Source organism: Lactuca serriola, chromosome 5, assembly GCF_051521515.1.
Source record: "Lactuca serriola cultivar US96UC23 chromosome 5, Lser_US96UC23_V15, whole genome shotgun sequence".
Taxonomy (NCBI): domain Eukaryota; kingdom Viridiplantae; phylum Streptophyta; class Magnoliopsida; order Asterales; family Asteraceae; genus Lactuca; species Lactuca serriola.
Window position 1 is genome coordinate 315,995,124 of NC_136412.1, and position 72,089 is coordinate 316,067,212.

The window sequence follows — 72,089 nt, forward strand, 5'->3', positions numbered from 1 at the left end:
CCTTAGCTCATCAAACGCCAGCTGCTGCTCCGGGCCCCAAACGAAATTCATTGATTTCTTGGTCAATCGGGTGAGTGGTAAGGCGATTTTAGAGAAATTTTCAATGAACCTCCGGTAATAACTGGCTAAACCCAAGAAACTGCGAATTTCAGAAGGTGTTTTGGAATCTTCCATTGTTTAACCGCATTAACCTTGGCTTGATCGACCTTAATACCGTTTTCTCAATGTCAGAGGGTGAGTACGGAATGCTGTTTTCTTAATGTTTTCTTCACGAACCCGCATCTGATGGTAACCGTAACGTAAATCAATCTTGGAAAACCAAGATGCTCCTTGAAGCTGATCGAAAAGATCGTCAATATGTGGCAACGGGTACCTATTCTTTATCGTGCGCTTGTTTAGCTCCCTATAATCAATACACATTCGCTGGGATCCATCTTTCTTCTTCACAAAGAGAATAGGAGCACCCCAAGGCGAGCAGCTTGGCCGTATAAACCCTTTATCACTTAGTTCTTGAAGTTGATCTTGGAGCTCTTTCATTTCAGGTGGTGCCAAGCGGTAAGGAGATTTCGCTACCGGAGTCGCACCTGACACCAAATCAATGCGAAACTCCACTTGCCGAATAGGTGGCAAGCCAGGGAGTTCCTCCGGAAAGACATCGCTGAAGTCGGAAACGATAGGAACGTCGTCTAGTGCTATAGCAGAAGAGCAAGAAGCCATAGCCAGGCGGGGAATGTCCCCGTGAATAATAAGTTCTCCACCTCTAGGGTTTCGAACACGAACTTGCTTCTTACGACAGTGGATTTCCGCATCAAACGCATCAAGCCAATCCATGCCTACGATAACGCAGAGCTCTCGCATCGCAATAGGGATAAGATCAATGGGAAATTTAACTCCAGAAAACTCGAGAGTGTAACCCCGATAAACATCGGTGACATAAATAGTGCGGTTGTCGACAACATCGACAACCGTTGGGTGAGCCAATTTTCTGATACTATGCCCCAAACGATTAATAAATGTGTGAGATACAAAAGAATGGGTAGCACCGCTATCAAACATAACAACATCGGGCTTGGAATCTAGCAAATAAGTGTATGCCACTGTCGTTGTAATCACCGGCTTCTCCACAGTCATCTGGTGAGCACGACCTCGTGTCACCATAGTGGTTCCCTTAGAGGATGATGCAATTGCAGGATTTGTACCCCTGTCTCCTTTACCAGTCTTCAACTTCGGGCATTCAGGCTTCTTATGTCCCGTCTCGTTGCAGTGACAGCAGACGGGAACTGCAGAAGTAATATGAGGTACTGCACTCGCAGGGGGATCCTTACAATTCTTCCAATGATGCCCTGGCTTTTTGCAGTTGTGGCATATCAACATATTTTTCTCGCCCTGAAGACGTCCTATGCTCATACCTTGACTTACTACCCTGCTTTTGCGTTTTCTGGGCATCTCTGGATGTCTTGGAAGAGGTGTCATTGGCCTTCCTCTTGGACTGGGTCTGCAACTCGATTTCCCTCCTCCTCGCTATATTCATGATCGCAGATAAAGTCGAGAACTCCTGCATGCTAACGAATTCCCGAATCTCGATACGTAGGATGGCCGTGTACCGGCTGACTAACCAGGCCTCGTTCCCAGCAAACGAGGGGCAAAAAGATAGCATCTCCAAGAACTTGGCGTTCAGGTCACTAACGGATTCGGTAGTCTGCTGTAAGGCCATGAACTCTTGTTGCATCCGCTGTTGCTCTACCTTAGGCACATATTGTGCCTCGAACCTCTCCACAAATTGGGCCCAAGACATGGCCCTCACTTCGTCTTCGTTCAATAGAGCGGTGATGGTGTTCCACTATGTCTTTCCCCTTTTTCACAGCTGATTCATGGCGATCACTGCTTTGTACTAGTCCGGACACCCAACACTTATGAACGCGCCCTCAACATCTGACACCCAGGGCTTAATAGCAACTGGGTCGGATTCACCATTCCAAAGAGGAGGGCTACACTTGTTGAACTTCTCGAAGTAGTATGCCGAATCCTGAACAGGCAGAGACAGTAACGCTTCCCCGGGAATAGCCGTGAGGCGTTCATCCAGAAGAGCACCGAATTGGTTGATTATGTCGTTGGTCACACCTGGGATTAGTTCGTTGAAACCGTTATTGAATTCCTCAGCGACAATACCCCTAACTTGCTCCATTTGGAGCTGATTAAGTCGAGCAGGCGGAGCCATTGGTATCCACAGAAGAAGGAAAATCTTAGAAACAATCCAGCCTAGATATTTCTAGGAAGACAAAACACTCAGCTTGCCGAAAATTTTTCAACCTTGCCCCGACTCGAAACCGGCACCGATGTTTCAAATAGTAGGGGCCCTTCTACTACCTTCCACACAAGTTCCAATTTCGCATTCGCGTCTAGTTTCAAAATTTCCAGTTCGCTCTAGCCGTTAATTTTACAACTCTCTCACATGTTAACACTAACTAAGTGTGTAATCTAATATTTTAAGGCTAGTAGAATCCAATTCATAGTCAACAATTTAACATAAACATTTAACATAAGAAATAAGGCTTACTTGGCTGGCTGACTGGTACACCGCGACATCTTCCACTACTAGTCTTTAGAAGGTTTGAAAAATATTTTAAAAAGAAAATAAACTCTTATAGAGCCTCAAATTTGAGTCTAGAACATCCACAAGAATGCCTAGTTCCCTCAAACTGTGGCTCTGATACCAACTTGTGACACCCAATTTTTTTTTTTTTTTTTTTTTTTTTTTTTTTTTTGCAAAAATTTTAAACTTTTAAAACCCATCTTAAATTAAATTAAAACAACTGAAATAGTCATAACATAATCCTTCAACTTAATAACCATATAAAATAAGTGCGGAAGTAATAATAATAATAAGGTCCCAACAAAATAACTAGTAGCGATGTCCCGATGCTCCATGTCAAGCCTTAGCCTCTTTAATCTTAACACCTGAAAAGTTATAAGGGAAAAACGTAAGCACGAAGCTTAGTGAATTCAAACACAGACATTGTACTAACATTCATATTTACTAGCCCTAATCCATTTTCCAATTATAATGATAAAGGCAAAGAACGAATCAATGTCTATATTACGAGAAGGACTTGTAGGTTTGAACCGCACCTGGAAGATCCCGTATCATTTGGCCCTAATCACCGCACCTCACGAAGAGTATTACGTTGGTGATCTTACCTACCCACTGCACCGGTAAATCCGTATCCTTTGGTGGTGTCCCCATATCCATAATTAGTTACATACAGTGCACATGTACGAATTAAAACAATACTTATATAGCATGCTTTTATAATAAATTCAAATAATCACACACGAGCTAACTAGCAAACACAATCATTAATACAACGGTGTGAGAGAACTCACCTTGAGTGAGTATTAAGGATGGCTAACAATCAAATAATGCTACCAAACTTGAGCAAACTTCAAAACCTCACCTAAGAAGGACTAAAGGTTAGAAAGGAGAAGTAATGAAGCTATGAGTTGAGAAAAGAGTAATCACAGCAAGGTCTCTAAAACAGACCTGCTGTTCAAAACGGATTTACTCCAAAATCTAAAACAGAAACATAGCTTTAACTAAATTTTATAGGAAACTATGATTGCTCAGGATTCCATAACTATAAAGAACTCATTCTAACTCCAAAAGATGAATTAAATATGAATTTTACAAAATGGTGTATCACTTCTGTCTCCAACAATACAGTCAAGTGATGTTGGCCAATTCTACCCAATTTTTGAGTAGAATTCGTCAAAAAGAAAATTAAGACAAGTAAAGGAAATACAAGTGAAAGCCTCAGAGTTGGAATTGAATAAAAATCATCTCTCAAACTCCAGATATAAAATTCACATTGTGGACAATCACAACACTAGCAAAAACTGGTGACTGCCCACTGACCTAGAGTGTGGATCCATTATAACCAATTTATAATTGGAAATAACACTCCATATTATCCAGATCTTAAATTCATAATATAAGGAACATATAGAAACTTGGAATCACTCTGGATCCTTTTCCAAGCCTTAGAAATGATGAAAACAAAATGACATATCAGAACAGACCCGGATCAGACCTAACAGCAAAGATGCCATTATTTCACATAGATAAAGCCCTTATCAGTGAGGTTGGCCTTCTTAAGAAAGTTATCCAACTCAATTTGTGAACTTTTGGAACTGGTTTGGGGTCCGTTTGAGTTCTAGAGCTCCAGATATGAGTTTTACAAAATGACTACAGATCTGATGGAAAACAGAATCGTAGCCACCCGTGATTCCTTTTTGGCTTATCCATCCTTCTCCTTTTGAAACACATTTTAAGAAGTGTTCATCATCCCAATTCAGTACCCATGATAATGGTGGTACTAAAAAGGGTTAGGGATCATTAGGATTTCATTTAGCCACAAGGATGTAATAATAATCAACATGAAAATAAACATAAGCACATAAAATCATCATTCTCCCTTTTAGGGTTTCCATGATCTTTTGCCACATGTAATCCCCTAGATCCATCATCCACCATATATGGGGTGAAGATAGGATCTTGAGATGATGTATAACATACAATTACAAATAAAATAAGAAGGAGAAGAGGTGAAGATGAAATCATAAAACTAGAACAAGGTTATGAATCAAGTTGTAAGAAAGGATAAGGAGGTTCATACCAATACGAATCAAGGCTGGAAATGAACAAGAATTAAGCTCCAAACAGCCCCTTGGCTGCTCTTGATCCCAAAGAGAGAGAGAGGGACGATTTTTGAGAGAGAGGGAGGGTTTAGAGTGTTTTCCTTGTGTGTGTTCCAAATGATTCAATTTACACATTAAGTACTATTAACTAGATGGACTTCGCAAATAGGCCCATAACCCATGGACTTCAATAAAAGGAGTTTACAAGATGATCAAAAGAGTCCAATAACATAAGAAATCAGACATTGGTTAAATAAATTAACCCAAGGTTACAAGGATAATTAAATTAAAATAACCAAACGTACCGAGAAAACCCGGGGCGTTACACATATTATGAATTTGAGGATGCAATTAACACAACCAATATCTAGATTGATCTTTATCGGATCTTTAAATTCAATTTGCAAGAACATTTCCTCATTATCTTTTTCATGAATTAGAGTGAAACCTTTGCCACTTAGATTTCAAGGTGCATACATTCCTATCCATTTAGATCTTCCGTTTCCAACCTACAGTCATAAGATAAGTTTTAGGATAAACCAAATTGAAATTCAAATTTCTTTCATTGATTGAATTTTGCTATTTTAATTTTTTTTTCCTTCTGGACGCATAAGTGCCTACAAGTGCTTCCATGTTGTTAGTAGCTCAGCCATATGTATCAGTGTACTTTCACAGGCCAACGTACTTTTCCTTTTATATTCAAATGAAGAACATAGAACTCATAAGCATTTCCAACCCAACTGAAAGTGCATAAAAATAAGGATATGTCAATTAAACACAACAGGTTATCAACCTCAGATCATGTGCTAGTGATAACTAAAAGGTTTATTGTCGGCCGACTCTTGAAATCCTAAAAAATAATATGACTCCTAATAAATTCTTGACATATAATTTTCTCTCTCAAAGAACATTCGTTGAAGAGCTAAAACAAATATTCATAAGTTTGTGTGGATTACCGACAAGAAAACACTCCATATAATAGGACTCGGTTTATCTTTTATTTAACGATCAAAGAAAACATCAAAACAACAATTCTAAATGTGCTACATGATTTTCGACGAAGAAGATGAATCCAGTGGATCCCAACATTCAACTTCCAAGCCCAAGGAAAAAAAGAAGAATAAGAAATTGGCTCTAACAAGAAAAGAATTCCTCAACCTCTAAGACAAAGTTGATCAGGTATTGGCTGTAGTGAAGTCCAACCAACCGCAGTCTGACGATCTACCCGGACCGCAATCACTAGTGGAAAGAGTAGAACATTTAAAAGCACGAGAAAGACTAGCGGCTGATAGAATTTCTCTCAAAGTGGAAATAGGTATCCGAGTCCTGGATACTAACAGAAAAGCTGATCATCAAGAGTTCATGGCCACTTCTGAACGTCTCCTGAATGAAGTATCCATAATCAAAGCTCAACTTCAATCAACAATTGCGGGTCAAGCTATTCATTCCAAGAACCTTGTTGAGGAAAATCACAATGCTTACGAGTCCACAATTGCAGTCCTGCAATCTACAATCAACAGCTTAAGGCGTTCCTTATCCACTAACTTTCATGGCCAGGAGATTCTGAAAACTCACCAAGGAGATCCACAACCTTCTCTTCAACACCACAATCCCCAACAACCAGCCACTAAGGGACATTCTCAAGTAACAGTTTAACTACATCTTTTCGAAAATCGACAGTCTTAAACAATGGTTTGAGGAGTAACAAGATGTTCCTTTCTCAAAAGGGGGAAATGCAGACCGTGACTCAATTGCATATCTCATCAACACTCTCATCCACATCAAAATTTGCACCGTCCCTTCCGTGTCAGCTCAAGTCACCGGCAACCAATCATTCAACAACCCATCATCCAACAGAAAGTTCTCACTCCGCAACCTTCATCACAATCATCACCTCAAAAGAAGACTCATGTGCCTTCTCATCAAAGTCCAGTTCATTCTCTTCATCAGTCTTCGCCACAACAACAAGTTCAAGAAGTTCAACATCAATCTTTCTTGTGACCAAAGACTCCCCCGCACTTCAAAAACTTAGGTCCAACCATGTCATCTGAAAACTCCAACGACTCCCCCGCAACCAAGCAAAGAAAAGCTGACTGGAAATCAACAAAGTTCGCAAAGTTGATTTGGAGGGAACACGGTTTCGACATCAGTATGGATTAGACAATCATCAACTCTTGGATCAATCCTACTAGGAGATTACTAGATGAAGACTACAAACTTTTTCTCAGTTTTACGAAACCTCCCTCTGACGGATATTCGGACATTCTTATCTCCCCTAATGAAAAGTTCTTCAATGTCTTTGAACCATTTGACCACAGCCTCCCTGATGATCAGAGATTGCCCCTTGAATTTGAAAGACTTAACAGATTTCATGCCAAGCATGGATCTAAAATCGAAAGCATCTAGTCAAACGACAAACCTACCGCAGTCACGAGCTACAAGCCCAGAAATTTTATGAAATCAGACTTCATTCAATATACTCTCACAAGAAGAAATTAAGACTATATCCGAACCCAAGCAGACTTTCCATGCATGAATCCGGAGTAAGTCTTCCTGATTGCTAGGGTGTTTCATATTAAGTCTGAGAAGAATCTGAAGATGAAGATTGCTTATGAAGTGGCTTGTACATTTATGAAAGAAACAGTATGTGATTTTGCTAAAATCGATGTGGATATCCACCCATCTCTTGCTCAGAAGTTCAACCTTCCTCCTCTTGATCCAGCTCCGGTGCTTACTGAAGGTTATCAAGAAAGATCCCTTGGAGAAATTAACTTCCCAGATCTTGGATTCATTTTCAAGCATAAAGATAATGAAACAAAATATTTCATCCCAATGACATCCATGCATCGCTTGACCCGGAAGCAGTTGGAGATCACTCAAACCGCAGTCCAGAAATAAAAACATACTACTGCTGAAGCGAAGTTTAAAATCTCTAGGAGAATTTTTTGGCTTGGAGAAGTCTGGAAGTTCTGGTGGCTTCTCATCAGATTCCTAAATCTCAATAAATGAAAGAAAAGTTGAAGAGGTCACTTAGGGGGAAATTTTTGAAGCAATAAAGTGACCCTCTTTATCCAGTGTGCCTTGCATGGCCACTTAATTTAGATTTAGACTTTGTTTATTTTCTTGTAATCTCGAGACTCTATATATAGATCTCTCATGTTCTGATTAAATACACATCTTTAATCTCTCTTTTACTCATCTCTTATCTGTTATATCTTATATTCTCTCTATAAGATTTATCTAAACTTATATTCACGTATTAAGATCTAAACTCTCAAACTCTCCTTTGGATCAAGTCCTTAAGACTTCGTCACTTTAGCTGATCAATCTTACTGACTTGTGTTTGATTGCAATCCTTTTCACAAATCAACTTAGTGTTTACTTGATATACAACTTGCTGTCATTTACATTTCCGTAGTTTTCAGCAATCACATTTCCGCACCTAACAATCTAACAACTCTAACTTATAATTATTGTTGAGCTTTATGATCCTTTGAGATTAACTTTTTTCCACAATATACAACTTGTTCTAACATTTGTTTAAGTGTGTCTCAAAAGTCTTTTCTCTCAACATATACCCTCCTCAAGGACTACCTTGACTCCTCCAAGTCACTCCTTCCTATCTAACACTCTCCTTATACTATAAGGCGTCCTACGCACTAATACATATTTTAGGGACTTCCATGGGTTCATTTCCTCACCACTCTTTGTTATTAGCTGTAGAAGGAACTCCCACTAATACCATCTAACTACCACACGAATACAATTACATACTAGCAGTACTAGATGATTCTTTGAATGAAATATCCCACACTACAACGGTTGGAGTCAAACAAGAGCTGCACAATAAAGTTAAACCTGACCTTCTAAAATTATCTAATCACAATAATATGTAACAAAACACATTCGTCTAGTAGTCAGATGGTACTACTAAATACTCCTAAAAGCACAAAGCATGCAACATTCGAGCATCAAGCAATTCAAATCAGAACACAACTAAACAATCCTTCCTATCAGATAACTGATCTCCTACTAGCATGCAGATCTATAAGCTCACATAATAGTCACATAAAGACATCTCTCCTCGTATACTAAGATGTAATCATGAGTAGATCCTTAGTCCTAATCTAGCATGTGACTCTCATATCATAGTGTAATACATATAACATGTATGGGTATTTTAGGAAGACTTACTTGAGCTTGGCCGATTACACGCATCACACCCCTTTCTTTTATTTAAATCCATTAATTAAAATGTTTCTTTTTATGGAAATTCTCGATTTGAGATCTGGCACACCCGAGAGTATGCCCAAAACCCTCAAACCAAGGCTTTGATACCAACCTGTAACATCCTAAAAATTTAGATAAAATTTTCAATTTAAATTCATTTTAATAATCCGATAATCATATCAAAATAGTCGAAAGTTTATCATAGTGAAATAATGTCAAAGTATAAATTCCCAAAATCACGTGATACGGAAAACATAGGTGGATATAGTATGATCAGGCCAGGACCTGCCCTTTCGAGCTAGAAGTACCTGAAACATAAACTTAAAACTATAAGCACAAAGCTTAGTGAGCTACTCCAAAATACCCCATACCATATATACATAAAAATCCAATATAATTGGGTCTATTTCACCGCCTTCGGTATCTTTCAACCGATACTAGGTCTATTTCGCCTCCTTTGGTATCTTTCAACCAGTACTGGGTCTCTTTCACCCCCTTCGGTATCTTTCAACCGGTATTGGGGTCTATTTCAACCCTTTCGTTATCTTTCAACCGATATTGGGTTTATTTCACCCCTATAGCTAAGAATTCAATCATATTAATGGAAGTCACGAAGTCAACAAGCATAAACAGACATATCATGAAAATGTCATGAAGACAAAATGTCTCTCTAGTGAGTATGCTCAACGTACCATCAGTACGTCTGGCCTACCCAATACCCTCGGATCGTTGGGACCTCAGGCGCGTACGTGCAGCGTACGTCTCAGTACTCTCGACGTACGCTGCATCTACCCAATTCCTCCTTTTAAGGACTTAATAAGTTAAGACCTAACATCTAATTTTAGATCTAAGCTTTATTGACAAGTATTAAGCCATAAGGTTGCAAACTTTATGCTTTTACATTCCTTAATGGGACTCAAATTGTGGATTTAGTCTTTTATCTCTCTTAGGTGGTCACCAACTCATGCACGGTTGAGTTCTAACCTCCAAGATCTGATTTTTACGACTCCACGCACTCCTAAAATTTCAAAAGGACAACTCAAATGGTCTGGAGTAGTCCATACTCCATGAGACCAAAGTTATAGGACCAAAACTTCTAAATCTACCCACTAAAAGAGATCTAAGATGAACCATCAATGTGAGATCTTTTTACCTCCAAAAGCTTGCAATGAAGAAGATATCCCTGGATCTTGAAGCTCCAACTCCAACAATATTCCACCACCAAGTTCTTTCTTCTTCAAGATCATAATAGAACACCCAAAAACTCTTAATAAGCTCAAGAACACTCTCAGTATAGCTAGGGTTTCGAGATTAGCTCAAAAAGGCTATGAGGGCTGATAATGTGAGGGGTTTGAAGGACTTAGTGAGCTTAAATAGTGTTTGCCCCTAAAAATTTGGGTTTTCCCTGTGAGGGGTTTGAACACTAAAAATTTAGGTTTGCCCCTGACTTACATACGCCCTGTGTACGCATGGGTACACCCAACGTACATAGAGGACACCCCGCCTCTTGAAACCAATGGAGTACGCCCAACATATCATGTATACGCCGAATGTACTTGAGTTTAAAGTCCTAACAAAGGAAAAAAATTGTTAAGATTTTTACCTGACAATTTGGGCATTACACCTTTATTGCAGAGATTGCAGTTGGTTAGTTCTGGGCACAGACTCTCTCCTTTTGAGAGTTCAAAGCTTGTGGAGCTGTAGAGATCTTTGGGAAGAAGGATCCTATTTCCAACAGATCGTGGATTGCAAATATGTAGAATGCTCAGCGGATGGTTTTTTTCCCTAAGGATGTTTTCCGCGACTAGTGGGAGTAGGTTGGTCATGCCTTAGAGGATGAGACATGGCAGCAATGACTTGGATTGATTTTGTGGTGAGATTCAGAGTGGAGATTACACCTGCTATTGAGGTGTAAAAGTTAGTAAGGTAGTTTCAGGACCTTCGCCCGACAACGGAGACTATGGTGGAGATCACCACCAAGTTTCAGGAGAGGGCTTTATTTGTTCCACAGTATGTTGCTAATGAGAATATGAAGAAGACGATATACCATGACATGCTCTGGGACGACATTCGAGTGTTTGTAAGCATGTCGATTTGTAGGACCTTTGAGGATATGATCGCCAGAGCCTAGGAACAGAAAATTAAGCTGGGGAATCGGATGAAGTGCAAGTCAGAGTAGGTTCAAAAATCAGTGGGCCTGATGAAGAGGCCCAAGACTTTTGATTCATGAGCACGAGGCCAGCAGGTTTGGGCTCGTTGTGCCCATTGTAGGAGGTCTCATGAGGGGAGTTGCTGTGAGAAAGGAGGGAACTGCTTTAATTGAATCCAGACTGGTTATTACAACATGGAGTACACTCCGGAAACACTAATATGCTTTCATTGCAAGTAGACAAGCCATAAGAAGGTCGGTTGCTCGAGATTATCAAGTGGAGTGACTAGGGCCCCTGCTGCATCTATGTCGAGGATTGTTGATGGCCGAGAGGGCAAGGTAGAGGCTCCCATGTTGATGAGCAGCGCATTTCAGTTGATGGCCAAGGAGGGATGAGAAACACTAGATGTGGTCACTGGTATGTATTCATATCATGTTTTTCCTACTTTCATTACTTATTCTTATGTTTTATCTAATCATGCATATGGATGTTTTTAGTCAATGGTATGACTTCTCATGATCTTTTTGATTCGCGTGCTACTCGATCTTTTGTTTCTCTTTCACTTAGCAAGAAGTTCAGTGATGCTCCAAAAGCCTTGGATTACATGTTGGAGATAGAGATTGCAGATGACCATACTGTGAGCGCTTTGAGTGTTCATCGCAGTTGCATTATTGAGTTGTTTCGTGAGAAGTATACATTAGACCTAGTCCCTATTCTTGTGTGAGTGGAAAACGAATGAACCAAACTCTCATGTAGCATGCTAGGTGCATGCGGATATTTGCTAACTTATCTAAGCATATACGGGCAGAAGCAGTTAACATTGCATGCTATCTGGTGAACAGATCACCATCAATATTAATAGACTTGAAGACTCGTCAAGAAGTATAGTATAGGAAACCCTATGACTATTCTCGTTTATGTATATTTGGATGTTCCACGTATGCTCATGTGAATGATGGTAAGCTTGAGCCAAGGGAAATGAAATGCATATTTCTTGGATATGCAACAGGAGTAAAAGGTTATCGATTGTTGTGTATAGAAGAATGAAGAGCTCCTAAATTTATCATGACAAGAGACGTAACCTTTAATGAATCTTCCATAGCTAACCAGGAAGGATTTGATACAATTCAAGTAGGAAACAAAGATCAGGGTGATAATTAAAAGGTGGAGTTTGCATCTCTAACTCCAGATAGAGATGTGATAAGTAATAAGCAGCAAGGCGGCTGTGAGAAGCTAGGACAATATGAAACCCACGAAAAACCTATGGGATCTTTGTTTAGTGATGTTGACGATGGGAAGGATGATGGGTTTTAATCTATAGCAAGGAGGAGATCGAAGAAGGTTATACGACAACCTGATATATATGTGGGATGTGTCAATTCTGGTGATCTTGACTTCATTGTTTTTTCTTTAGAAATTGGAGAATACATTGAAACTGAGTTGCCTCAATCATATAAAGAGGAAGTGATGAGCAAAAAAGAAACAAATTGGTAGATGGCCATGAATGAAGAAATGCAGTCATTGGAGAAGAATGAAACATTGGATCTAGTTCCATTAACAAAAGGAGCAAAACCAATGGGATGAAAATGGATATAAGTTGAACCAGCTAGTTTGAAGGAAAGACAGGAAGTGAAAGTGTTTTCTCAGAAATAAAGAATTGATTATCACGAGGTATTCTCACTGGTTGTGGAACACAAGATAATTCGGGTTCTTTTGGCCATGGTAAGTGTATTTGATCTGGAGCTTGAACAAATTGATGTGAAAACTCAATTTCTTCATGACAACTTATAAGAGGAGATTTATATATCCTAGCCAGAAGAGTTCCTTGATTCTAAAAAGGTTCATGTATGTTTGCTGAAGAAATCTTTGTATGGCTTGAAGAATTCTCCAAGACAACGGTACAAGAGATTTAATTCATTCATGATCCCTCATGCATACACTCAGAACCAATTTGACAAATGTGTTTACTCAAAGGAATTGTCACCAAATTCCTACGTATATCTATTGTTATATCTAGGTCACGAAAAACACCAGATGTGGTCACTGGTATATCTACATGGCGGGAATAAATGAATTGAACGCGACCATAAAAAATGAGTTTGAGATAAAGGGTTTTGGAGTAGCAAAGAAGATACTTGGGATGGAGATTCAAATGGATAAAAGAGCAAGGCGGTTGTGTATTTCTCAACCAAAGTACATTGAGAAAGTTTTGCAGTCTTTCAATTCTGATCAATCCAAACCAAATGGAACTCCTTTGGTGGCTCACGTTAAACTTGGTCCAGATAATATACCCACAACTATTGAAGAAAGGAATTACATGAGTATGATTCCTTACTCTAGTGTTTTTGGAAGTCTTATGTATGTAATGGTCTATAACATACCTGATTTGGCTCATTCAGATAGTGTGGGAAGCAGGTTGATGAGCAATCCAGCGAAGGCTTATTGGGAAACTGTCAAATAGATCATGCGATACTTGAAGGGAACGACAAATGTTTGCTTAGTGTGGAGCTAATACAAAAATTAACTTGGTTAGATATGTAAACTCTAATCATGCTGGTGATTTGTTGAAGTGCAGGTTACTGGCATGTTATACTTTCACTTTGTTTAGATGTGCCATTAGTTGGAAGTCAGCGTTACAAGATAGCATTGATTTGTCTACACTTGAATTCGGGTACATGATTGTGAAGGAATGAACAAAGGAGGAGATATGGTTGCACGATCTTATTTAGAGTCTTGGTATGAATGTGGAGAACCCTATATTGTACTATGATAGTCATAGTGCGTTCATTCTTGCAAATAATCCTATGTATCATGAGAAGACGAAGCACATTGATGTTAGGTTGAATTTCATTTGTGACATTCTAGAAAAAGACAAGTTCTCAATATTGAAGATTGATACCAAGTTAAATCCAGTAGATATGTTGACAAAGTCATTGCCCGCAAAGAAGTTCAAGCTTTGCTTGGACTTAGTTGATGTTCGTAGGAGTAAGGTCCCTTCGGGGATGAATGGAGGAAAGGGAGAGGAAGTTCTTATTCAAGGTGGAGTTCAGAGGATGCCCAATTTAAGGTGGATATTTTTAAATGTGACTTGAGAATTTGAAGCATTCGCATGGAGCATTTGAATTCAATGAAGCACGTGGAACTCAATGGAGCACTTAGGATTCATGGAGCATGTGACAAAGGAATGGGTCATCTTAGAAGGAAATGGATCTCCCAACAAAGGAATGAATCTCCTAACAAAGGACAGGATATGCCAAAGTGATAGGAGATGCCACCAAGTGACTTGATATACCACCAAGTGACATGATATGCCACCAAGTGACCTGATTTCCACCAATTAACATGATATGTCATTCATGAGGAGGATGCACCAACCTAGGAGAGGATGTGACATCCCTAGATCAAGATGTGCCATTCACATGCCTAATGCGCCATCTTAATGCAAGGATGTGTGACTTGGTTCCTTGATATTTCAAGGTATCCCTTTATGAGACGTACGCTATGCAGTCCTCTATGATGCTCAAAATTATACAAGGATGCCATGATGTTGAAGATGCTCAACGAACACTATAACTCCTTAATCTTGAGTTACTTTATTTATAATTAAAATTAGCATTTTGAGGAATGCCACGACATGGTGGAGGCACCACAACGACGTGGAGAGGCACGAAGGGTTCACATGTTTTATTTAAGCCACCACAACGTGGAAGTATTGGCCATGACATGGTGGACGGATGATGTGAAAACCCTATTTTTCTAGGTTTTCTCCTTATTGAAAGGAATGGGGAGGCTAGGGTTTGCTAATCCTCAGCCTCCATCGGCCCCCTCAAGCCCTAAACAAAACCCTAACCACTTTCCTCCCTTATTGAGCTAGTTTTGGTGTTCCTTGAAGCTAAAGAAAGAAGAAGGTGTGACAACCGTCAAAATCTAGTCAAGTCAAAGTCAAACTAAGTCAACGAGTCAAACCGGTCAACTCAACTAGTATATGTATGTTAGGGCTTAATCTATGTTTACTAATGTACAACTCTCTATCTTAATACCAAGTATCACTCAGGAGCTTTATTTGTTCAACAACCTAAACCCTAATTAGGGTAAGTGACGTAATGACTCGATAAAACTCAAATATGTATCCTTTGGGGATGTATAACACTCATAACAAGGCGTAATCGAGTTTACAGTCCTTGCACTTCGGGGAAAAACACTAACAAAGGTCACTAGAAAAGTTTCTCTCAATCTTTCCCACTCTCTCTCTCTCTCTCAAATCTCTCCCAAATGTCTTTACGATCTCTATATCCCATAAATCTCTCCAAATCTCCCTTGATAAAGAAAATCGTATTTCAAACCTTTCCCATAGACACCGACATCATCTCATCCCTTCCTTTATTGAAAACAGCTCAAAACCAAAGGAGAAAACCTAAAAGGACCCTCTTGGTCTAGTACCCTCTTAGTCCGGAATACCTTCTAAGGAACCGGGAAGATTCGCATCTCAGACTCCCTAGGCTTCGGAACTCCTTCGCTTCGGAAGATCTTGCTTCTTGTAAGGAATTGACTCCGGAACCTCCTGATGATCCAGACACCTTCACATCTTGGAAAAACCAGCCTAACTTCGGACCTGCTAACTTCGCATTTGACCCCGAAACATGAAGGCCATCTTCGTAACTCACCATTTGACTCTGGAAGTGGCTGTTTGGCTCCAAAACCCTAGCAAATCCGAAGCCCACTCCGAATTTTTGACCATTTCGGAACGTTTTGCGATTTTAAGGGAGTTTGACGCCGGGAACTTCCTCCAACTCGTATTTTTCATGACTTAAACCCTCTAAACTCCTATTTTATGCCAATTTGAAGGGTTAGAACACATTTTATTAAAAAAATATCTAAGATTCTATTATAAAGAATCCACCCGCTTGGCCACTTGTGTACCCACTTGATGTGAAATTTACCTTCCCAAGCAAATGTCACGAAATTATACCTTGGTCAATAAAATTTATATTTAAATAAATAAAAATATAAAATGAATTATTATAAAGCATAATTAGAATGTATTTAAGTGTTTTAGAATAAAAATAATAAAACATAAACATTTAAGTTCAAATACACAAAAACTACATTGTTATTTTATACTAATTATACATGTATGTATTTGTACATATATATATTATTATCTAGTGGATGACTAGTTATGGGTCATAACTTAAAGTGATTTCATGTAAGGAATATGGTGTCTAAATCATATAAGATAAGAGAATTGGTTGAGATAAGTGCCAACTTATCTAATAAGTGCTTAATCACTTATAACATTTTACTAAGAATACTTCTTAATTCCTCTTCTAATTTTCGAGATTAAGACATTCCCTCTCCATAACTAGAACTTCTAACTAACTAACTAACTAGTAGCTAGTTATTTAGTTAACTAATTCTATCCTTAACAAACCAACCAACCAAGTGGCTAGACAAGATCACATTACTTAAACTCACATCCCATCACAAGCTAGTCTAGGTTTGTCTCATTATCCTCTTCCACTCTTTCCTCCTTCATAATTTCGAGATTTTTTCTTCATTTTACTCTCCTTTCTCCAGGTAATATTTCCAAGGAAAAATCTCTCAACATACATCTCATTTTCAGCCACAAGAACTCACTTCCAAAGCCTTCAAAACCGTGAACTAAAGGGCTGATGTCCCTTTTGTGTTTCATCCACCATTTCACCCATCTACACCTTCCTTTTTTCTTGATATTTTAAGCACCAAATACCCCTGGAAGTTAGTTCTATGCTACTCAAAACTTTAAATTCAAAACAATGAGTAAACTACCTTTTTCTTACTCTTTGCTGTGAAGTTTTCGTGACAACAACATAGCCAAAACAGTGGCTGTTTTGGAGCATCAAACCAACACCAAAAAGTTCTTCATCCTCAACCTTCCACTCTACAAGAAATCACATAAGGTGAGTTCATACCCCTACATTTTCATGTTTTCTTCAAGTTTTAAGGGGGGAATACAAGTTAGAACACTAAACATAACTTAAATTTAAAAGACAGCTTTCTCCAGAAAAGTTGAGTCCTATTCACGGACTGTTTTGACCATCTTAAACTTAATATCTTTAAAAATTGTACAATATGCAAATATTTCAGGTATATACCATTCTAAGGATTACATGAACGCATTCATATGATTTTTATACAATTTATGGCGATTTTTATAAAACTGACTGTCATTTTAGAAGTGATTCCGGACCAGTCTATGAAGATGACCATTTTCACACTAGTTTGAGACCACTAAAAATAATAATAAAAAATGAGGAACAAAGTAGACTCATTTTCTAAACTCTCAAAGGTTACGGATTCAGCTTTTGACTTACGATGATTTTTCTATAAGTTTTCTAAAAATAGGGACAGTAAAGGGTAAAACTGTCAAAAGTGGTTTATAGATTTATTAACACCTTGTAACATTTTTTTAGCAAGGTTTATACATTAAGGAAGTTAAAACTCAATCATTTTAATAAGTTTAATTACTTCTTTAAGAAATAGTGATAAGTACAAAAAGGTCTTTAGTGTCAAACTTAAGGATTATTTTCATGCCATGTTTCTAATAAAAAAACGTAAGAATATGAACAACTATGAAACATACCAAATCATCTTTTAAAATTTACATATATATACATATATATATATATATATATATATATATATATATATATATATATATATATATATATATATATATTGTTTAAAAACTTGTGTTCTGCATCAAAAATATACTAATATAGTTTACGATACATTACCCCATTTGTATCCCGTTGAGCAAGGGGTAAAATATTATCAAATGCATATCTAAGGATTTCACGTCATTTTTCATAGCTATCCCAGTCTTAGGGGATGATCATTTATACAAACATTTTTAGCACAAAAACACGTAAACTCGTTGATCAAATTTAGTGAGTTTTGTCTTCACGGTACCTTATAAAGTACACACGAAAGTTCTGTTAAATATAACCAGAGTCTCTTGTAGGGAGCGTGTGATAGTTGTGTATAGATCTATATTGGGACTGATAATCCCGCACCTTAGCTGCTTGCAACAGATGGACCAGCAGGTCATAGGGTGACAAATGTCATAACGAAATCGACACCTAAAGAACGTTGCGAACAAGGCAGTCTGGGTCAATCAAGCATGGCTATAAGATAAAAATGAAAACTTACATAAAACAACAACGACACTTTTAGTTTACGCAAAGACAGTCTTCAAACAATTTTACATACAAACAAAACTGTATAACATCATTTTAAGTAGAATAATTATTTATACGCTTCAGTCTTGGTTCTTTTAAGGCCACATCTCATTTTAGGGAAAATATAGGATTTTCCGGAAAACAAATATTACTACATTTCATAGAAAAGGTTTACAAATACATACAAATGCTTATGAACTCACCAACTTAAATGTTGATACTCTCTTTTCAAATAACTTGTATTCTCAGGAAATCAGTAATCAAGTAACAACTGGCTTTGAGGATGGGACGCTTAGGCGTCCAAACAAATCTTTTGACAACATATTGTAATTGGTATTTTTAACTATGTAATACGTACAAATGATGTAACCTTTTCAATTATATATATATATATATATATATATATATATATATATATATATATATATACATATATATATGTTGGTTGTGTTTGCTCTGAACATTTATACTCAACTGTTATGAAACATTGCATGATAGTCACCCACCCCCGGACGTTTCCACCATTCTGGTTTAGGGTGTGACAGAAGGAAGCAAAGGTCAAGCAAGCATGTCTCCATTCTTCATCTTATCACTCTTCTGGACCTTTGTAGTGTCCAAGACTCGATTTTTATCATGCTAGGTTGCTAGATCTTGAGTTTTGTCCCATTAACTTCTTGTTTTTTCTTGTTGGGATGATGAGATCTCTTACAGTTTGCAACTTTACAAATCTCTAGGGAATTTGGTGTAGTTTGTACCTTGGATCTAGAGTTTGGTTGGGTTTTCAATCCATGCATGTGATTTAGGTTATAAACAATCATTTTGATTGAATATGGGCTCAATACATGCATTGGACATGTATGTGTTGGATTAGGTGTCTAATCCTATAACTATAATTGGTATATACTTGAATTGATAGTAGTATAGTCCTTTTGGGCTGCCTTCAAACCTATCAATTGAATATGATAACTTTTAGAGAGAGAGAAGAATGATTTATTAATTTATTACTTGGTTAATAAATTAATTAGAAATGAAAATAAATTATTTATTAATGTATTGTGGAAATAATATATTAATTAGAAATCATATTATGAATTAATATTTAATCAGAAATTAATTATGGGATTAAAGGAATTAAATAAAACTGCAGGGATTAAAGGTGACAATGTTCAATAGTTGAGCAAAATATAAGTTTCTCTCTCAAGGAGCATTCGTTAACAATAAAAATAAATATTCAAAAGTTAGTATGGATTCTCATCAAGAAAACCACTTCCAATTCCAATTCCAAATGTATTAGAGTAAGAAAAAAAATTCTACTCCACATTTCATGAGGTATTATAAACCTAGTTAGTTTGAAATAAGCTTCAAGATACGATTTGTAGTTACTAGAGTATAACTGTAAAACTTGATTAGAAAAACAAAGTATGAATCATCTCTCGATTAAACCATTTCAACAATATTTGATTCCTCTTCTTAGTCATACAAATGCAATAAGATGTTCTCCGAGGATCAATTTGTGACATGGTTCCATAATCATTAAGACGATCATAAAACACGATACTGAAGTACTCTCCTTTCCTTTCAGATTGGAGAAACCTTTATCTTTCTACCCAATAGATTCGTCATATTCGTTCTACCATTCTTTGAAACTTTTCAAAGAATCAGAATTACACTTAATCTTATAAGCATAACCATATTTACTGAACCATCAGTAAATCATGACGAATAGACTTATCTTCCTTTCTGGTGGATCTAACCAGTGCATATCAGTATGTACTAGATCCATTTGTCCTTCGCTTTGACTCACATAAAACATGTGATCAATGAATTAGCCTTAATCTTCCAAAGATCAAGATTCTCATACATCACACAATTCGAATTGTATGACTCCAAGTTTCTATCCAACTGAAACTTGGGTGATGAGAATTCCTTTTCTTTAATAATGACATTACCAAAAACGATATAATTAAGAATCAATCCAAATTTAACATTGCTAATAATATAAATGTAACCACCAATTTTCATAAATTCCATTGTAAGGAAACATAAAGTATACCAAATAAAAAAACAAACATTCACTTTATTCATAATGAGCGGAAAAATTTTGTCCTTACAATACAAATATATGAAAACTATGTTTCTAGATATTTCCTAAGCAATCTATCATAACTCCTAAGCAGCAACTCAAAAATCTAATCATCGAGCGATGCGACCAAAATCCATCTCTCACAATCAGATTCAGCTTACTCTTCTTAAGCTTCATTCTTTCTCTTAAATTCTGTAAAACATCAAAAGGTGACCATCGCATCATGTATTAAGAATCTACGAATAGGAAATTAATAAAATAATGGAGTTATATAGTGGATGTACCTGAAGTAGAGTCACACAACTTGACTTTACTATCTCTAATATCTTTCAGGTAGTCTGGGCAGCTTCGCATCCAATGCCTCTTCAATTGAAAATAGAAACACATGGAACTTTTGGAACTATCTCAGAATTAGCCTTTCTCTTTACCATATGGTCAAACGGTTTGACCTTGGCCAATCCCTTTCCATTGGGAAAAGAAACCTTTTCTGGACAACCAATATTGCCATTGTCAATGTCCATGGAAATTGTGGAGACAAATATTTCAAACATTTTTCCTTGACTTGTGCTCTTAAGCATTTCTGCTTCAGTAGCAATAACATATATGTTAGATCAATTAGGGCCACGTCGTTGTCCCTCATATAGTAGTCTTTAATGAACTGACTATATGATTCAAGAAGTGAAACTAGAACCAAGTCAATGGCCAGCTCCCTTAGGAAAACAACACCCAACATCCCCAACCTATCAATTTACAATTTCATTTTCAGAAAATGTGCACATACAAACTTTCCATCTTGATGTTTACATGCCAATAGGGCTTGATCAGTTTCATACTTTTCAACTTGAAGAAGACATGACTTAGGGAGAATCACTAGAGGAAGCGGAGGAAGAGTTGGAGAAGCATGATTTCCAGTTACACCATTGCTTGAAGAAGGGAACATTCTTTCACCTTGATCAGCATGTAGAAGATCATCTTCATATAGAGAAGGAGAAACATTTCTAGAAGAACGAGGAAGACCATTGTTATCAAAACTATACATGTATAAAGAGAGAATAGAGAATTCAAGTTAGTTGATTTTAATCCTTAATTATTAACCCAAAAAAATTAAATTAAGGCTAGGATCCATATTTTCGATTCGAATTCTGAAGATGGATGTCGTAATCAAATTCGAGTCTATTTTAGGTAGGTAAAGAATTTACCAATTTCAATCTTATGAAACTTCTAGATATTTTGAGATTCATTAAACTATTCAATGGCATGTTTAATCTCGATTATTCTCTCACTTTGTGACTGGGATGCCGAGGATCACAAACATGATGTGAATAACCATGCAAATTAGCTTGGTACTCTCGATGTCATTTATCATCTGAAATTAAAGTGTTGGTTAACCACACGCGCTCCATTAATTCAATGATAACTTACGAGACACCCATTGCCAACAATATTAGTCCAATATTAGTGTGCCGGTTAACCACACACGCTCCACTAACGACCAATAAGGTGCAATATGCAATTTCATGGGTTAGCATCAAATTAACATTTTTCCTAAAGTAACCAAGAATGGGATTTTAGAAAATGGTTTAGTTACTCTATCATTATACTTTTAGTGAGGATTAATTTTCCTATCGAACCCGTTCGGGTAATGACCCTCCACCATACAAGAGAGCGGTGGTTAAGAATGGATATCCAATGGCGGTAATTTTACAGGCTGCTTCCTTAAACTCCCCTTATAGTATGGCTTCGTGAATGAGGCGTACTAGTAGTTCGAATGACTTCTATTATACATATAATATATATTAAACTCATAATTATATAAATAGTATAAGGTGAATTTTAAACATTTTAAAATTCCAAGGGTTTAATCTTTTAATAAATTAAACTTTTAATTTAATTAAATTTAAACCATATATGGATTTATTATTTATCCTTTAATTAACCATTTAATTAAGTTATCAACAAAATCCTTAAGAATATAATTTAGGGTTTACGTTTTAAATTTCAAAAATTAAACATTTTAATTGAAGTCTCAAACAACCCTAAAATTACCATTAATTATTAAGTCCAATTAATAATCAAATTAATTATTTAGTAACCAATTATGGATATATTAATAATCCGTTAACTAAACAATTAATTAAATTATTAATCATATACATAAGGATAATTATAATCAAATAAAATCAACATTATCCAATTCATAATTATCTCCTAACATTTAGGTCTTATTTAATTATCTAATATTACCAAAAGTCAGAATATGGGAAATTTAATAAAGCATAATTACCAAATATTAACCAAATAAATCAAGTTAGACAAGAAAATCCAAAATCAGGATCTGACACACAAACACATCAAGTTAGAGGACCAACACGTCGTGTTGCAATCCAACACGTCGAGTTCGAAGAACAACTCGATGAGTTTGAAGAACAGAACAAAGATTTTGTTTTCTCCTCCTTGTTAAAGTTCATATTAGTATCAATTCAATAACTAAACCTAGGCTCTGATACCACTGACAGGTTTTGAGCAGAACATACAATCCTATGTGTGCATGCAACCCTAATTGAAGATCTATGTTTTCTCTAATTGAACATACTATTATGAACAACAAAGTACAAACCCTCGATCTACGGATAATAATAAAAAAAATTACATAATAAGGGTTATGATTCAAACCTTTAAGATTGTTATTGTAAACACTCTTTAATCCTAGCTTGAAAGACCTTTGGTAACAAGCGTCACAAGTGTCGCGCCTATAATGGTTCATAAACAAACTCAAGCAACTAAGGAAAACAATATAGAGAGAGAGTAATAGAAGAGAAATTTCGACCCTTAGGTTCTTAGAGGAGTCATAGCCGAAATTTAACCCTAAGGAGGGTTTATATAGGTGTTAAGAAGGTATTGGATAAGGCAGGTGTATCCAAGATAACCCTAATCCCTTAACTTCCTCCCTAAGGCATCCAAGCCACCCTTAGAGCCCAAGGAAACCCTATAGATGCTCTAGATTTCATTCCCCTCTCTTTAGTTAGGTTCTAGAATTGCCCAATTCTCAACTATTAAACATTGTGACCTTTAGTCCCTGCAGTTTTAATTAATTCCTTTAATCCCGAAATTAATTCCAAATTAAGGTTGATAACTTGTCGTGTTAAGTTGACACATTCTTGTTTCCATTCATCTTCCAGTTGAGTTGGCAATGCTTATGAGTTCTATGGATCTCATTTGACTAGAAAAGGCAAAGCATGTTGGTTAGTGAACGTACAATGATCAACATGGGTGAATTGCTTGTAAGCATTGGTAGGACCTTGTGCTACCAGGAGGCAAGAAATTAAAAATGAGCAAAGTTCAGTCCATGAAAGGAAATCCTAAAATTGATTTTGATATTGTCCTCAACCTTATCTTATGCTTGTAGGTTGGAATTGATAAATTCACATGGATAGGAATGCATACACCATAAAGTCTAGGTGGCAAAAGGTTTTGCTCTAATTCGTGAAAATGATTATGAGAAAACACTTTAGCTAGTAGATTTTAATGATTTGATAAATATCATTATGATTAGTGGTTGTGATGATTGCATTCTCAAATTAGCAATATGATTGCAACATCCCTTTTCATAGTTCGAATTGTGAAAAATGGCAAGAAATAGTTTGAATGTTCAGGAGTTATAGCTATAAGTTCTAAAAGGGTTTAAACACACACCCATGCTATCAAATGAAAGGTGTATGAGCTTGAGAAATCTGGCTAAAAACTTATCGAAGCATTATGTATAACAAATCTGCACTTTAGTAAGAAAGTCAAAATGTATTGATTTCTAGAAGTCTAGTTAATTTTTGGATATATGTCAAAGCTAGTGGGAGGATAATTGTTATGCTAGTGCGAGCATAAATGTTATGCTAGCAGAAGTATACTTGTTATGCTTAGTGTTGCAAGTTAGCAATACTATTTATAGGAAAAAAAAAGTTTTCAAATTTGCAAAGTTTGGGAATCCCATATGTCATGGATATTGGATTGATTACATATGCTATAATATTCACTCTTTCTGATTATCCAAATGCCTAGGGCATTGAGAAGGACAAAGGACTAGAACAAGGTGTGACTGAAGTTGTTAAACAACTATAAAGAACAATCTCAGGTTTACTAAAGATTGGTTGCTTGTAGACAGTTGGAAGTATAGTATTAATTTGGACAGACCATATTGACATAATTCTGAATGGAGGTGAATCTTGTTTGGAATTGATTGTCTTATGGGAATATGGAAATATTTCCATAATAGGAGTTGGTAATTGAAATCTAGATGTGAGTTAGAAACCTTAATGCAAGGAAAGTGTTCAAGGAGTTACCTTGAATTTAATACTTCATCACCATGAAATTGTTTTAGTAAAAAAATTTCAATGGAGCATTTTCGTGACAATGTTGGCCTAGTATCGGTGACTTCGACACCACGTCATCACAGAAGGATATTGCATGTAAAGTTGAACTCTAACACGTTTAGAAATGAAAAGAATTTGGAAATATTACTTGTTCTAATAAGAATCTGAAATTGTGAAATGAGCATCATTGGAATAGTGTCCAATCGAGTTGTTGACAAAGGAAGGATCGTAGAGAGACATAGTATTCATGTTTATAACATGGCAGGACCGATGTCTAATTCAAGTGTTTAGTTGATTACTCGAAACATTATACAATGAATAAAGTCTGATTAATATGGTGATTAAATAATAAGAGTTTTATTTATATTCACTAGTTTTGTGACCATAGTTAGTTAGGTTATCATTGTCTTTCACTTCGCATGTTTTACTTCCCGAATAATTGGATTATTCAAACATCCACAGTCGCTCGCACTTTTGCAAGTAGTGAATTAATAGTGTAATGAATTGAATTGTAGATTGTCAATGGGGATTAGACATAGCAATGGTTTTGTTGCAATGTTCATGAGTACATAAAAAATGGGGATTTTAAGTATTGGATAAACCCACGCTTAGAGAATTACTTCATGGATTTTATCACGAGTAATTTTGAGAAGATAATATCTTATATTCTTGAAATGGATATATATGAGTTGTTGTTTATAAGTCAGTTGTGCATTGATAATACATAAATACATCGGTAACTTGATGTTATAAAATATATTGTTATGCGTGATTTGATGAGTAAATAGTGCAAGCATATGATTCGAAGTTTATCTATTCCTTTTTTCCTAATGGGAAAAGTCATATTTGTGGACCCCTCGATGATTTGATGATCACATATTAAGCACTTGGCCAAGCTTGGACTGCATTGATGTGTTTAATTAGTAGTCTGATTTCAGTCGTCATAAATCAGATATTGGGAAACAAAACTTGGACAATGAGATTGATTATATACCATGTCTCATGTTAATACGATATCTTATAGAACGGAGGAATATTTGATCACTAATCTAAGGACACGTTACTGACTAAGTCAGAGTTCAACAACGACTTTCGGTATCTACAATTTACTAGTCAATTTAGTAGTTATAGTAGCAGTTATAGTTATTAGACTTATCTAACTGGGAGACTGTTGGATTAGGTGTCTAAGCTCATAACTATAATTGGTATACACTTGAATTGATAGTAACATCGTCCTTTTGGGTTGCCTTCAACCTTGACAATTGAATGGGATAGCTTTTAGAGAGAAAAGAATGATTTATTAATTTTTACTTGGCTAATAAATTAGTTAGAAATCAAAATAAATGATTTATTAATGTATTATGGAAATAATATATTAATTAGATATCATATTATTTAATTAATATTTAATCAGAAATTAATTTGGAATTAATTTTGGGATTAAAGGAATTAATTAAAACTGCAGAGACTAAAGGTGACAATGTTCAATAGTTGAGCATTGGGAAATTCTAGAACCTTCCTAAAGACAGGAGAACGATATCTAGAGAATCTCTAGGGTTTCCTTGGGCTCTAAGGGTTCCTTGGGTGCCTTAGGAAGGAAGTTAAGGGATTAGGATTATCTTGAATACACTTGTCATATCCAATACCTTCCTAACACCCATATAAACCCTCCTAAGGGTTAGATTTCGACTATGACTCCTCTAAGAATCTAAAGGTCAAAATTTCTCTTCTATTACTCTCTCTCTCTCTCTCTCTCTCTCTCTCTCTTTCTATATATATATATATATATATATATATATATATATATATAGTTTTCTTTGGTTCCTTGAGTTTGTTTGTGAACCATTAGAGGCGCGACACTTTTGGCACTTGCTACCAAAGGTCTTTCAATCAAGGATTCAAGTTTTTTTACAATAACAATCTTAAAGGTATGAATCATAACCCTTCTTGTGTGATTTTTTAATTATTATTTGTAGATCTAAGGTGTATACTTTGTTGTTCATAACAGTATGTTCAATTATAGAAAATGTAGATATTCAATTAGGGTTGCATGCACACATAGGATTGTATGTTTTGCTCAAAACCCATCAGCATGTCTATAAAGCACCAACTTTTAGGTTAGTTTTGGTGCTAGAATCACTTCTGGAAAGGATGGACTGCAGACTGTGTGGAATGGGCTTGTTGATTAAGTTCTTGCATTGTTAATCCTTGTAGGACTTAGGTCTTTGAGTTTTTGGACCTTTTGGGTGGTCCTAATAGATAAAGTTAGAAATCTTATCCTTCTAGAGCACATTTTTGACCATATCTGAGCTTTGGAGCTCTTGGAATCGAAAAAAAGAACTTAATGCATTAAGTTGTTGGAACCCTAACTACCACAACATGGTCCTAGGTCACCATGGTGTGGCGGGTGAGATTTTCCCGAATGTTTGGTCATATGTGGCCCATGACGTGGCTAAGGAAGACCATGTCGTGGTGGTTGGCTGGAGTCAACATTGATTGTTGACTTTTACCGTTGCACTTGAGGGTTGACTTTTGACTTGTGGACTTTTGTTCAGTTGTTAATAGGTAGATTAAGGTCTTGCCTTTTGTGACTATCTAGGTGGCATTTAGCACCTGTTGTGGGACTTTGAGGGCTTGTTGACTTTTGAGTTGTTTTACAAGGTGAGTCTCCTCACAGTACTTGCAGGTCGAAGGCACAAATACTGGCTAATTGGATTATGTTATAGTATGCTAGCTGTCTTTGTGACTCTTACATTTATTGTATGTGTTTGAATGTATATCGGGTGCGGCCCGATGCCAGGTGGGGCCTTTCGAGTGTGTTCGGCGGGGCCCATCGCATGCTACTGACAGATTTGTTGTCGACGGGGCCTGATGGTAATCGGACAAGGCCCATTGTATATATAGTGTGAGGTGTTTTGGGTAACTCACTAAACTTTGTGCTTACAGTTTTCAGTTTATGTTTCAGGTACCTCGGGTTCGAAGGGGAAGGGCTCGAGATGATCGCATTGTACACACACCATGTCTTTCCATTTTATCGTCTCTGATGTATTTTGGATGATAATTGATACACTATGATTTCCGTATGGTTTTTCTAAACACGTTTGTTCGATGTTTTATTATCTATAAAAACAATTTTTTTGGTTATGGGTTTTGGGACGTTACAAGTTGGTATTAGAGCCTTGGTTTGAGGGATTCAGGCATACTCATGGGTGTGTCTGAACTCAAATTGAGGGTTTGATGGATTTTTCATATTAAGAAATGTTTTACTAAGGTATTTTCTACTAAAAGAAGGGTGTGTGGTGCATGCATCGACCGAGCGCAAGTACGCTTCCCCAAATTATCGATACATGTTCTTGTGATATGCTTTGAATTGGAATTTGTGAATCGCATGATTGACTAGGGCTAAGGATCTACTCAGGAGTTGCTGATTGAATACTATGAGAGATGCCTTTATATGCCTATTTTATAAGCTTGTAGACTTGCATGCTAGTATTGGATCAGTCAGTGATAGGATGGTCTGTTTAGGTTATGCTTTGATTCAGATTAATCGATGCTCGAATGTTTCTTACTTTGTACTTTTAGGATTCCTATTATCATCAGGTAACTAGTAAGAGAATACACTAAGTTACATATTTCTGAGATTAGATAATTTCAGAAAGTTAAGTTTAACCATATTGCCCAGCTCTTGTCTGAGTCCAACCGTTGTAGTCTGAGACCTTTCATTCAAAAAATTATCTGGTGTCGGTGATATGCAATTGTGTTCGTGAGCTAGTTAGAGGGTATTAGAGGGATTTCCTTCTGTAGTTGATGGAAAAGAATGGTGTGGTAGTAGTCATAGGAAAACCTAGGAGGTGATTCGGTGCTGAGGGCTTTGCTTTGATAGAGGTTGTTTGGATTGATAAGGAAGTAACTTGGGGAATTCTGGGAGATCCTTAAGGAAAGTACATATAGATTTGGAAGGTATTATGGGCCCGTACTACTGGAAGAAACAGACTTATAATTGAGTCAAGTAAAGTCACGATGATATCAGGAAGCTTGTAGAATTTGAGATTCTTCGAGTATATATATGATGATGGTTTGAATGATTTATTTTCATTATGGTAGCCAAACGAGGAGTTTATGGAAGTGGTTCGGGTTTTGGCTTTGGGGTCGGACATATGGATGATCAGATGCGAGAGTTCATTTCATCAGAGATTACTCGTAGTATTCTGGAGCAAACTCATGTGATCTTCTATACGATCAAGGAAGGTATCATGGAGATTATGGATGAGTGCATGGGCACTTTTCGTTCTAAGATGGTGGCGATGGTGGGAGCACGCACTTTGACTTTCTAAGAGTTTCGCGCATGTGGAGCCCCAAAGTTCATCGGGAAGAAGGATCCGATTGCGAGCAGGCGTTGGTTAGCATATGTCACAAATGCCTTCCGCACTAGCTACTATCCCGAGCGGAAAAAGGTCAGACATGCATCCTGTCTTCTGAAAGAAAGAGCTCGAGACTAATGGGAAGAGATTGGTCATGCCTTGGGAGGAAAGACGGTTGAGTGGGTGACTTGGGAAGATTTCGTGACGAGGTTTTGGGATGACTTTGCACATGTGATTACGGTCCAACATTTGGTAGGGGAGTTTCAGGACCTTCGCCAGACTACTGAGACGGTGGCGGAGATTACTGCTATGTTTCGTGAGAAGGCGTTGTTGGTTCCACAGTATGTGGTGGACGAGGAGATGAAGAAGGTGAGATATCATGATATGTTGAGGAGCGATATCAGACAGTTTGTGAGCATATCTAGTTGCATGACGTTTGAAGATATGATGGTTAGAGCTAGGGAAAGAGAGATTGATTTGGAGATGTAGAAGAAGAGAAAGTCGGACCAATTTCAGGGTTCATAGGGCTTGCACAAGAGACCCAAGGTATTTGATTCACGATCGAGGGGTCAGCAGTCTCGGAGTAGCTGTAGCAAGTGCAGCAAGACGCACGATGGAGTTTCTAGGGTGGGTGGTTCTGGTTGCTTCAAGTTCGGCAGGATGGGATATTTTAGCAGAAATTGCACTAGCACTACCCCTATCCAAGTATCTAATCTTATTTGCATTCATTGCAGTCAGAGGGGACATAAGAAGTCCAATTTCTCGAGCCTAGAAGCAGCAGGACCAGTTGCAGCACCTACTCCAGTGACCTTAAGGATTACAGATGGCCGTCAGGGCAAGGTAGAGGTGCCTATTGTGAGGAGCAGAGCATTTTAGATGACAACCGAGGAGGCTCGTGCAGCACCAGATGTGGTGACGTGTATGTATCTTCTCTTTTTTCTCTTTATTTATGTTTATTTTCCTTCTTTTATCTATCTTTTCTTTTTAGGGTTGTTCCTTGTGAACAATATTTATGCGTTGGTTTTGTTTATTTCGGGGGCTACCTGATCCTTTATATCTTTAGTTCTCAACAAGAGGTTTGCTGATGCTCCGGGGGAGATGGATTATCCATTAGAGGTTGAGATTATTTATGATTGACCTGTGCGAGTATCGAGGGTTCATCGGGGCTATATAATGGAGATGTTTAGTGAGCGGTATTCGAGTGATTTGTTTCCTATTCCTCTACGTGAGAGCATGGTTATTGTGGGGATGGATTGATTAAGCTCCAATAGGAAAATGATTGATTTTGAGCATTAGATGATGCGTATTTAGAGCCCAAGTGAGGGAGAGTTAATGATTCAGGGAGAGGGTGTTCAATGTGGGCCGGTTTCTATGCTCAATAGTTAGGGTCAGACATTATCTTTAGCATGGTTGTTCTGGATTTGTGGCTTATGTGATGGATACATGGGAGAAGGTAAGGTGACTGTGGATGATGTCCTAATTATTTGGGAGTACCCGAATTTGTTCCTTCAGGATTTTCCTGGTATGCCTCCAGAGAGGCAAGTTGAGTCTCGGGTCGACTTGGTTCCAGGTGCGACTCCGATAGACAAAGCACATTATTGATTAGCACTACTAGAGATGAAGGACTTGTCTATGAAAATGCATAAGCTATTAGAAAAGGGATTTATTTGGCCGAGTATTTCACCATGGGGAGCATCGATTCTATTTGTGAGGAAGAAGGATGGGCTGCATCATATGTGTATCGACTACCATGAGCTAAATAACCTAATGATAAAGATCTGTTATCCACTCCCGGGGATTACGGATGTCAAAAACCCCCGCGGGACCTCGATACCGTACGAGACTAATTTTTTAAAAAATCCGGGAGCGGGAGCGGGGGCGGGGGCGATATTAACTCCCGTTTATTTTCGGGACCGGGGGCGGGAGTGAGAATTTCTGTCCCGTACTCCTGCGGGGGCCCCGTTTATATTTATATAAAAAATATATATATATGTTTATAACTTTAGTGATGTTTTATGTTCGATCAATTCTTGATTTATCAAGGGCTTACATGTTTGTTTATATACAAAAGTTATTAAAAAAACTATTTTTAGCCTAAAACAAAGCAATTTTTTAGCAAAAAAAAATCCATTTTTAAGCCTATAAACCGGGAGTACCGGGGGAACGGGGGCGGGACCGGGGGCGATGGAGGTAACTGGGGGCGGTACCGGGGCCTGTTTAAGCGGGGGATCCGGGGGCGGGACCGGGAGCGGGGGCAACAAGGGATTTCGGGAGCGGGGGCGGGGGCAACCATTTCCGCTCCCGTTTGGTCCCGTTGACATCCCTACCGGGGATTGACGATTTATTTGACCAACTTTAGGGTACATCTTGGTTATTTAAGATTTATTTACATTCAGGTTATCATCAGATCAGGGTCAGAGAGGAGGATATGCAGAAGATGCCCTTCCGAACTCGTTATGGTCATTACAAGTTCGTGGTGATCCCCTTCGGGATCACCAATGCTCCAACTGCATTCATGGATCTCATGAATCGCTTATGTAGGCCCATGTTCGATCGGTATGTGATTGTGTTTATTGATGATATCTTGGTCTAATCCAAGACCCAAGATCTGCATGAGGAGCATCTGAGAGTGGTATTGGAGATTTTAAGAAGGGAGAGGTTGTATGCGAAGTTCTCCAAGTGCGAGTTTTGGTTACGCGAGGTGCATTTTTGGGGGAATCTTGTCAATGAGAATGGTATTTTGGTCGATCCAGCCAAGGTTGAGGCGGTGATGAGGTGGTAAGTTCTGAGGTCTCCATTCGAGATTTGGAGTTTCCTTGGATTGGCAGGTTACTATCATAGATTCATTCAGTATTTCTCCAAGACAACGATTCCTTTGACCAGGTTGACGAAGAAGACTGTCACTTTTCGTTGGGGGCCTGAGAAGCAGGTAGATTTTGAGACTCTTATGCAGAGATTGTGTGAGGTGTCGATTCTGACCCTACCAGAGGGTGTTAAGGATTTTGTGGCGTACTGTGATGCATCAATCACGGGATTGGGTGAAATGCTAATGTGGAGGGGTCATGTAATTGTTTTTGACTCGAGGAAGCAAAAGCCTCATGAGGAGAATTATCCTAAGCATGATTTGGAGTTGGGTTCTATGGTGTTCACCCTCAAAGTTTGGTCACATTCCTTCTATGGGGTATATTGTACTATTTCCACGAATGAAAACGTATCTGATAGATCAGCTGAATCTGAATATGAGGCAGCATAGATAGTTGAATATGGTGAAGGATTATGATTGTGAGATCCTTTATCACCCGGGGAAGGCCAACATGATAGCCGATGCTCTTAGCCGCAAGGTGGTTATTGTTTCGATCATGGCTGTGTTTTTTAAGATGAAAGTGATTACCCCACTCTTAGAGCATATTTGGGAGTCTTAGGTTGAGGCTATAAAGGAAAAGCACTGAAAGAGTGAGTGTCTAGTAGGTTAGGTGGCTTCCTTTGATTATGATAGTCGGGTACTATTGACCCTTCATCCGAGGGTGTGGGTTCCCTATTAGGGTGGTGCATGTCAGGTTTTGATGGATGATGCACACAAGTCGAGATTCTATATTCATCCTGGGGCGACAAAGATGTATAAAGATCTTTGGATTGACTATTGGTGGCCATGTATGAAGCGAGACGTGTTTTGATATGTGGAGATGTGCTTGACTTGCAGGAAAGTCAAGGCTGAACATCAGTGACCTCTGACAAAATGGAGTCGTTGGAAGTCTTCGTTTGGAAATGGGAAGAGATTACGATGGATTTTATCACCAAATTGCCTCGGATGGCGCGTAGAGTGGATATGATATATGCGTCATTGTGGACTGATTGACCAAGATTACACATTATATTCCAATCCAGCAGAGTATTTCAACGAAGAAGTTGGCATATATCTACATTTGGGAAGTTGTGGCACGACATGGGTTATCGGTTTCTGTGGTCTTTGATATGGATGTTCAATTTACTTCCAAGTTTTGGAACATATACCACGAGGAGTTGGGTATTTGTCTGCACTTCAGAACAGCTATCCACCCACATACTAATGGCCAAAGTGAGCGTACTATCTAGACATTCGAGGACATATGGTGGGTATGTGTTCTGAATTTTGGCGGTAGTTGGATACGTGCCTTCCTTTAGTGGAATTTTTGTATAACAACAGTTATCATGCCAAAATTGATCGACCTCCTTTTAAGATGCTCTACGGGAGGTAGTGTACAACCCCAATATGTTAGGGTAAGGTCGGTCAGCGGGTCATGGTACCCAAAATGACGGAATTGATTCATCAGGTTTGCAACCGACTTAGACAGCACAAAGCTGACAAAAGAGTTGTACAGATAGACACTGTTCAGACTTAGAGTTTCAGGTTGGGGACATGGTAATCTTGAAGGTGTCACCTTGGAAATGTGTCATTTGATTCAGGAAGCGGGGTAAGATAAGCCCCAAATATATTGGTCCTTTCATGGTGATGGCCCGGGTGGGCAGGGTGGCGTATTGTGTGGATATACAAGAGGAGCCCAGTCAGATTCATAGCACTTTTCATATCTCTCAGATGTAGAAGTGTTTGCTTGATGATTCCACAGTGGTTCCATTGGAGGTCACTCAGGTGGCTGATTGCCTAAATTATGTAGAGGACTCTGTGAAACGATGTTGTAGATCTCGTGAACGTGTAGTGGCTGCAATGAAAGGGTTCATAATGGAGTGAGAGCTGGAGGACGAGATGAGAGAGCATTACCCCGACTTGTTTGAGGTGGCGGACTTTGAGGACAAAGTCTAATTCAAGTGGCGGAGAGTTGTAACACCTTGATCTTGAGGTACTTTATTTGTAATTAAAATTATCATGTTGAGGAATGCCATGACGTGGTGGAGGCGCCACCACGACGTGGCAAGGTGAGAAGTCTTCGTGTGTTTTATTTAAGCCACCACGGTGTGGCAGTATTGGCCACGGTGTGGTGGGCGGCTGACGTGAAATTTTCTCCCTCTTTAAAGGAATGAGGAGGCTAGGATTTGCTCATCCTAAGCCTCCATCAGCCCCCTCAAGCCCTAAATAAAACCCTAACCACTTTCATCCATTATTGAGCTAGTTTTTGTGTTCCTTGAAGCTAAAGAAGGAAGAAGGAAGCAGAGATCAAGTAAGCAAGTCTACACTCTTGAACTTAGCACTCTTTTGGACCTTTTTAATTGTCCAAGACTCGATTTTTATCATTATAGGTTAGTAGATATTGAATTTTTTCCCATTAGCTTCTTGTTTTTTCTTGTTGGGATGGTGAGATCTCTTAAAGTTTCCAACTTTCACTACTAGAAAAACAGCCTTTCACGATGCGCAATGCGTATCGTAAAAGACTCAGACGACGTGCAAATGTGTGTCAAGGAAGGCCTTGTCATAATGAGAGACGACACGCATTTTCGATGCGCAGTTATGACACGTATTTACTGATGGGTGTTGTGATGGGTTTTGAGCATTCTAACACTTCCTAAGTGTACATGCAACCCTAATAACCTTGGATCTATGTTTGTCTAATTATCATGCTAAGTTGAATTCCAAGGTTATATTCCTATCTAGCATACATGGGGAACAATTTTAACATGAATAATAGATAGAATAACTTACCTTGTTGTTGTTTGTGTTCCTTGAAACCTTGTGAGCCTAGCACCCCAAGTGTGATGCCTCAAATGCTTCACACAACACCAAATGCTCTTGGAAAGACTCTTGAGATAATACACAATTCTTAAAATCGGCCAAGCCCTCTAGTTTCTTAGTGTAGCCGATTTTGGTGGAGAATATGCTTCTTATATAGTGTTGACACATCTAGGGTTACACCATGTAAACCCTAATGTGTCATGACTCTTCATTTCCATGACCCATGGGTTTGTAACTCCCATGGAGCATCCATGGAGCATCCTATGGGTAGAACCCAACTTGATAATCCATGGAGCCTCTTAGCCCACTATACAAGATATGGATGATTTACATAATCAACCTATATATTTAATTAGTTATCCTTTGATCACTTAATTAATTCCAAATTAATTCTTTGATCAACTAATCAAATAATATTATTAATATATTAGAACTTATAATATATTAATAATCTCCAAGTGTTATTTCTCTCATTTAGTCTATCCAATTGCATGGTGCCATGCAACCCAAATGGACCATGTCGGGTCGGGTCAAGTACACACCTGAAATAGTTATGGACTTAGACACCTTATCCAACAGTCTCCCACTTGGATAAGTCTAATAACTATATCTCTAGTACTTCAGGAACCGACCGGCAATCGTAGCTCTTTCAAGGTCTCTCGGAACTGAGAAGATGATGGTACGCCATTTAAGATAAATGATCATATAATCCTCTGTTCTAGATATCAGCCGGACAAATACATGGAACATTGTCTTGCTTATTGTCCAGCATTTGTTTCCCGATTTCCGATTTGTTTGACATAGAACTTAATTGAACACATCAACTTAGTTCTGACCGGGCCCGGTACATGGGTCAAAGCAAAATCATCGAGGGGCCCAGATATCAGCTTCTCATCCAAGAAGGAACAGATAAACTTCGACTCATATGTTTGTTCTACCACTCATTGAATTACACACAAAAGCACGTTTCATAACATCGAGTTACCAATGCGTTTTCGTACAGTCAATGCATAACCAACTTGTAAGTAACAAATCATATCTCTAGGTTTGAAGACTTATATGATATTACCGTCTCACGATCACTCGAGATAGAATTCCATGAAGTGATTCCAGTGAGCGTGGGTTGAGTCCAATACTCAGAACTTATGAGCACTCATGATTGTTGTAGCCTTGTCCAAGACCTCTACAACCAAACATGACAGTCTTGATTCATATCTACTTCCAACATATGACCGACTGTGGAGGTTTGAATAATATGTTATACCAAACAGAATTATTCTGGAAGTCAAAACATGCAAAAGAAATATAGTAAACGATCGACAAGAGATAGCAACACTTTACTCATAAATAAAACACTTTTATTCATCATCAAATGTCAATTACACTTTACAAATTTCGAGATTATCTAACTACTAAATCTAATATCATCCTTCAGTCCTATGCTCCGAGCATGCTGAAGATGCTTAACCCGAGTCAGTCCCTTTGTGAGGGGATCTGCCGGATTCTCATCTGATGATACCCTCTTTGCCACGAGGTGTCCTTCTTCGATCCGATGTCTAATGAAATGGTATTTTTTGTCGATGTGTCTGGATCTCTCATGATCCCTTGGTTCCTTGGCTAAGGCAACAACACTTTCACTATCACAGAAAATTTCCATTGGCTCTTTAATAGCTGGTACAACTCCAAGGTCTCCAATGAAGTTCTTCAGCCATATCGCCTCCTTTGCTGCCTCGCTAGCTGCAATATACTCTGATTCACAAGTAGAATCTGCCACTGTCTCTTCCTTGGAACTCTTCCAAGAAATTGCTCCTCCGTTTAGGGTAAAGACCCAGCCCGACTGAGAGCGGAAATTATCCCTATCAGTCTGGAAGCTAGCATCACTATACCCTACAACTCTCAAGTCATCACTCCCACCGAGGGTAAGAACCCAGTCCTTAGTCCTCCGTAGGTACTTGAGGATATTCTTTACCGCAGTCCAGTGTGCCTTGCCAGGGTTCGCCTGATACCTGCTAACCATGCTCAAGGCAATAGCTACATCGGGTCGAGTACACGTCATAGCATACATGATCGATCCTACAGCCGAAGCGTAAGGTGTTCGACTCATTTCTGCTATCTCAGCCTCAGTGCTAGGGCTTTGTGTCTTACTCAATCTGGTGTTACTCTGGATGGGTAACTCTCCTTTCTTGGAATCCTGCATCCTGAATCTCTTCAGCACCTTATCCAAGTAGGTACTCTTACTAACTCTAATTAGTCTTTTACTCCGATCTCTCAAGATCCTTATCCCTAAAATATAGGCAGCTTCACCAAGGTCCTTCATAGCGAAACACTTCCCAAGCCAGGACTTTACTTCCTGCCGGGTTGGAATGTCGTTTCCTATGAGTAGTATGTCATCCACATACAATACCAAAAAGCTAACTATACTCCCACTAGCCTTGACATACACACAAGATTCATCTTCACTCCTAGAAAAGCCAAATTCCTTGACCTTTTCATCAAAGCAAAGATTCCATCTGCAAGGTGCTTGCTTCAATCCATAAATGGATTTCTCAAGCTTACACACTCTATTAGGGTACTCGTTGCTGACAAAACCCTCTGGCTAACTCATGTAAACATCTTCAGCCAACTTTCCATTAAGGAAAGCGGTTTTGACATCCATCTGCCATATTTCATAATCATGAAATGCAGCTATGGCTAACAAAACCCGAATAGACTTAATCTTGGCTACGGGAGAAAAGGTCTCATCATAATCCACTCCAGGAATTTGAGAGAAGCCCTTTGCAACCAGTCTAGCCTTATAAGTGTGTACTTTACCATCCATGTCGGTCTTCTTCTTGAAGACCCATTTGCACCCTACTGTCTTGCGACTTGGTACATTTTCAACCAAGTTCCAAACTTGATTGTCATACATGGATTGTATCTTGCTATCCATAGCCTCTTTCCATTTAGCAGACTCGGGGCCTGCCATGGCTTCCTCGTAGCTGTTAGGGTCATCTTGACTTACTAGTGTCCCATCACTAATAAGTGTCTCACCTTCTGCAGTAATATGGAATCCATAGTAATGCTCAGGTGCACTCCTAACTCTCGTGGAACGTTTCAGAGGTACAGATTTGTCAATTGGCTCAACAGGAGTTTCCTTCTCAAGTTGAGGGCTAGAGTTTGAAGTTCCTTCACCGCTTGATTCTTGAATTTCTTCAAGATCAATTTGCCTCCCACTGTCTCCTTGGCTTATAAACTCTCTTTCTCGAAAGACTCCTCTTCTTGCTACAAGGACCACATTGTCACTAGGTCTGTAGAAGAGGTAACCAAAGGATCGTTGTGGGTAACCGATGAAAATACACCTCTCGCTTCGAGGTTCGAGCTTATCATGAGTCTCGCGTCTCACGAAAGCCTCACAACCCCAAATCTTGATGTGGTCTAGTTTAGGTACTTTACCAGTCCACATCTCGTGAGGAGTTTTGGCAACTTTCTTTGTAGGGACTAGATTAAGAATATGGGCGGCAGTCTCTAAGGCATACCCCCAGAATGAGATTGGTAGTGTAGCTCGACTCATCATGGAACGAACCATATCCAACAAGGTTCGATTACGCCTCTCAGCCACACCATTCAACTGTGGTGTCCTGGGAGGTGTCAATTGTGAGACTATCCCACATTCCCTTAGATAGTCGAGGAACTTTGAAATAAGATACTCACCACCACGATCGGATCGAAGCATCTTAATGTTCCTGCCCAATTGATTCTCGACTTCCTGTTTAAATTCCTTAAACCTCTCAAAAGTCTCTGACTTATGCTTGATCAAGTAGACATATCCATATCTACTATAATCATCAGTAAAAGTCAAATAATAACGATTAGCATCCCTTGTGGCATGTTTGAATGGTCCACACACATCCGTGTGTATAAGGTCCAACAAACCTTCACCCCTCTCACACGAACCTGTGAAGGGTGACTTTGTCATTTTTCCAAGTAAGCATGATTCGCAACTATCATCTGACTTTAGGTCAAACGACTCCAAGAGTCCATCCTTTTGGAGTTGGCCTATGCGTTTCTTGCTTATATGTCCAAGACGACAATGCCATAAAGATGCTTTATCCAAGTTATTATTAGTAGAATCAATACACAAAACATTATTTCCTAAGTTATCTACAACAGATACAGCTTCATACACACCATCACAAGGTAATGCTTTAAAATAAAGAACATTATTAAAGAAAGCATCAATAGAACCAACTTCATTATTAAATGAAAAGGTAAACCCTTGTTTGTACAAAGCATGAAAGGAAATAATATTTCTTGCCATTCCTGGCGAGTAACAACATTTATTCAAATCTAAACTAAACCCACTACTTAGCGATAAAGTATAAACTCCAATCTTGGTAACAGGTATAGCTTTCCTATTCCCCATGATCAAGTTTATCCTTCCTTGCTCCACATCCTCACTTCTTCTTAGTCCCTGCAAGTCACAACAAATATGAATACCACACCCGGTATCAAGGACCCAAGAATTAGAATGGGGTGAGTTATTAGAAATGATAGTGTAAATACCTGCATGGTTGGGTTTAACTTTCCCATCCTTCACATCTTGCTGGTATTTTGGGCAGTTCCGCTTCCAATGAGATTTTTCATGGCAATAGAAGCATTCAGCCTCTTTTGGGTCAGAAGAAGGAGTAATGAAACCTTTCTTGGTTCCACTTGAAGAAGAGCCATCAAGGGTCCGAACCTTGGTACCCTTAGAAGAGCTCTTTCTCTTCTTCCCTCGACTTTTCCCGATTGCCAAAACCGGAGTAGAGTTTTGAGTAGGAGTGATAGCAACCGACTTCCCCTTAAGACCTGATTCTGCGGTCTTGAGAAGTCCCTGAAGTTTGCTGAGGGTGACTTTTTCCTTGTTCATGTGATATGTCATGCGGAATTGATCATAGCACGATGGTAAGGAATGCAAAATAATATCTATTGCAAGATCCTCTGGGAAGTTCACATTAAGCTTCAGCAAACGATCCACATACCTTTGCATTTTCTGCATGTGGCTCGTGACGGATTCCCCGTCCTTCATCATGGTTGTTATCATGGAGCAGATGATTTCATACCTCTCTTGTCGTGCACTTTGATGGTATCTTTCCATCAAATCTTGGTGCATTTCATAAGGGTAGAAATCCTCATAAGACTTTTGGAGTTCCGCTGTCATCGTGGCCATCATGATGCAATCCACTTTCGTAGCATCCCTTTCATGTGCCCGAAAGTCAGCGATCTCCTGAGGAGTTGCAGTGGACTCATCAATCTCCTTAAGCTCCTTGTCAAGGACATATTCTTTGTCCTCGTAGCGGGTAATCATCCTGATGTTTCTGATCCACTCATTGAAGTTGGATCCATCAAAGGTTACTTTCCCACACAAGTTCATAAGGGTAAAGGAGCCATTAGGATTAGAGCCAGAAGCATTGTTGAAAGACATCTGAAGAAAAGAGAACAAGATTAGTTTAGATATAAGAGAGTCCTTAATAAAACACCCAAATGTAATATTAAGGCTAGGATCCAATCACAATATAATATAACTTAGAAGAGTTATGCCGTAATCTAAGCTAAATCATATTTGAAAGGTAGGTGAATGACGATTCACCAATTTCCACCACGAAAACCGCAATATTTTAGTATTAGGTTTTTGAATGGTTCTTAGAAATTCCTAGATCTTTGAGATTCAATGAACTTTTCAAAGGCATGTTTCAATCTCGAGTGTGCCCTCCAAGTTTTGTGACTGGGATACCGAGGATCACAAAACGAGGTGTGAAGTAACCATGCAAATCACTTGGTACCCTTAAAGTTTATCACTCAATCGATGTGCCGGTTAACCACACACGCTCCATCGATACTATAATAAACCCTAAGTCACCCTTTACCTACCTTGTTAAGTCCAAGTTAGTGTGCCAGTTAACCACACACGCTCCACCAACGTCTTAATCAAAGTGTAAAGTGTAATTTCATGGAATAGCACCTTATTCACATTTTTCCTAAAGTAACTAAGATTGGGAATTTAATAAAACATTTAGTTACTTTATAATATTCATCATACTTTGAATGAGAATTAATAAGTCCTTGTCTTACCCGTTCGGCTAACGACCCTCCGCCGATCAAGCAAGCAGTGGGTGAGAGTGGACACCCATTAAGTCACCATTTTATAGGCAACAACCTTATACCCACCTTATAGACCGGCTTCGTGAATGAGGCGTACTAGCGGTAAGACGACTTTGTTCTTATACATATATATATAATTATTAAATCATAATAATATAAGTATAAGGGTTGAATTTTAACTTTTAAAATTCTAGGGGTTGGAACTAAAGTTTTAACTTAACTTTACTTGTTCCAAAACTTGAGGGCAAGTTTTGTAAACTTTCAAAACTTTTCATTTCTTGTAACTTATGAGTTTAATAGAGTAATAAAATGAGGACTTTTCATTTTTCCTAACTCTTGTGTTCTTTTAATGGTTTTTAATCCAAGAGACTTTTGGTTTTCCATAACTTGAGGACAAGTTATGGACTCCATTAAAACACATTATGATCATGAATTAATCTACCACATAGGTTACAAATAATTCCTATGATCATCTAAACATCATAAGAGCAAGAATATGAATATGAACACTTTCAAGAATCAAAATCACATTTAATCTTTGTAATTTTGATAACTAGTTGTTGTAAATGAGTTAGAAAAGACATTACACCTTCTAAAACAAGTTTTCAAGTACCAAAACATTTTAGGGTAATGATTCTAATCCATTTCCAGCAACTCAAGTCGAAATTCTGCACTCTGTCGACCCTACTCGCCGAGTGCATAAACCTACTCGCCGAGTAGGTTGAAGATACACATGAACTCGATGAGTCCTCCCCATGGACTCGCCGAGTCCATCAGTCAAACATCAGAATTTTCGACTTTCTTCAACTTTTAAGCACAAATAACAAACAAACAAGCCTAGGCTCTGATACCACTGATGGGTTTTGAGCATTCTAACACTTCCTAAGTGTACATGCAACCCTAATAACCTTGGATCTATGTTTGTCTAATTATCATGCTAAGTTGAATTCCAAGGTTATATTCCTATCTAGCATACATGGGGAACAATTTTAACATGAATAATAGATAGAATAACTTACCTTGTTGTTGCTTGTGTTCCTTGAAACCTTGTGAGCCTAGCACCCCAAGTGTGATGCCTCAAATGCTTCACACAACACCAAATGCTCTTGGAAAGACTCTTGAGATAATACACACTTCTTAAAATCGGCCAAGCCCTCTAGTTTCGTAGTGTAGCCGATTTTGGTGGAGAATATGCTTCTTATATAGTGTTGACACATCTAGGGTTACACCATGTAAACCCTAATGTGTCATGACTCTTCATTTCCATGACCCATGGGTTTGTAACTCCCATGGAGCATCCATGGAGCATCCTATGGGTAGAACCCAACTTGATAATCCATGGAGCCTCTTAGCCCACTATACAAGATATGGATGATTTACATAATCAACCTATATATTTAATTAGTTATCCTTTGATCACTTAATTAATTCCAAATTAATTCTTTGATCAACTAATCAAATAATATTATTAATATATTAGAACTTATAATACATTAATAATCTCCAAGTGTTATTTCTCTCATTTAGTCTATCCAATTGCATGGTGCCATGCAACCCAAATGGACCATGCCGGGTCGGGTCAAGTACACACCTGAAATAGTTATGGACTTAGACACCTTATCCAACATGTTGGCCATAAGAAAATCCTATGTGCTCATACAAACCCTAATGCTTGGATCTAGGTTTCTCTATTATACATGCAAGTTATCCAAGACTATAAAACCTAATTCTAGCATTCAAGTAATCATATTATCATGAGAATAGGTTTAAGATATTATCTTGATTGTTATGTAGCAATAACAATCCCAAATCCTTCTTGTATTGACTTTAGAAAGCTTAGAGTCACAAATGTCACTCCTCGAATGGTTCAAAAACACCAAGAGCAAGAGGATGAAGAGGAGAGAGGATGGAGGCTGCCCTAAAACGTGTGAAACCCTAGAAGAAGTCTTAGCCACGTTTTTGGGTTATAAGGGATCTATATATAGGAGGCTATTAGGGTTATCTTAACAAGGAAACCCTAATTTGGATGCTTAAGCCCTAAGCAACCCATAGATTCCTTTCCTTAAGGCCTTGGACGATTTCCCCATGGGTTTCCCCGTAGAATTTGTCCACTCCTTAATATAAGGCAATCCATGGCCCAAATTGCAATTATCTTATAATTACAATTCCAGTCCCTTAAGTTTAATTAATCTCTTTTAGTCACAAAACTAATTACCAATTAATTATTGACTAATATTAATTAAACAATATGATTTCTCCTTTAATATATTATTCTCATAATATATTAATAAATCATATTTAATCCTTTCTCTCCATAATTCATCCTATCAAGTTGCTTTGGTGAAGGCAACCCAAAAGGACCATGCACCATCGGGTCAAGTACATACCAAAATAGTTATGGACTTAGACACTAATCCAACATTTACGACGCTCATTTATGATACACAATGCGTATCATGGAGGCCCTGTCATAAAGGAAGACAACACGCATTTGCGTGTCGTAACCTTACGACGCACGTTTAGGACATGCATTGTGTATCACTATAGCCACTATCATAAATGAAGATGACACACATTTGCATGTCATAAACTTCTGCAGCCATTTACAATATGCATATACGACGTGCCTTTACGATACTCTTTTACGCATAATACAAAAATATAGACAAAAAATATATACCAAAGCAATCAATTTCATCCAATAACATCATGTCAAAAAATTGTAATACATTGATATTAAAAGGATCTGATTGTACATTGTTATAAAGTGGTATTCCCTAACTATATAACCTAATGCTACATTGCTATAAAGGGGCACCTTCTTGTTTAAGTAACTCATCATTAAGTTGTCTAAAGAAGCTCTGAAACCCTTCATGTATCCAACCGATCATTAAGTCTTTAAGCTTCAATATCAATCCCAACTCTTGATCAAAAACAACACGAAAATCCTACACAATAATCATGTCAGTTGTACAATATCAATATCAACTAATTAATAATACACATGGTATGAATGAGAGTGAAATCAAAATGATATACTAATAAGCCATGTTTCCATTATATTTGTACTTGAAACACCAAGCAAGGAAATTAGGAAACAACATAGCTAAGAAGCTTTACCAGTTCAACTTGACTAGTGATGTGATTCTCAAACTCTTCCATGAGCTTACTTAGCATAGATTCTACAAGCTGCACAAGCAGAATAGTATCATAGCAAACATGAGAAATCAGTTATTGTGGTGACACAAACTTGCAAAACACCAAATTACACTTACAATGGGAACCTCATTAGGTTTCTTATCCAATAGAACTGCATGGACAAGCATGTTTAATGAGAAAAACATTTTGTGATGATTTTTCAACACATACATTTTTGTGATGATTTTGAACAAGATCCGTATAACATTAAAATAACAAATTGACATACATACCCGAGACAACTATTTGAACAAGATCCACATCAGCTTGTTAATGTTCCTGAAAGAAAATACAAATACCAATCACCAATTAAGTAAGTTGAAAACAAAGGCTTACTTGATTATTTCTTGAACATTAGCTTTATGCAAAGTTCGTGAAAGCACACGTTGAAGATATCCAGCTTCCAAAAAATCAATTACATATTAACCAATAAAGAAGTAACATTATTATAAAATATGAAATTAAATATATATATATATATATATATATATATATATATATATATATATATATATATATATATTACCTTGGTGAGTGATTTAGCAAATTGACTAGGTTGTACTTTGATAACATCTTCAACAGGATTAACCCACTGAAGAAACACACAACAACAACAAAAAAATATATCAATTATTATAATTCTATTTTACACCAAATTCATAAATAAATTAGCATTCTTGAAAAACATTAGGCACATCTATTAATAAAAAGTTGTAATCAACTTCATTTTATTAATAAATTCCACCTATCCAGTGGTATCCACAATTCCATCAACAAGATGTTCATTGTAGCTTTTTATCATCGGAATCACCATCTCCTAAACATTCCAAGCTAAAAAGGGAATCCACAATTCCCTAGAATTCATTATGCACATCTACTTCAACCCATGTTTCTTGATCAAGCACTGTTTTTATTTTTGTCATCTATAACAACAATAATAATATTATTAATCAAACAAATTGTTGTTAACCACCCCTATTATTTAGATATTAATTTTATTTGATAAATATAAAATTACCTGAGATTCATGTTGGAAATCAACAAAAGCTTTGGCTTGATATTTTAATGTTCCACAAATGCTATATCCAACCTTCCACCAATCTGTGTATGTAATAATAAATTTAAACATTATAAGCACATAAAGATTAAAATTTTAAACATGTAATTCAATCTTGAAACTAAAAAATTATCTTCTCTGTTACAGTAAAAAATTCTTGGGACACATTATATATTTGTAAAAACTCTTGAAGCCTTACTCTTGGATGCAAAAGAGCACGAACACCAATAAGTTTTGCCCATCTTCCATGAGCTGCATCACAAGCTACAAACACTGCTTCTGTGTTTTCTCTCAATACATCAGCTCTCTTAAATGACAAATTTGCCACTGTTAGAAAATTTCTGAAAAATAAGCAACCCTGCTTCCATGTTTTCTCTCAATACATCAGCTCTCACATGAAATTTTTTGATAAATTTGATGGACTTCTTCAACATGTGCTTCTTTCCATTCTGTTCTTTAAATCTAGCAGCAAAAAGATGAATATCTGGTTGCTTTTGTAAAAAAAAGAATAATAATAATAATAATAAATAAATAAATAAAATCAAATTTTACTAAAAGAAGTTTACAGAACACATGCCAATAGAAATTGAGATTGCATATAACTTACTTTAACAAACACATGGGTAGCACGAGCAACGGTATTTACGGCAACATCCATATTTTTTCTAGCTTCCATGCACAAAACATAACGTATCCAGTACTCGTGATAATTTGCACAAGCAATTAGACATCTTTTATATAGTTTGATTACTTTGTTCAATTCATCACATCCTTCAATGAAATCAACATAGTTATGCCAGTTTTCAAGCTCTGTAACATTAAGTGGCCTAAAATGATAATAAGGTCTCCTAATGGATATTTCAAAATCTATGATTTTAGAATAGAAATCCTTTGTTTTTTTTATAAAGCTCTTCTCCAAGGGAAATATAGGTCTCCAACTCTTTAGCTTCTTTTAATCCATCATTCGGATGGATCTCACCCTCACTTTCTTGATTCTTGAATTCTCCTTTTTCCCTTGCTACAGCTTCAAGTTCTTCAGTTGTTCTCAGTACTAATAAAGGGAGACTAGCAGCAAATTCCCTAAAGCTGTCAAAAGTTATAAAAAAAAGTAGAATGAAAAGATATGGATTGACTAATTAAAGAAAGATTGTGTTGAAAAAACATATATCAATCATCACCTATTGAAATACCAATCCAACTGTTGATTAGGAATCTTCAATATTCGTGTGTAAATCATGGCAAGATTCGACCATTTCTATAGTAACAAGCTAGACCATACTATTTTAAATGTAAGGGTAGTTAGGAAATAAAAAGTACAAATGACTCATAATTTAAAGGTAGAAATTGTAACATAAATTAGGATATGAGTATCTAATAAACACACACAAGAAAGTTGGAAGCCCAATTCCTGTGTCAAGCTCTTGATTAAGCTGCAATAATGGAGAATTAGATGCTAATATAAAGCACAAGTTTTTGAAATCCATAATTTGAATCGGAGTCAATCTTCTTATCAAATTAATCAAAATGCAACAGAATCAAGAGTTGATTTGAATCGGAGTCAATCTTCTTATCTAATCTATTCATTCAACTATTTAGTATTAGAATGTTTGCTATATTGTATAAGACATGACGACATTACATGACATGCATTTTATAATATGTTTGATATGTAGTAGACTAGTATAGGTGTCCATATAAAAAACGTCATGGGATAGGACTCGAACAGTGAGTCACTCCTGATCTCCTATCTATTCAAAAGACTTAAATGCCCTTGTAATCCATATTGAACAAAACTATACTTAGAAAGCCTATCTAATCCCATCCAATACTGTCCAACCTATTACATTAAAGTCCTATGTAACAAAACGCAGCCTTAAGGATGTGAAAGCAATTAACTCACATATGTATACAAGGGTCAAAAACTTAAACCAGCCACCAATGACAAAGACAATCCATAAGGTAAAAATTACCTGCATGCCCACAAGCTGTTTTGTAGTTAAAAGTAGCATAAAATTCATCCCTGTTAATGATAAGGAACCTCAAAAGTGGGTAGATAGATACATACACTCTAAATCTCTTTAGATCCTTCCCTGTAGTCCTTTTCCTCAAGTATAAGCACCCCTGATTCGTCTGATCTTTCAGCAAGAGAGCAACACAGTCATACAGTTCTTGTGACAATCTAATGTCACGGAAGTTTGGAGGAGACCTATTAAAAGAAAAAGCATTCATATATTCATGTATTAGAAAGTGACACAAAAATCAAACAAGAAGATAGCCTATCCTCTCAAAGAGAAGCCATATGAAAATTGCAAAGACCAAAATGGCACCAGACATTTGCTTTTGTCGCAAGAGTAAAATATCATCTGCTGAAAATAGAGACTTAAGCCGATCAAGATATCTGAAATTCTGAATTGAATCCATTATATATTTTCACGATTTATATCAAGAAATAGGTATGTCATATGTAAAAGAAATTCCATTGTCATCGAAAACAGATTAAAGATATGATTTAATCTAAAACTAAAATAAGATTGAGGAGATTTACTTTTTCCAGAACCGAGAGCAGTGTGCAGAGGTTTCCGACGACCAAAGACGTGACGCCTTCCGGAACCAGATTGTGTCTCCTCCTCATCCAAATTAAGCTTGCGCTTCAAATCTATTCTCCGTCGCCTCCACTATCTTGTCTTCGACGGCTGGATCTACCATATTTTCCTATATTATAAACAAAATCACGATCATCGTAACATATTGCAAAATTTTGAATTATGGAAGAAAAAATTTCATAGATTGTGCGTACTATATCTTCAATGAGTTGCCAAAGAGAAACCAGAAATCGCATATCTTTAAAATTGTACTCGAGTGATGGGCCTATATTGTCACACCCCAAAACCAAGAACGGCAGAAACGTTCTGGGGCGGAGGACGTCATGTACAGTATCACAACAATGTAAAGTAGTAAACAAGCAACAACATCATCCATTGCATTAATAATATAATTATTATACAAATGTGTTCTGTCAAATTTTGATAAACACTAAAGCATAAATCAAAATGAAAGATGAGTCTTCAACGAGCTCCATCTTCCAAAATCCTTGCATCTGTACCTGTCTATGATGACCTGAGGATACAAGTAATTTTGAAAGCGAGTATCAGCTTTGAAGCTGGTGAGATCATAAGTATTTAGTGTCTTAATTTGTATGTAAGAATTTGTAAGAATTGAAAATGTATATGAACTGTAAGTATGAAAATGTTTGTAAATGAACTGTAAGTATGAAAATGTTTGTAAATGAACTGTAAGTATGAAAATGTTTGTAAATGAACTGTAAGTATGAAATTGTTTGTAAATGAACTGCAAATGTTTAAAAAACCTAGAAATCCCTATGATTCCTACTTTATATAAAGGTGTCTTCTACAAAGACTTAACTGTTCTCAATGTAGTCTTCTACCAAGACTTAACTGTTCTATATGTTCGTTTCTTGTAAAAGTGTGTAATTTTCCCAAGTGTAACTATCATTATAAAAATATAGTTTTTACATTTATAGTTTAAGTGAAAAGATCACTAAAAATATGTAAAGGGAAAATTAATGTAGTACTAAAACGTAGCGCTATAAGAACTACTGCTATACTAACTACCTTAAACCGGATTTATACTAAGGTATTATGTGATTTAATTGCACCATACTATCGACTGGTAACAACGACATAATGAATGGTCGTAACACGGAATGATGTTTGGCACCCGCAGACCTGCAGGTCCGGCTGTAGCTAGCAGCAAGGTGTAGGATAGTCAATCCAATATAGATCTATACGCAAACTCACGCTCTCCCTCCAAGAGAATTCTGGCAACAACTCGGGCCATGACATTTAAGGCATGCTCCGATACAGTGGATCACAATTATTAACGTACTCATGTATATGTAATGTAATGAACTGTTCTAGCTGTAATGTACGTGCTCTCTACCTAGTAATTATAGTAATGTACTCGTTCTAGTATCGTTGTATATGTTCTTCCTTGTATAGTTGTATATGTTCTTCTCTAGTATAGTTGTATATGTTCTTCTCTAGTATAGTTGTATATGTTCTCCTAGTAGTAAGTGTTGACTCATGAATGAACTGACTCATAGTATGATATTGTGTTCTAGTAATAGTTCTAGTATCTTCCTAAACTACCCATATGGTAGTTTACTAGTAATCTAACTGGTACGTATGGACATGGATGTATACCCTTGCTACTCACGGCATTTGATGAACTGGAAGGACCTTTATGACTATATATGTACACATGATATATAACTAATATTTAAACGACCTTCGGACGAGTACCCGATATCCCACCAGACCACATCCAAATCGAGAAAAAGGAAATAGGGTGGATAGCCTTCCTAAGTCTTTTAAACATTTCTTATATAACTATACATATAGAGGCATGCAATTTATAATAGAAAAGCATAAAATAAGATTTGTAAAACCTTTGAACATAAATATTTTCTAACAAAAGACCGACTTGGTGTCGATCTATAAAACGGTTTGTAGGCATGGGTTTGATAAAACGGTTTAAGTATAAGGAAACATTTGTTTGAAACGCAATTGTAAATAAGTTTGAAATAAAACATACAAAGTAAAATGTACAGTGTAATATGGACTACAAAATGTTTATCAACATCATTTGAAGGAAACTGTTTGGTAAAACGGCTAATGAGTGGTAAATCATTTAAATGCTGCTTATTAATCACATGTGATTGATATAATAATTAGCATAATTCTACTTGTATCCCCCCCCCCCATAAAACAATTAAAAACAGTTTAAAACATTGATTAAGGGGTATGAACTCACCTGTAGTGAGTGGTTCTGATGACAACGTTGGATGAATTGCTAAGTGTCAAGTGGTGGCTTGAGTACACACGTGAATCCTATTTAGCATATATTGGCATATATATGAATATAATTAGTGTTATGAACGACTGAATAATGATTTTGGGACCACCTTAGGGACTAGTAAACACTTATAATGAAGTGTTACAATCATATATGATTGTATGAGGGTTTATAAAGCTATACAAGAGGGTGTATGGCCAAAATACACACTATATGTGTGTGTGCGGCCTAGTGTGCTGCCAGCACCTGTGTTCGGCCATGTGTGCTGCCAGATGGTGTGTACTGCCATATGTGCGGCCAGATGGTGTTCTTGGTACCTTTTATGAAGATCTTCAAGGAGAATGGATGATACTTGAGAGGATTTTCGAGTTCTATGTTTGAAGAAGTGAAAGAATTGTTCAAAAATGACTAAGTATGGTATATATAGGTGGAGTCTGCGGTTGGGAAGGGTGTGAGGCCGCAAACACATGTGTGTGGCCGCACACTCCATGTATTGGAGTGTTTGGCCTCTTTTTGATTCCTACACTTTGAGTTAACCCTTTTCCACACTCCAACCTTGATTATAACACGTTTAGAACGCTCCAATAGACCCTAAATGGTACTACAAGATAGCCAAACGAGTCTATTATTGATAAGGAATGAAGGATGCAAGTTAGAAATTTTCGGGTTGTCACATCTTCCCCCCGTTAAAGGGAATTTCGTCCCGAAATTAGAATTTAGACAAGGAAGTAGGTATGAATGATCAAGTCATGAGGAGGAAACTTCTTAATCGATTAGTTCTTGCGCTCCTAAGTGAAATCGGGTTCTCGGTTGGTATCCCAACGAACCTTCACTAACGGGCGGTGGTGATGCTTCGTCCGCTTGACCTCTTTGTCGAGGGTCACTACGGTTCTAATTTGGAAGGCGAGGATCTCGACGAGTGGACTTACACAAGTCCTAACGGAAAAGTATGTTTCATGATCGAGACGCTAAGAGTACAATGTACGTTACTGAGTTCGCGGAGTAGGTCTAGTTTGTGTGAGGTACAAGACCGATTCTGGTACGAATCCCGGAGGTCCTATCTATATTGGATTTAGCTTTCAGTGCGATGCAAAGCGTATCAAGCCATTCCTAGAGTGAGTTTCCCTAAAGAACTTGGTCTCTCACTTGGAATTTCCAAGGTTTCTTTTTCCTGTTTAACTTCCCAGTCAAGGGCCACCCTTTGTTGGGTCAAAGTCGTATGGGTTCCTGTAATATGCGAGGAGTTCTGGATGAACTATGACAGTAGGTCTGTTAGATCTAGAATTTGGCGAATGTTTGTCGGTGTCTCCGGTGCCGACAAACTCTCAACGATTTCGGATAATTGCCAGAATACTCAAGAATTTCCACATCACTAATAGTGTATCTTTAGGAAATTTTGACTCTTCAATTCCAAAACTCGAGTTCATAGAACTTTGCAAAAAGTATCTCTAAAGGTAATGTTTCTAGAGGTTCATTCTTACCACGAGGGTCGATAAGTAAGTCATTACATGGAGAAATGACGAACTGATCAAAGTAAGAAAGACGTACCCTACTCATTTAAGCTCATGAAAGCTATGGGTGCATTGGTCCTATCTGAAGGGTATCATTATGGGCTCGAAGTGTCCACATCGAATTCGGAAGATAGTCTTCCGGACATCCTTCCCTAACACTCGGACTGGTGATATTCGGATCTCAACCCTTTTCTGAAAGTAATTTATTTCCTTCTGTTTGCTCAACCATTTCATCTATGTGCGGCAGAGATAACGATTTCTAATGAAAAATCTTGACGGAGTCCTCGAAATCCGAGGCACATACGATGCAAATCGTCGATCTCTGGGAGAATAAGACTGGGGTTTCTCCAGGGTGAGGAGCCTAGTCTTCTTATTCTATCGCTGTGCAGTTCGTTAAGTTGTTTGTACTGTTCTGGTATCTCCGTAGGTGTTTAGACTATAGGGTGATCTGTTTACAAGAGCCGTATTGGGTTCTAAGTTTGTTCACATGACGATGCGATTACTCGTTGTCTTAGGCAGTTCTCCGTCCTGAAGTTCATATTAGAATTTCATACTTGGTTTCACAATCACAATTTCGTGTATACGATTCGTATATAATTAAGATTGAAAAGGTAGTCGAATAACTAATTCTTCTTTAAGCTCACATCCCATCGGGGAAAAAGAAGTTAAAGTGGAATTATCAATTCTAAACCTGTAGAGCCTTGATTATATATCACTCTTATGTATACATTCTTAAGTGATAGATCAATCGTATGAATCCTTGGATTGAACTTGATGTACTGCACGAGTGGTACTTCGTGGATTTCTTTGGAAAGAAAATAACTAAGAGGTACTCCTGGCATGAGTACTTCGGTGTTCTGATATGACGGCTTCGCTGGAAAAGTGATCTAGAAGAAAGAGATGTACGTATGAAGCTGTTTTTGTGAGGATCAAATTGAATCGAGTCGTATGATAATGTTGGAATCATACTGAAACTTAAAGACATTAGATTTGAACATAAGACGTTTACAGACAAAACACAACCGTGCAACCATGAACAGAGTTACAGTACTTCAGATTTACCACTAGACTATTGCTGCGAATAAGGTATACTACAAAAGACAAGTATACGCAGCACGAGAATCCCTATACAGACAGGATCTTGCCAAAAGGTATTACTTTAGTTGCACTAGTTTCGGATAGTTTATAAGTCTGTTACAACCAAACGCCTAAATTACATTAACGATGGTTCCGGAGTAGGCTCTCCTGCGGCTGTGATCCTAAGGATCTTCCCATCTGCACCCGAGTTCTTCGCTATTGGGCAATCCTTCTTGAGGTGTCCAATTTCACCGCATTGGTGACATATATGGACAGCACCCACATTGGTGGTGGAAGTGAAGTGTTTAGTAGGAGTTATGGGGACGCGGGTTCTTTCCTTTTTTGGGCAATCTCTTCTATAGTGCCCAAACTCACCACAATGATAGCAACCCTGGCTGGCTCTAGAGGCGGTGGTCGGTAGTATGATTCCGTTTGTACCAGCCTTTGCTGCCTCCGGGCAGTTCCTTTTGTAGTGCCCTACCTTGCCACAACTATAGCAAGTCTGTTTCCCATCGGCGTTGGGCAAATTGTTGATCGGTCTTGATAGGCTCTTGCAGTAACGTTTGTTGTGCCCCTTTTTGTTGCAGTTTGAGCACTACATCTCCCGACAAGGTCCATGGTGGTGATAATTGCATTTGATGCAATTTGGGAGATTTCCAGCATATTGTTGGATTGGGTTAGGGACAACTGGAATATCCGAAGGGATGGTAGTAGGAGGTACAGATGTCGTAGTTGTGAAGGTCGTTACCGGTGGTTGTTTCTTATTCGTCCCTCTAAGCGATTTGTCCTTCTTTCTAGCCCAAAACTTCCGTTTGTTACTCTTCGTCTCGGAACTCGGGGTGTCGTGGTAGTTTGCTGCTCATTGCGGTGTTTGATTGTTACTCGGATTGGAATTGTTGTTAACAATCCCGCTAACATTCACGTTGTTAGCGTTAAAGTGGGTCAGAATAGCTGACACGGCAGCCGAGACTGCAGCTTGAAGAGTAGCTGCATCAATCTGAAGAGTTGGTGTTTGGTTAAGGGGTTGATCGTTTTTCTTGGGCGACATGATTCTGTTTCATGGAAAGAAAATGAATTTGTGAGCGAGCATGGTTGAACCTAGATGTACTTAGATTGTTCAAGTAAGGAGTAAGAGTATGTTCTCGAGAGGTTGACCTACATCCCTATGATGTAGTCCTAGTACAGAATGGAAGTGAGTTTGTAGGATGGTCTCAAGACGTTTGTCGTTCAAGCCGAGGTATCGATGGTTGGCGAATAACATGATCCAACCACTAAAAGAGACTTGGAAATGTCTTTGGAGCTAAATTACTATAGTCCAATGACTTGACTAAAGCATGATTTAGATAGACTCCAACGAAAGAATGATAAGAGTACTTGAATGAAGAATGACATAGAAGTTTGTCGGCTGTCAATATCTTTGATATTCCCGACGTAAAGATTCAGGAAAAATGACCTTGTAAAGGTCTTACATCATATCCAGAGAAGATAATTCTTGACAGCATAAGGACCTAACCTAAAGTACTTACAGTACAAGGTAATTTCATATAAAATTCCACATCGGGCAAAGACAGAAAACAATTACTTTCTAACAAGGGAAGTAAGGTAAAGAATCTACTACTGACGACGGTCACCCCTCTGGTGAACTCTTAGTTCAGCCAGTTGACATTTATGTCAAGTAGGTGTCTTTCGTACACCCTTTGGTGTACTCGGAGCTCTATGACTTCGGCTCGTGATCCAGCCAGTGCTTGCAGCAGGGTTTCATGGTTTCTCTCCGATCTCTCGCGAGCATCTTCTAGACGAATGGTGCGGAGGGTATGCATTCTCGCATTAGCGACAACTTCGGTAATCTGATGTAGGTTTGTCCTGCCTTGAATTTCATTTCGGGCCACTCTGCGGACCAAGATTGGCAAGGTTCTGACTGCTGAGCCCCCCATTTCTCAGGTCGTAAAAGCTTCGGTCGCCATTAATTGGCATGGGTTGATCTTGTCCTTGGCTCCATCTTTCCAAGCATTCCACCCACTCAGGCGTCGGGCCATGAAAAGTCGGACGAGGGTTAGGAATTTGAAAGGGAGCTGCCTGGGGTAGGTTCTCAACCTCTGGTTCGGAGTTAGCATCGTCCGAAAGGTTTTCATCATGGTGATCATTCAAAGGGATAGGATGATCATTCTCTGGTTCTTCTTCAAACCTTCCAGCAATGACCTCATTCGAGAGGTACTGGCTGTCGTGGGGATGGAGTCCAGCCATGTTATCTATGCGAGAATTGGGGTAAGAAATAATTATTAGACGAACTATCTAGATAATTATTTAGAAAACCTTTATTAGTTACATCGCTATTTGTGAAGTGCATACCAGCTATGTGTAATCTAAACAGGATAGGCCTTCGAATAAGTGATCTTAACTCCAAATCCACACAGAATAGGGGTGAAGTAAAATTTCCACAGATTTTATGTCTATAACATCCTAATTACATATAGCCTTAGTGTATCCACTTAGCAACTATCAACTTAGTAATGAAGATCTCGTTTTAGTTCTAAAGTATAACGTACTTATAGTAACACCAAATACTCCTATAGTATTTTAAATTTTAATGTTATGTTCTATTGTTCTCATTGTGGTAGGGTTAGTAAGATTTTAGCATTGTTGCAACCACACAATTAAACTTAGGCACATGCTAGTCAACCCTCGGATGATATAGGTGATCAGGCTATATCTTCCCAGTTTTGAACATATGTCTCTAAGCCCACTTGTGTTGCCCAACAATCGTAATTCTTTTGTGCTGTCCTAGTGACACTGATTTTTGTATGAATGCAGGCACGTATACTTTATTAAATATTTTATTATTTAATGTATAAACTCCTGGTCAAAGTATTTTTAATCCCTTATGTATTTATAGTTAGTATATCTTTTATGGGTTGATATACTTAATTCACTATAAACAATGCTCTGATACCAATCTGTCACACCCTAAAACCAAGAACGGCGGAAACGTTCTGGGGCGGAGGACGTCATGTACAGTATCACAACAATGTAAAGTAGTAAACAAGCAACAACATCATCCACTGCATTAATAATATAATTATTATACAAATGTGTTCTGTCAAATTTTGATAAACACTAAAGCATAAATCAAAATGAAATATGAGTCTTCAACGAGCTCCATCTTCCCAAATCCTTGCATCTGTACCTGTCTATGATGACCTGAGGATACAAGTAATTTTGAAAGCGAGTATCAGCTTTGAAGTTGGTGAGATCATAAGTATTTAGTGTCTTAATTTGTATGTAAGAATTTGTAAGAATTGAAAATGTATATCTGTAAGTATGAAAATGTTTGTAAATGAACTGTAAGTATGAAAAAGTTTGTAAATGAACTGTAAGTATGAAAATGTTTGTAAATGAACTGTAAGTATGAAAATGTTTGTAAGTGAACTGTAAGTATGAAAATGTTTGTAAATGAACTGTAAGTATGAAATTGTTTGTAAATGACTGCAAATGTTCGAAAAACCTAGAAATCCCTATGATTCCTACTTTATATAAAGGTGTCTTCTACAAAGACTTAACTGTTCTCAATGTAGTCTTCTACCAAGACTTAACTGTTCTATATATTCGTTTCTTGTAAAAGTGTGTAATTTTCCCAAGTGTAACTATCATTATAAAAATATAGTTTTTACATTTATAGTTTAAGTGAAAAGATCACTAAATATATGTACAGGGAAAATTAATGTAGTACTAAAACGTAGCGCTATAAGAACTACTGCTATACTAACTACCTTAAACCGGATTTATACTAAGGTATTACGTGATTTAATTGCACCATACTATCGACTGGTAACAACTACATAATGAATGGTCATAACATAGAATGATGTTTGGCACCCGCAGACCTGCTGGTCCGGCTGTAGCTAGCAGCAAGGTGTAGGATAGTCAATACAGTATAGATCTATACGCAAACTCACGCTCTCCCTCCAAGAGAATTCTGGCAACAACTCGGGCCATGACATTTAAGGCATGCTCCGATACAGTGGATCACAATTATTAACGTATTCATGTATATGTAATGTAATGAACTGTTCTAGCTGTAATGTACGTGCTCTCTACCTAGTAATTATAGTAATGTACTCATTCTAGTATCGTTGTATATGTTCTTCCTTGTATAGTTGTATATGTTCTTCTCTAGTATAGTTGTATATGTTCTTCTCTAGTATAGTTGTATATGTTCTCCTAGTAGTAAGTGTTGACTCATGAATGAACTGACTCATAGTATGATATTGTGTTCTAGTAATAGTTCTAGTATCTTCCTAAACTACCCATATGGTAGTTTACTAGTAATCTAACTGGTACGTATGGACATGGATGTATACCCTTGCTACTCACGCCATTTGATGAACTGGAAGGACCTTTATGACTATATATGTACACATGATATATAACTAATATTCAAACGACCTTCGGACGAGTACCCGATATCCCACCAGACCACATCCAAATCGAGAAAAAGGAAATAGGGTGGATAGCCTTCCTAAGTCTTTTAAAACTTTCTTATATAACTATACATATAGAGGCATGCAATTTATAATATAAAAGCATAAAATAAGATTTGTAAAACCTTTGAACATAAATATTTTCTAAGAAAAGACCGACTTGGTGTCGATCTATAAAACGGTTTGTAGGCATGGGTTTGATAAAACGGTTTAAGTATAAGGAAACATTTGTTTGAAACACAATTGTAAATAAGTTTGAAATAAAACATACAAAGTAAAATGTACAGTGTAATATGGACTACAAAATGTTTATCAACATCATTTGAAGGAAACTGTTTGGTAAAACGGCTAATGAGTGGTAAATCATTTAAATGCTGCTTATTAATCACATGTGATTGATATAATAATTAGCATAATTCTACTTGTAACCCCCCCCCCCCATAAAACAATTAAAAACAGTTTAAAACATTGATTAAGGGGTATGAACTCACCTGTAGTGAGTGGTTCTGATGACAACGTTAGATGAATTGCTAAGTGTCAAGTGGTGGCTTGAGTACACACGTGAATCCTATTTAGCATATATTGGCATATATATGAATATAATTAGTGTTATGAACGACTGAATAATGATTTTGGGACCACCTTAGGGACTAGTAAACACTTATAATGAAGTGTTACAATCATATATGATTGCATGAGGGTTTATAAAGCTATACAAGAGGGTGTATGGCCAAAATACACACTATATGTGTGTGTGCGGCCAGGTGTGCGGCCTAGTGTGCTGCCAACACCTGTGTGCGGCCATGTGTGCTGCCAGATGGTGTGTGCTGCCATGTGTGCAGCCACATGGTGTTCTTGGTGTTCTTGGTACCTTTTATGAAGATCTTCAAGGAGAATGGATGATACTTGAGAGGATTTTCGAGTTCTATGTTTGAAGAAGTGAAAGAAGTGTTCAAAAATGACTAAGTATGGTATATATAGGTGGAGTGTGCGGTTGGGAAGGGTGTGTGGCCGCACACTCCATGTATTGGAGTGTTTGGCCTCTTTTTGATTCCTACACTTTGAGTTAACCCTTTTCCACACTCCAACCTTGATTATAACACGTTTAGAACGCTCCAATAGACCCTAAATGGTACTACAAGATAGCCAAACGAGTCTATTATTGATAAGGAATGAAGGATGCAAGTTAGAAATTTTCAGGTTGTCACATATATACACTTGAAGACACTGGTGAGGGATGGATTGACACGTCCTGCCCTAAGTTGGAATCACTTGGATGGATTAACAGTTGGGGCATAATAATTTGATTTATTATTGATGGGATCTTTGAGTAGGTGAACTGTGAAGAAAGCTATGGGGGCTAGGTTTCCTTTACGATTCTAGGGTTTGATGAATTGTGTTAATCGAACGAGATTTTTGTTGAAATCGGACCTAGGGCTTGTAAGTACAGCAAACAATCACGAGAAACCTTCATCGCTGACGAGGTGGGTGATGCAAGAGAGATTGTAGATGGAAGAGAATGTGGACATGGAATTGAACGAGAGATGGAGACGAAACCAGACCTAAATCGTCATGGTAGGTTTTCAACTTTTCTAATTTTTTGGGAATTTCTTTTCCCACTACTAAAGATGAAGATGTGCGTGTTTCATTAAAAAAATATAAAACGACACGATTTCACGTCACACTTTTTATGATAGGTTCCCTCCGTGTTTTTTTAACACTAATTTTAGGGCACGCAAAAATGTGCATCCTAAATCCTTCACATTTTGGGAGATCTGACATTATTTTTAGGGCACACACTTTTGCGTAGCATAAAACAGTGCGTGTCATGGTTTGCGCGTCATTAAAGGGTATTTTTCTAGTAGTGTTTACGAATCTTTGGGGCATTTGGTGTAGTTTGTGCCTTGGATCTGGATTTTGGTTGGGTTTTCAATGCATGAACATGATTTAGGTTATAAACCCTCATTTTGACCTAATATGGGTTCAATACATGCATGTCTATAAAGCACCAACTTTTAGGTTAGTTTTGGTGCTAGAATCACTTCTAGAAAGGATGGACTACGGACTATGTGGAATAAGTGATTGTTAGTTAACTTATTGCATTGTTAAGCCTTATGGGACATAGGGATTTAAGTTTTGGGACCTTCTGGGTGGTCCCATCGGATAAAGTTAGAAACTTTATCCTTCTAGATCACATTTTCAACTAGATATGAGCTTTGGAGCTCTTGGAATCAAAGAAAACATCTTAATGCATTAAGTTGTTGGAACCCCCAACTACTACGGTGTGGTCCTAGGTCACCACGGCGTGGCGACTGAGATTTTCCTAACTGTTTGGTCGTATGCGGGCCACAACGTGGGCAAGGAAGACTACGTCGTGGCAGTCGACTGGATTCAACATTGATTCTTGACTTTGACCGTTAACCTTGATGGTTGACTTTTGACTTGTGGACTTTTGTTCAGATGTTAATAAGTATATTAAGTTTTTTCCTTGTGTGATTATCTGTGTGGCGTTTAGCACCTGTTGTGGGATTTTGAGGGCGTGTTTACTTTTAAACTATTTTACGAGTTTAGTCTCCTCACAATACTTTCAGGTTAAAGGCACCAATGTTGGCTCATTAGATTATGTTATAATATGCTAGTTGTCAATGTGACTCTTTCATGTATTGTATGTGTTTGTATGTGTACCGAGCGAGGCTTAATGAGTGTGTTGGACGGGGACCATCGCAAGCTACTGACAGATTTGTTCTGGGCACAGCCCATTGGTATTTGGGCAAGGCGCATTGTATGTATGATATGTGTAAGATCCCAAAAACCATAATATAAAATTTCCAGCTTTAATTCAACCTATAAACACCATTTTTCCCTAACAACCTTTTAAAATCATGTCATAGCGAAAATAATTATCAAAGTACAATCCCAAAATCATAAGTGCGAAAAACATGGATGGATGTGTTGCGATCAAGCCATGCCCTTCCCTTTCAAGTCAGAAGTACCTGAAAAGATACCCATAAAACTGTAAGCACAAAGCTTAGTGAGTTCCCCAAATACGACATACAATACATAACAATCAAGCATAATTGGGTCCATTTCACCCCTACGGTATCTTTCAACTAGTACTGGGTCTATTTCACCCCCTTCGGTATCTTTCAACAGGTATTGGATCTATTTCACCCCCTTCGATATATTTCAATCGATATTGGGTCTATTTGAACCCCTTCGGTATCATTCAACTGGTATTGGGTCTATTTCACCCCTATTAGGTATCTTTCCACAGGTATTAGGTCTATTTCACCCCTACAACTAATCATACAATCAAATCAATGGAAGTCACGAAGACAACAAGCATAAACAGGCATAACATGAAAATGTCACGAAGACAACTATCATCGTACTAATATAATCTAGTGAGCCGACATTAGTGCCTTCGACCCACGAGCGTAGTGGGGGAAATTCACCTCAATCGGAAGATAGCAAATCACGCACCCAATTCTGTAGCACAACGGCTCCTCACACTAAACATAATCAATACTAACCCAAGTTACATTCTTAAGGTCAATCCAATAAATCACGATGCCTAATAATTGCCCAATGTCGAACTAGGCCCACTAATAACCCAAGCTCAAAAGGCCTAAAATGGACTTCTCGAGAGTATGCCCCGCGTACCAGAAGGGTATGGCCTCGTATACAGCCCTTTGCAGCACAATATACAAGTGGTTGAAGCCTGAACCATGCATTACTCTAAGTGTACTCCTATGTATGCCCATCATACACCTTAGAGGGCCAAAACTTAATGGTTAAGGCAAGAACTTCCAAACATAGATCTGACCCTTAAGGGGTGTCTTAAGTCATAAAGTTCCTAACTTTATGCCTTTGCATGGCTTAATGAGGTCCAAACAATAATCTAAGTTTCCTAACTTCAAAATAAGATCACCAATACTTGCATGAGAGGTTAAAACTGAAGGGTTTTGAGCATTCTAACACTCCTATGCTGAACATGCAACCTTAGAAACCTTCGATCTATGTTTGACTAAGATACATGCAACTAATCATTTTTCCAAGGTTCTTATCCTATCTTGCATGGCATGGGGAGCTTGAATCAAATAAAGCTAGTAGAATTACTTACCTTGTAGTTGTAGTTGATTGCTTGGAGTTTTAGAGCCTAGCACCAATAGTGTGGATGCCTTAAATGGAAATCACAAATCACCACAAACTTTGGAACCTTGAGAGAATAGTCATAACCTTCTTGAAATCAACCCACTTACTTTACTCACCACAACTAGTGTGATTTTAAGAACCAAAGCCACCTTTATATAGTGTGGTGGATTAGGGTTATATCCATGTAAACCCTAATACCCATGTATTTTCATTTCCATGAAATCCATGGGTTAAAGCTCCATGGAGTATCCATGGACTTTCCATGCAAGCCTACCCCATTCCAAATAAGCATTAGCCCACACTATATAAATACAAGAGCCCATATTTAACTAGTCATACTTTTGATCTCTAGATTAATTATAGATCAATACTAATTAAATAATATGATTTTATACTAACATATTAGAACTTATAAGATATTAATAAATCATAAATTATACTATTCTCAAAAGATTATTCATAAATTGTTCGGGTGAAGTGCAACCCAAATGGACCATGCCGGGTCAGGTCAAGTACATACCAAATATAGTTCTGGACTTAGACACTATATCCAACAGTCTCCCACTTGGATAAGTCTAATAACTATAATTGCAAGTATGACTTCAGGAACCGATCATCAATCGTAGCTCTTTAAACTCTGTTGAACTATGAAGCGCCATTTTAGATAAGCGATCATATAATCCTCTGTTCTACATATCAACAGGACAAATACATGGAACATGGTCTTGCTTATTGTCCAGCATTTGATTCCTGACCGGGACCGGTACATAGGTCAAAACAAACTCATCGAAGGGACCAAATATCGCTTCTAATCCTAGAAAGAACAGATAAACTTCGACTCATATGTTTGCTCTACTACTTTTTGAATTACACACAAAAGCGTGGTTTATAACATCGAGTTACCAATGCATTTTCGTGCAATCAATGCATAACCAACTCATAGGCAACAAATCATATCTCTAGGTTTGAAGACTTATATGATATTACCGTCTCAAGATCACTCGAGATATATTCCATGAAGTGATACAAGTGAGCGTGGGTTGAATCCAATACTCAGAACTTATCAGCACTCATGAGTGTTGTAGCCCCGTTTTGTCTAACAACTTAGACCTTTACAAGCCAACCCATGACAATCTTGATTCATATCTACTTCCAACATATTACCGACTATGGAGAGTTTGAATAATATGATATAAACCATAACATAATTATTCTAGAAGTCAAAACATGCAAAAAGAAATAATAGTAAACGATTGACAAGAGATAGTAACACTTTACTCATAAATAACAGCTTTTATTTATCATCAAATGCCAATTATATTTTACAAATTTCAAGATTATCTAACTACTAAAACTAATATCATCCTTCAGCCCTATGCTTCGAGCATGCTGGAGATGCTTAACCCGAGTCAGTCCCTTTGTGAGGGGATCTGCTGGGTTCTCATCCGATGATACCCTCTTTGCCACAAGGATTCCTTCTTCTATTCGATGTCTGATGAAGCGATATTTTCTATCAATGTGTCTGGATCTCCCATGATCTCTTGGTTCCTTGGCTAAGGCAACCGCACTATTGTTGTCGCAGAAAATCTCCATTGGCTCCTTTATAGTTGGTACAACTCCAAGGTCTCCGATGAAGTTCTTTAGCCATATAGCCTCCTTTGCTGCCTCGCTTGCTGCTATATACTCTGATTCACAAGTGGAATCAGCGACTGTGTCTTGCTTGGATCTTTTGCAAGTAATTGCCCCTCCGTTTAAGGTAAAGACCCAGCCTGACTGAGAGCTGAAATTATCCCTGTCAGTCTGAAAGCTAGCATCACCATACCCTACAACTCTCAAGTCATCTATCCCACCAAGGGTAAGGACCTAGTCCTTAGTCCTTCGCAGGTACTTGAGAATATTCTTCACTACTGTCTAGTAAGCCTTGTCAAGATTTCCCTGATATCTACTGACCATGCTTAAAGCAAAGGCAACATCAGGGCGAGTACAAGTCATAGCATACATGATCGAGCCTACAGCTAAAGCGTATGGTACTCGACTCATTTCAGCTATCTCAGCCTCTGTACTCGGACTCTAAGTTTTACTCAGTCTGGCATTACACTGGATAGGTGATTCACCTTTATTGGTGTTATGCATGTTGAACCTTTTCAACACTTTCTGTACATAGGTGCTTTGACTAATTCCAATTAGTCTTTTACTCCTATTTCTCAAAATCCTTATCCCTAGGATATAGACAGCTTCTCCAAGGTCCTTCATAGCAAAACACTTCACAAGCTAGGACTTTACTTCCTGAAGGGTTGGGATGTCATTTCCTATGAGTAGTATGTCATCCACATATAGTACTAAAAAGCTGAATATACTCCCACTAGCCTTGATATAGACACAAGATTCATCTTCACTCCTTGAAAAGCCAAATTCTTTGACTTTCTCATCGACGCAAAGATTCCATCTACGAGGTGCCTGTTTCAATCCATAAATGGATTTCTTGAGCTTACACACTCTATTGGGGTACTCTGTATTGACAAAACTATCTGGGTGAACCATGTAAACATCATCAGCCAACTTTCCATTAAGAAAAGCGGTTTTGACATCCATTTTCCATATTTCATAGTCATGAAATGCATCAATGGCTAACAGAACCCTAATAGACTTAATCATGGCCACTGGTGAAAATGTCTCATCATAATCAACTCTCAGAGTTTGAGAATAACTCTTTGCAACCAGTCGTTCCTTATAAGTGTGTACATTACCATCCATGTTGATCTTCTTCTTGAAGATCCATTTGCACCCAACTATCTTATGATTAGGTACGTTGTCAACAATGTTCCAAACTTGATTGCCATACATGGATTGTATCTCGCTATCCATAGCCTCTTTCCATTTAGCAGCCTCAGGGCCTGCCATGGCTTCCGTGTAGCTGTTAGGCTCATCCAGATTTACCAGTGTGTCATCACTGATAAGTGTTTCATCTTCTGCAGTAATATGGAACCCATAATAATGCTCAGGTTCATTCCTAACTCTGGAAGAACGCCTCAGAGGTATAGATTCTTCAGTCTGCTCAACAGGAGTTTCCTCCTCAGGTTGAGGGATAGGGTTTGAGGTTCCTTCACCACTTGACTCTTGAATTTCCTCAAGGTAAATTTGCCTCCCACCGTCTCCTTGGCTTATGAATTCTCTCTCTCGAAAGAATCCTCTTCTTGCTACAAAGACCACATTATCACTGGTTCTGTAGAAGATGTAGCCAAAGGATTTCTATGGGTAGCCGATGAAAATACATCTTTCGCTTCGGGGTTCGAGCTTATCGTGAGTCTCGCGTCTCACGAAAGCCTCGCAATCCCAAATCTTGATGTTGTCTAGATTGGTAACTTTTCCAGTCGACACCTGGTGAGGTGTTTTGGCAACCTTCTTTGTATATACTAGATTAAGGATATGGGCGGAAGTCTCTAAGGCATACCCCCAAAATGAAATTGGTAGCGAAGCTCGACTCATCATGGAACGAACCATGTCCAACAAGGTTCGATAGCGCCTCTCAGCTACACCATTCAACTGTGGTGTCCTAGGAGGTGTCAATTGTGAGACAATCCCACATTCCTTAAGATAGTCAAGGAACTCAGTACTAAGATACTCACCACTACGATTGGAACGAAGCATCTTAATGTTCCTGCCCAACTGATTCTCCACTTCTTGCTTAAACTCTTTGAATTTCTCAAAGGTTTCTGACTTATGCTTGATTAAGTAGACATATCCATATCTACTAAAATCATCAGTAAAAGTCACATAGAAGTGATTAGCATCTCTTGTGGCAGTTCTGAAGGGTCCACACACATCCGTGTGTATGAGGTCCAACAAACCTTCATCCCTAGCACAAGTGCCAATAAAAGGTGACTTTGTCATTTTACCAAGCAAACAAGATTCACAACTATCATATGATTTTAGGTCAAATGACGCCAAGACTCCATCCTTTTGGAGTTGGCCTATGCGTTTCTTGCTTACATGTCCAAGACGACATTGCCATAAAGATGTTTTATCTAAGCTAGTGGAAGAGTCAATACACAATACATTATTTCCTAGATTATCTACAACAGATATAGTTTCATACACACCATCACAAGGTAATGCTTTAAAATAAAGAACATTATTAAATAAAGCATCAATACTACCATTATTATTATCAAAATAAAAGGTAAAACCTTGTTTATACAATGCATGAAAGGAAATAACATTTCTTGCCATTTCTGGTGAATAATAACATTTATTCAAATCTAATGTAAACCCACTATTTAGCACTAAGGAATAAACTCCTATCTTGGTGACATGTGACACTTTCCTATTTCCCATGATCAAGTTTATCTTTCCCTGCTCCACATTCTCCCTTCTTCTTAGTCCCTGCAAATCACAACATATGTGAATACCACAACCTGTATCAAGGACCCAAGACTTAGAATGAGGTGAGTTATTAGACAATATAGTGTATATACCTGCATGGTTGGGTTTTACTTTCCCATCCTTCAAATCTTGCTGGTACTTTAGGCAGTTTCGCTTCCAGTGCGACTTCTCATGGCAATAGAATCGTTCAGCCTCATTAGGGTTAGCAGAAGGAGTAACAAAACCTTGCTTGGTTTTTCTTGAAGAGGAGCCTTCAAGGGTCTTACCCTTGGTACCCTTAGAAGGGTTCTTTCTCTTCTTCCCTTTTCCATGCCCAATTGCCAAGACATTCATGGTAAGGAGTGCAAAATGATGTCTATTGCTAACTCCTCGGGGAAGTTCACATTCAGCTTCAGTAAACGGTCCACATACCTTTGCATTTTCTGCATGTGGCCCGTGATGGGTTCACCATCCTTCATTCGAGTTTGTATCATGGAGGAGATTATTTCATATCGCTCTAGACGAGCACTTTGATGGTAGCGGTCCATCAAGTCCTGGTGCATCTCAAAAGGATAATAGTCCTCATAGGACTTTTGAAGCTCGGTTGTCATGGTGGCCATCATGATGCATGCAACTTTTGTAGCATATCTTTCATGTACCTCATATTCAACAAGCTCTTCAGGAGTAGCAGTTGGCTCGGGTACCTTCTGTTGGATTAATGTCTAAGTCCATAACTATAATTGGTAAGACTTAACCCGACCCGGCATGGTCCATTTGGGTTGCATACCATCATGCACTTGGATAGACTATAATGAGAGAAATAAGACACTTATGGTTATTAATATATTATAAGTTCTAGTATATTAATAATAAGAATAATAAGATTATTTAATTAGTATTGATCAAGAATTAATCTAGGATTAATTAAGTGATCAAAAGAAGACTAATTAAATATATGGGTTGATTTTGTAAATCATCCATACTTGTATAGTGGGCTAATGCTCCATGGATAATCAAGTTGGGCTAAAACCCATAGGATGGTCCATGGATGCTCCAAGGTGTACTTGTACCCATGGATCATGGAAATGAAAGGCCATGTCAATTAGGGTTTACATGGTGTAACCCTAACTATATAAGCATCTTATTCTTGACCAAAATCGGCCACTAGTATTATTCTAGAGAGGGCTAGCCGATTTCATGAGTTGTAAGAATTCTCTCAAGTTATTCTAAGTGTTTTGATGATTGTGATTCCATTTGAGGTGTCACACTTGGGGCACTAGGCACTCAAGCTTCATGAAGACATTCTATACCAAAGAGGTATGTATTCTATCTTGCTATAGTCATTGTTTTGTATGCTAGATTAGGATTATACCTTGGATGTTCTTATTTGCATGTATAATAGAGAAAACATAGATCCAAGGTATTTAGGGTTGCATGTACACTTAGGAGTGTTAGAATGCTCAAAACCCAACAGTGGTATCAGAGAGTAGGCTTGCTTTCTCTTATACTTGATGCAAATTGCTGAAAAATGCTGAAAAACTCGATTTTCTAGCTTTCTGGGCACTGGACTCACCGAGTCCACTGATGAACTCGCCGAGTCCATGAGTAAAATCATCCTACTCGCCGAGTAGGTTCATGCACTCGCCGAGTAGGAGCCCCAGACAGCATATATTCGAGGTTTTTGGCTAGAAATGGACTAGGAACATTACCCTAAACTGTTTTTGAACTTATAAACTTGTTTTTGATGTGGTAATGTTCATGCTAATCCAATTTCAAAGATAATTGTCAATAGATTCATGTTTTGAATTAGTTTAGTGATTAGGCTAATTACATGAAAAAGTTTGATTTGAATTATCTTGTTCTTATGAGTTGCTTAGATTAATAGAAAAGTTAATTGAAATAGTTGTTTTCAATCCATTTTAATCTAAGAGTTGAGTATAAAATGTGTTTGTGTAACTTGTCCTCAAGTTACATGAAGATTCACATTAAAGACTCATAAAATTCATAAGAGTTGGCAATGGTTACAAAATGAAGAGTCTTGTGTCATTGAATAATTTTTTATGACTCCATAACTTGTCCTCAAGTTATGGAAGTTCAAGAGTCACTTCATTAAAGAAAAATATGTAACCATAATTAAATCCATAAGTTATAAAGTAAAGAAAAAGTTAGTTCTTTTATTAGTTTAAAGTCTTCCATAACTTGTCCTCAAGTTATGGAACTTGAAGATTTTTTGGATTAAAACTACTTTAAACACATAAGTTATGGAATTAATTAGTTTTGAATAGTTTCAAAACTTGCCCTCAAGTTTTGGAATTTGAAAAGTTTTCACTTATGAATACTTTAATTCCAAGTTAGCCCTTAGAATTTTAAAAGTTAAAATTCAACCCTTATACTTTATAATATTATAAGTTAATAATATATATATGTATAAGAGTAAAGTTAGTCTTACCGCTAGTACGCCTCATTCACGAAGCCGGTCTATAAGGTGGGTATAAGGTTGTTGCCTATAAAATGGCAACTTAATGGGTGTCCACTCTCACCCACCGCTTGCTTGACTGGTGGAGGGTCGTTAGCCGAACGGGTTTGACAGGACTTTAATCCTCCCTTCATTAAAAGTATTAATGATAAATACTAAGTAACTAAACTTTTAATAATACCCAATCTTAGTTACTTAGGAAAATGTGAATAAGGTGCTAATCCATGAAATTACACTTTGCACTTTGTTTAAGTCGGTTAGTGGAGCGTGTGTGGTTAACCGGCACACTAACTCGTATTTAACAAGGTAGGCAATGGGTAACTTAATGTTTATCATAGTATCGATGGAGCGTGTGTGGTTAACCGGCACATCGATTGAGGGGTAATTTATTAAGGGTACCAAGTGATTTGCATGGTTACTTCACACCTTGTTTTGTGATCCTCGGCATCCCAGTCACAAAACCTGAAGGGCACACTCGAGATTGAAACATGCCTTTGAAAAGTTCAATGAATCTAAAAGATCTAGGAGTTTCAAAACCAATTAAAACCTAATAATACATTTCGTTTATCTTGGTGGAAATTGGTGAATCGTCATTCACCTACCTTCAAATATTTTATAGCTTGGATTACGGCATACCTCTTCTAAGTTATAAAATAGTTTGTTGGGTCCTAGCCTTAATATTTCATATTGGGTGTTATATTAAGGACTTAAGATCAACTATCTTGAATATCTCCCAAAAGATGTCTGGTTTAGACATTTATGATCTTCCTAAATCTCTTGAAACAAGATTTCCTAATGAAGATGATGTCCCATAGATATCATACTTCTTTCTCCTCCTCCAACTATTCTCCCTAACCCACAAGTTCTTGAAAAGTTTAAGGTCACTCAAGCCCTATTGGCAAGGCAAGGTCTAGGTGTGAACACATCTTGGAGATGTAGTCACATATTGACAAGCCAGGAGAGTTGGGTGTCAAAATCTTGAGAAAGTCGGTGGTTCAATCACTTTCTAAGTCACATAGTGAGTTCCTTTGGGACACCTATGAAACAGACTATGACAGGACCCTTAATGATCTTATCTATTAGTTAAGATCAACTTCCTTAAAACTTGATGGACATTGACAATAGTGACACAGGAAATCCCGGAAAGCATTCTCTTCCCAATGGAAAGGGATCAGCCATAGTCAACTCGGTTGACCAAATGGTAAAGAGAAAAAGCTAAGTCTGTGATAGTCCTGTGTACCATTATCAAAGGGTCCATATGTATATATTGCCAAAGAAAGGGGCATTGGCTGCGAAGCTGCCAAAATTTACCTAAGGATGTTAAAGTCAATAAGTTTGACTCTACTTCAGGTAAATTCCACTATCTAACTCTGCTAAGTTTCTATTCTGAGATTCTTGATACATGATGTGACTGGGTCACATGGTGATGTTTTAAGAATCAAAGAAAAAGTGAAGAAACTTAAAGAAAGAATATGTTGAATCTGATGGCGTAGATGGATTTCTATCGCATACTTTGAAGATCGGATTCCTGAGCTACTTCTTAGGAGTTATGAGATATTGCCTAGGAATAGATAACAACAAGTTTTCATATGAATTGTAAGGACAAGTTTTTCCCGCAAAGTTTTAAAATAAAAGGAAATTTTTTATGATTTTATTTATTTTAAAATATCCTTACAATGGCATTTGAGAAAAAATTGTTGCTTATATGATTCCATTAAGAGCAAGAGTGGAAATATGAAATTGATTCTTTCACTTGTGGTAATGTCTAGATTTACCAAATAAGGAAAGATTCTCATCACCCAAGTTTCAATTGGACCGAAACTTGGAATCATGCAAGTTGTAAAGCATGATGAATGAGAACTTTCAAGTTTTGGAAAAATTAAGACTAATTACTTGTTCACATGGATGTGTGAGTCAAGTAAAGGACTAAGGGATCGACTACACATCATTGTGCACTGATTAAGTCTACCACAAAAGTTTGATAAGACTATTCGTCATAGTTTACTAAAGCTCAGTAAATATGATTATACTTACATGCTTAAGTGTAACTCTGAGAGATTGGAAAAAGGTTCCAATGTAAGGCAGGGCGAATAAGAAGAATGAAAATGGCAGAAGGATAAAAGTTTCTCAAATCTGAAAAGATGGGAGAATACTTTAGTATCAGTTTTGTGATCATCTTAATGATTAAGAAACCATAGCACAATTAGTTATCTAAGGAAGTCTTAGTGCATTCTTATGACTAAGAAGAGGGATCTTGAATTGTTGAAATGGTTAAATCAAGAAGATGAGTCATACTTCGTTCCAATACAAGTCTTAGAGTCATACTCCGAGATTGTAACTTGAGTGACATGTCTCAAAAGAAGGTTAAAACACTTGTCAAATGTAAGAGTAAAAGTTTTCTACTCTTGTACATTTGAAATTGGTAAGTTGTGATGTTTTGGATAAAACAAAAAAACCAACTTAGGCCAATTGTGTGAAGTGTTTGTCTTGATAAGAATCCACACTATCTCTTGGATGTTTGACAAGGGTGTCTTATAGGTCAAGAGGACAGTGGGAGTCTTAAAGGTCTTGGAAGTCTCAAGAACTAATCAAGAATAAAACCTGAAGTTCTTCTCTAGCACATGACTTGAGGTTTATAACCTATCGTGTTGACATATATGTGCCCATTCCAGTTAAAGTTGGCTTTGCATATGAGTTCTTAGAGTTCTCAATTTGTTGCACAACTACTTGGAAGCAATGGCAGGCCCTTGAGCTGCCAGGTGGCAAGAAATTAAGATTGAGTTCAATCCATATGGTTTTGGATTTGTCATTATCTGTGTCTTGTGATTATGGTTTTGACAAATTCATATGGGTAGGAACTCATACACCATATAAATCTAAGTATCATAAGGTTTCTCTCCGATTCATGAAAATTATGGTGAGGAAACACTTTCACTAAGTAGATTTTATCTAGATAGCAATTTTGATATTTGCATTCTCAAAGTCGTTAGTGGAGCGCGTGTGGTTAACCGGCACACTAATATGGACTTGTGAGAAGTGGCAAAAAAAAAGGTCTAACCATTATGATTACGGCATACCTCTTCATAACTGTTCAGACACACAAGTGTGCTATCTAAGGGAAGGTGTATGATTTTGATAAAGTTTTATCAAAGCAATCTAGTATCAGAAATCTGAACTTTGGTAAGAAAGTTAGATGATTTTTTAGTACATGTCAAAGCTAGTGGGAGCATAAGTGTTATGCTAATAATCATCATGTTAGTGGGAGCATGATAATTATGATAAGTATTGCAAGCTAGCAATGTTAATTATAGAAAAACAAAAGGTTTCAATTGGGAAAATGTTGTTTTGCTATAATTAAGGGAGAGGAAATTATACTTCATCTCAAATCTATAAGCTTAGATCATGAGGTTTTAATCATTTAGTCAAGGATATATATATGAATTTCATGTTGGAATGGCTCAACATAAGGAAATTCTGTATATGGGTCCATTATTTGCGTTCTAAAATTCGATTATGATTACGGCATCCCTTTTCATAATCTGAATTATGAGAACTTGGCAAATTGAAATGGACATATTATAGCAAAAGACTGGTTTAGTCTTTATGTGAGACATCATGAATCGTGTCCCATATGCTTTGGATATAGGATCGATTACATGTGCTATATTCATCCTTTCTAAAATTTTCCAAATGCCTAGGGCATTAAGAAGGGAAAAGGTTTAGAACTGGATATGACTAAAAGGATTAAACAATTGTCGAGGACAATCTAAGGTTTACCAAAGATTGGTTGCTCAAGGACAGTTGGAAGTATAGTGATAATTCTGGAAGGACCATATTGACATAGTCTGTAAGGAGGCAACTCTTGTTCAGAAGTGATAGTCAAAATGGAATCTGGAAATGTTTCAAAGTTAGAATTTTCAATCTGTGTAAGATTAAGGAAACTTAATGCAAGAAGGATATTTCCAAGGAGTTGATCTCCTTTGGAATACTCTGTAATGATTGTTGCCAAGTCTTT